General features: G+C 41.1%; 2 protein-coding genes across 2 annotated transcripts; one reads left to right on the plus strand and one right to left on the minus strand.

The window, feature by feature from the left end:
• Positions 1–7,939: 7,939 nt before the first annotated feature.
• LOC138358821 (uncharacterized protein DDB_G0282077-like) lies at positions 7,940–11,505 on the minus strand. Its single transcript, XM_069316998.1, has 2 exons — positions 11,491–11,505; positions 7,940–8,836 (listed from the first exon to the last, which is right to left on the minus strand). The coding sequence occupies exons 1-2, from the start codon at positions 11,503–11,505 to the stop codon at positions 7,940–7,942; spliced, it is 912 nt and encodes a 303-aa protein (XP_069173099.1).
• A 5,035-nt stretch (positions 11,506–16,540) lies between these two features.
• On the plus strand, positions 16,541–25,099 carry LOC123769381 (fibrinogen alpha-1 chain-like). The gene is made up of 2 exons (XM_045760494.2): positions 16,541–16,678; positions 24,074–25,099. The coding sequence occupies exons 1-2, from the start codon at positions 16,541–16,543 to the stop codon at positions 25,097–25,099; spliced, it is 1,164 nt and encodes a 387-aa protein (XP_045616450.2).
• Positions 25,100–72,089: the final 46,990 nt, after the last annotated feature.

Raw genomic sequence — 72,089 nt, forward strand, 5'->3', positions numbered from 1 at the left:
CCCGGGATCGAACCCGGGACCACATGATTACGCGTCCAGTGTTCTGTCCGCTCAGCCGAATATTTTTCAACTTAGGTGATCAAGTGCAGGGTGGGTCGTGCTAGGGTCTAAGGATGTCCTGGTTAGCGCACTCAGCTCACCTAAGTTCAATACACGAAGCTGACCGGAAAGTTTTGGCTTACGTTCCAGTCCCAGACTACAGGAAAATAATTTAGTCTGTATTTACTTTGCAGAGCTGAGCATATCTTCATGGTCCCAGTATATTGTACTGTCAGGCGTCTAACGTTTGAATGTATACTCATCTAATTGTGACAATGTCAGACCACGGAAGATGTATTCTGAAGATGTATTAATATACGAAAGTACTTAAGGAAATTCCTGTTTCATTTTTCCTCCGTGGTCTGACATTGTCACATTTTTAATCACGTGTTTATTTTCGTGATATACACTCATCTAATTGTATCTGTGGGAAGAGGGGGGGGGGTTGAGCTTTAGCTCCTTGGTCCCGTCTCGCAGCCTTCAATCCCTTGGTGCACAAGTTCCAGTCTGTTGGGCTCTTGACATATCTACACGTGAAACGGTGTATCATGCCTTCAATCCATTTCTCATGGCATTTTGTTTAATTTATTTAGGCGTACTCATGTTCGTTCAGGTGTGTATGATTGCATATATATGTGTGTGTGGGAATTTTTGAGTATGTATCATTATGTGCAGCTGGGAGCGTGTTGCTTGCATGTGCGTGCTTGAATATGAACACACACACACACACACACACACACACACACACACACACACACACACACACACAAACACACACACACACAAACACACACACACACACACACAAACACACACACACAAACACACACACACACAAACACACACACACACACACATATATATATATATATATATATATATATATATATACATACATATATATATATATATATATATATATATATATATATATATATATATATATATATATATATCCATCCCATATTTACTAAGTTAATAAACCTGACTAGGCTATAACGACTTCTCTTCATCCCTCCCACCAATTAAACAGTCTCTGTGTATTGTATTAAACATCCTCAACTTCCCAGAACAAAAGGAAGCAATTAAAGAAAGATAATTGGTATCCTATTTTTTTGGCTTTTGTTTTGGCCTAACACGTGTTATTAGGATATTTACCAGTCCTTAGTTACGTGGAGAGTAACTGCTCGAGTATCTTACATTGCCTCGTTACCTTCTTTAGTGATGTAAACAATTCTCTATATATTTAAGAAGCTCTAAATTTGCCAATAAATTATCTCTGGTGCCTGTTTCATTGTATGTTATTCTCGCAGCTAATTTGATTTTATTCGGTTTTTAAGTAAAACAGTTCATAATTATTATTTTTGTTTGCAGTGTTTTGGTATCATAAGATAAATGTGGGAGTAATGTGAGGAAATAATAGTGTGTAGAAGGACTCAGCTTCTTAGTATGTTATAACGTATACTGACGTATGAGAATTATATGTTATATCAGAGTGCTTAAAATGAATGCCTAATTTTATGCAATATATATATATATATATATATATATATATATATATATATATATATATATATATATATATATATATATATATATATATATATTCTGTATATGTGTAAATCACAAGAAACAACATTTATGGAACGTTGCAAGAATATGAAATCTTGAGGAAATATTCTGCTAATTAGCATCAATCCTGAACTTAAGTGATGGAGCCTAACGAGAAAAACAAATTGCTAACGCGGGGAGGAAAATGCCAACATTTTCATTCTTTGATCTCGCCCTGAATAAAATAAAATTTAAAAACTTACACAAAGTGAGGGTCGAGCTGTGCGAGTTATGAGACACGTCTCGCCACACGAATTTTCATTAGACGATGAGGAGATGTAGATGGGAGGCCGTGGGTCGCTTTCCCTGCTGCAGCGTCGATACATAGTGACATTATACTGGCGAAGATTGCACCTGATGTGTTTTATTTAATGGTTAGTTAGCCGGCAACCAGGAGGTCTGGTCGACGACCGGGCCGCGGGGACGCTAAGCCCCGGAAGCACCTCAAGGTAACCTCAAGGTAAGGTACCCCCTCATGTCCTCCCCACTTCTTTAACCAGTTTTCTTTGTTATATTAACATAAAATTTGTATTCTGATGCACAAATTAAGATTTTTTTTATTAAATTGTCTATATATTTCTTAGTGCCATGTAATAATGTTTAAAAAATTTGTATCAGCAATGCATATTTAAGCATATTGTAGACTAATTTCTATTGCCTTGCTCACATTGAAAACTGAAACCCTAGTTATATGTATTTTAGCTGAAACTCGCCTGTTACGGTGACTGAGTGCGAGGATATTACTCTGTCTGCTCTCCTTATTCGTGTTCTTTTCTGTGTTCTCTACTAACTCTGCTTGGTGTTCAATAAACCCTTGAACTATATGTTTAACACATCTCTAACCCTGTCCATGGAGGACAGAAGAAAATGTATATATGCTGGTTAGCATTGTAAATGTGTGGCCACGTTTCGTGGTAGAAAATAATAATAATAAAAAAAAAACTGCTTGGGGAGGCGATGGCGATCTACCAACATCCAGAGGCACATGATGTCGGCCATATTTTTTGTGCGTTGAATGTCTTAGAGTCTGTATGACCATTTTTCAGGGTAATTCGAGCAATTCAGTGACTTCTCAAATTCCATTCCTCTGTTCACTGAATCATGAATAAATTCCTCCTGTTTGGCCTCCGCTCACTTCTTAGGTTAACACCTGCTCAATCTGCATTAACGCTCCTGCCACGGGAACTTATGAAAGAAATGCCAAAATATTCTAATGAACAGAAATTAACCTACGTGAGACTCGAGATTTTTATCGCCTGGTTCACTATGTGTGAGGCTATCAGCTCCTTCACCACAGACATAAAATGCAAGAAAATTGAGAATACAATAATTATGCTCCTTTCTGATTACAATTTTGTGTGTGTGTGTGTGGATAGGCAGGCAGGAGGTTACTCATTAGACAGTATATTGAAGTTCTTGCGGGGAGGATCAGGTATAACATTTGGGGTTTACGGCTCATGCTCGGTGATGATATGGAAAATGAGTTTACTGAGAATTATATAAATAATATATAAATGTAGTATTTTCCCTTGTAAATTGATGTAAATAGGATTTTTATATTGTATATTATTGAATAAATAGAAAAAAAAGCTTCCACACCACAGTGGTGGTTCACTATGTGTGAGGCTACCAGCTACCTCACCACAGTGGTGGTTCACTAGTGTGAGGCTACCAGCTCCTTCACCACAGTGGTGATTCACTATGTGAGGCTACCAGCTCCCTCACCACAGAGGTGGCTGTGAGGCTACCAGCTCCTTCACCACAGTGGTGGTTCACTATGTGTGAGGCTACCAGCTCCCTCACCACAGAGGTGGCTGTGAGGCTTCTAGGAAAACGAACAGCTTCTTCATCACACTTAAAAGTCTGAATAAGATTTTCCAGTCTTCAGTTCATAAATTACCCAAACCCAGCACGCACAAATTATTAAAAAAAAAAATATGAATGATATTCATCTACAGAGGAACCATAAGGAACCGGTTCTCTGTAAACCACACTAAAACACACTGCACTTTGATTAATAGGAAAATAATAGAGTAAGACTTGAATTATAACGGAGGAGGAATATTGAAAGATATATTATTCTTTAGATAAATTTAATGTGGCATAATAATTTTCGTAAATGTTTTTCACGAGGCTGTTTGCTTGTAAGGGATAATATCGGGATTTTATTTTTTAATAAATGGGAAGAGTAGGAGGGACTTAGACACACTAGGATGCGCGGTGTATCCAGAATTGTATTTAGGGATTTATTACTGTTGTATTATACTTATTATGTATATTCAATACGGTTATATATGCTTGATATTCGGGAGAGTTATAGATGAATAATGTTCTTGTCAGTTATACATGTATGATGTTCACGAGGTATATATGTATATATGCGTAATGTTAATTGGTTACATATACATTATGTAGGTGATGTTCGTAACAGTTACGGATGTATGATGTTTTGAGAGTTGAATATGTGTACTTACCTTGCTGGTCTTACATATCCACGCCATAGCTCCCACTCTCTTTCTATCTTCCGGTCGTGTAATACAATGACTTTCATTGTCACACCTTTTCGTGCGCTGGATAATGATTCCTTACTGATGTTACGTTAATGTCGAACACTGTTGAGGGTAAAACTATGTTTTCAAGCAGTATGGGAGACAATATGCGTGTGTAGTGTCCTTGTATCAGCATTGTGCCTTCTCATATAGTACATCGCATTTTGTACGCTGTGATCCCCAAGGGAGGAATTAAAGGGTACTATAAAAAGTCGAGACTTGCAGACATCCACGCGTGGGGCTGACATGTTAGGTGGGTGGGTGTCCAGCCCATTTTCTCCAGTTAAATTTAAATTTTGCCCCGAGGGGCGAGTTTATTGGGCAGCGCCACTCATCCTGTGAGTGGACATACCGCCATAGCAGCATTTACAACACTCAAAAAAATGGTGTATTAAATGGCATAAATCTAACCTAAACGTTGACCCGCTCATAGGAAACGCGGTGATTTGTGAGCCGCTGTGATTTATACATCATATTTTGGCCGTTGGGGATTTTGACGTGAAAAGCAGTGCATTATACGAGAGGATAATGCCCGTCCCGTCACCTCAAATAATAAATCACATATTGACTTAAAAGTCCCCAGCGGACAAATTACTCGGTGCTCTAAAACCACAGAGGCTCCCAATCAACCACGTTTTCTACGCGTGGGTTGGTGGTAGGTTAGGATCGGTTAGGTTGAATTTGCTTGTTTTAGTACATCGTTTAAAGTCCGTTGTGGTAATGCGAGAGAATGTGACGTATTGTTATTGTAACAAACATTCTAAACCATGTTTAGTTAAGGTAACAACAGATAAAATATTAACTCTGTGTTTATAAACATTTAACCACTTGAGAACAAAGAGATTGTGGGGGGGGGGGGGGGGGGGGGGAGGCAACAGTCCACGTGGCGTAGTGGTAAGACGCTCGTCTGGCGTTTCGCTAGCGCTTTGGCCGGGGTTCGTATCCTGGAGGATCAAATCTTTAACTGTGGCCTCTGTCTAACCCAACAGTAAAATGGGCACCTGGTTGTTAAACGATTGGGCAGGGTCGTATTCCAGGGAACATAGGATTAAGGACTTGCCCAGAAACGTTGTGTTGTGGCCGTACAAGAATGAAAGAACTCTTGAATATATAAATAAAATTATATACAAAAAATATGTTCTTTATATTTTGACTAAAAACCAAATGAATTCCATTCATTTATATAAAAGTTTTAAAGAATGCATTTAGTTACTGGATGATAAATTAAAAAAATAAATATATTCATATAACAGGAACTTGTTTTATCGTAATTTTATTTTGGAATCTTGATTAAACAAGGTTCAGAAATCTCGTTTCAGAAACATATAAACGATTGATTTTTTGTTTAGTTCATTGTGATTGTTCTAAGCTTTGTTTATTAATGTTTAGCTTCTACTGTTTCAACACTCAAATAGTCAGTAATATTTCGTGTATGTAGCGTCGTAGGACTTCACAATCAGATAGCGTTCGTGAGTTCACAATCAGCTGTGTAGCGCCTTACATCTTTACAATCAGCTACGTAGCTTCACACGTCTTAACAATCAGCTACGTTACAATCAGCTACGTAGCGTCACACTTCTTAACAAGCAAGAATTATGTGCAGTGATAATGACACAAAAGGTCATTATAATTTGACTTGTAACTATAATCAGGAAGGGTCGACTGGGCACCGATCCTTATCTGTGTGTCCATGTTCACCAAGCACTAATTGGGGACCTGGTTGGAAACCGATTGGCGGGTTATGTTATAGGGAAAACTAGTAAGGTAAGGTTTAAGATGGGATTTGGCAAGGGAAACGGCTATAATGCCTGCAATGAGAAGTCAGAAAGCCTCTTCCGTTGTGCCCCCATGTGGTGGCTTATTGAATCGGGCTTTCTTCCTGCAGTGGTGTCACTTGTGATGGTAATATAGTATTCCTGCAAGCATTAGGTACATGATACATGCCTTAATAACTTCACTACAATCCTCACAACTTCCTACTCTGGTGTCGATAGATCACAGTGACTACTTTCTATTAGCAGGACAGGTTGTTTCCATGCTCAAATCCACCTGATTTTGAGCTATAACTAAAGCTTTTCTATCTACAACACCACCACCACATTGTATGCGAGCTAAATAACGTCACGGCTCTCCAGGTCTCTCTGCAGCACCACCCGCTGAAAGAGTTGCACGACGTCCAGTAATACGAGAGCATCACGAGGAAGCCGTGATATCGCAACAGCTCGCTATAATCACCCTCACAAGAGTGAGTTAGCGCGCCACCCGTCGAGCCTGTAATGGAACCTCTCCCAGCTGGACTCTGGGGGGAACTGGCCAGCCCAGTGAGGCTATAACACAGTATCGGCATTTTTAAGAAAGCGTGCAGCAGATTGGCCAAACAATAATCATTGTGATCACGAGAAAGGCAGATGATAATGAGATTTTTTCTTGGAATGGTCCTTGATAATGGTCTTTATTGCTCCGTTAATGCGGGTTTGTAATGCGTGAAAGTTGGACTCTGATTGAGCTTGGCAAATTTTCATTGTATTTCTGATCGTCTGTTCTTGGTTGTACAGTTTGAATGGTTTTGTTATTAGAGGAGCTTAGATATGTTTAGCTTACTTCCTTTGCTGTGTGATTTTGAATTGTGTGGATGTTTGTTGTTTGTGTTAGTGGATGTGTGTTTGTAGCTTGTGTTAGTGGATGTGTGTTTGTTGCTTGTGTTAGTAGATGTGTTTGTTGCTTGTGTTAGTGGATGTGTGTTTGTTGCTTGTGTTAGTAGATGTGTTTGTTGCTTGTGTTAGTGGATGAGTGTTTGTTGCTTATGTTAGTGGATGAGTGTTTGTTGATTGTGTTAGTGGATGTGTGTTTGTTGCTTGTGTTAGTGGATGTGTGTTTGTTGCTTGTGTTAGTAGATGTGTTTGTTGCTTGTGTTAGTGGATGTTTGTTTGTTGCTTGTGTTAGTGGATGTGTGTTTGTTGCTTGTGTTAGTGGATGTGTGTTTGTTGCTTATGTTAGTAGATGTGTTTGTTGCTTGTGTTAGTGGATGAGTGTTTGTTGCTTATGTTAGTGGATGTGTGTTTGTTGCTTGTGTTAGTGGATGTGTGTTTGTTGCTTGTGTTAGTGGATGTGTGTTTGTTGATTGTGTTAGTGGATGTGTGTTTGTTGCTTGTGTTAGATGTGTTTGTTGCTTGTGTTAGTGGATGTGTGTTTGTTGATTGTAACCATGATATATATGTGCTTCACCCTACAGTTTAGACTTATTGTCTTGTGTATAACCCTCTGTCCTGCGTGACAGTGAATACCAGCATTATCCTCACTTTAATAAGAATTAATTGAAATCCTCAGATTAGGCAAAATTTTAATTAATTTCATCAATAAAGATGTTAATAATAATTAAAGCAAACCTTTTAAATTAGGAACAAACTTCGAGAAGATAATTTTTACAAACAAAGCTAAATTGAATAGATAATAATATGACCTACGGTATATTTGTCTATTTTCGCAATTTTTCTTTTAGAATCTCGCAACGTTTAGAAGCTAACGCGTCCACACACCCACCGTCTATAGAGACGAAAGTATTGTATTGATTAGAAATTGTAATTAATTTTGTCAATAAAGATGTTAATAATAATAAATTGATTAGAAATTTCTAACACTGCGGGAAACATTCATTTTTTAAATTATTACATCTCTCTCTCAACCCAAGCAGCTTATTGGGTCCAAAATCACGTCTAAAGACAGGGTGATTCTCTGAGAGTCTAGACACAGTGTACATCATCAACACTGCCAGCAGGAGTACCGTGTCCGTCAACACTGACAGCAGGAGTGCCGTGTCCATCAACACTGCCAGCAGGAGTACCGTGTCCGTCAACACTGCCAGCAGGAGTACCGTGTCCGTCAACACTGACAGCAGGAGTGCCGTGTCCATCAACACTGCCAGCAGGAGTGCCGTGTCCGTCAACACTGCCAGCAGGAGTGCCGTGTCCGTCAACACTGCCAGCAGGAGTGCCGTGTCCATCAACACTGACAGCAGGAGTGCCGTGTCCATCAACACTGACAGCAGGAGTGCCGTGTCCGTCAACACTGACAGCAGGAGTGCCGTGTCCGTCAACACTGCCAGCAGGAGTGCCGTGTCCGTCAACACTGCCAGCAGGAGTGCCGTGTCCGTCAACACTGCCAGCAGGAGTGCCGTGTCCGTCAACACTGACAGCAGGAGTGCCGTGTCCGTCAACACTGCCAGCAGGAGTGCCGTGTCCGTCAACACTGCCAGCAGGAGTGCCGTGACCGTCAACACTGCCAGCAGGAGTGCCGTGTCCGTCAACACTGCCAGCAGGAGTGCCGTGTCCGTCAACACTGCCAGCAGGAGTGCCGTGTCCATCATCAACACTGCCAGCAGGAGTGCCGTGTCCGTCAACACTGCCAGCAGGAGTGCCGTGCCCGTCAACACTGCCAGCAGGAGTGCCGTGTCCGTCAACACTGCCAGCAGGAGTGCCGTGTCCATCATCAACACTGCCAGCAGGAGTGCCGTGACCGTCAACACTGCCAGCAGGAGTGCCGTGTCCGTCAACACTGCCAGCAGGAGTGCCGTGTCCGTCAACACTGCCAGCAGGAGTGCCGTGTCCGTCAACACTGCCAGCAGGAGTGCCGTGTCCACACTCAACAAGGGTGGTGAAGTCATGTTACACAGAGTGTAGTAATCTGTGTTTCAAGCGTTATATTAGTGAGCTCGGCGTAGTTTTTGCGTCTGGTTATTGATGCGGCGAGCAGTTAAGATGAGATCTAGATAAGATTGCAAGAGGAGGCTGTTGCATTGTTTCTTATGACCTGCTTGGTAAGTCCCTCCTTGCCCGAACTTTCATCAAGCCACCGGGAACCTGTCATGAACCTGAAGATAGGAATTTATAATTTGCTATAATGGAACTCATTATACATGGTATTCTGCATAAGAGAAGACCGGATCAAATTTGATATCACATGTTGATGAGATATACTTATGTCTCTTAAAGCCATTGTAAATGTTTTTGGATTTATTTTTAATAGTGCTCCTCTCAAATTTTTTGTTTATCTTCGCAATGAACCCCCCCCCCAAAATATTACCTTCTCACGCCAATTCTCTCATATACAATTTTTTTCTTTAGGCTGATGTGTCAAAATACGTAGATATACAGGGAAATATACTTGGAGTATGATGTTGGAGAACACAGCAAAGATTTGGTTCTTATTGGTACACACGAGTCTTATCCTAGCGCTGTAAGCAGGTAGATATAAGCCTCTCAGAACTGTAGTAGTATACCCCCTTAATGTGATGCAGATTTCAGAAGAGGTAATATAATGCACTTAGCTTATACATTATGGAAGGTATCACGCCCAAGACTATCCTGTATCGTAGCAGAGGTAGTGATTGTCTTAGAAGCAAAAACGAAGCCTTCAGAATTATACTAGGCTGTTCAATCAGCTCGGCCTCTCGAGCGTTCCCACCGTCACTAAACTGATGTATTAAATTGCCCAAATCTAACCTAACCGAGGACGCACCAATAGAAAACGGGACATCATCAATTTTGCGAGCCGCTATTATTTGTAATACATCAGCCTTATAGGACTTATACGTCAAAATGCGATGTACTATTCGAGAGGACGGGACGGTTCAATGGGTAGAAATTTTTTAACATGCGACAAAGTCCAAGTAAAAACTAGTATTCTAGATATGATTTTTTATATCAATCCTATAACATGAACTAAAGCCTCTGCCTGGTAGCAGATTTAGCAATGTTTCTATAGAATTATTACATCACATACACAGTGAAATAAGTAATTCTTTATAGATTAAAAAAGTAATCTTCATATTAAAATGTTTGCATTGCACAAGGTGTACAAATGTGAAATTATGAAGCACTTCTTACCCCCTGACAGATGAAACTTTGAACCCACATACCCCACCAGGAAAGTAATTACTCACAACCCTCATATTCGCCTGCTGCTAAATTTAGTGCCCTTGAAAATCCTACACAGTCAACCAAGTGAAAGCAACATCCCACAGATCATACACACTGGCGGTTCTCTCAGCTCCGCTAGAGGGAGGGCTGGAAGTGGTGTCATTGTAAGTCACATGGATGCTTAGGGGTGCCTTCTCGCCATGCCCTGTGGCCTGGCGGGATTGGTGCCCTGTGGCCTAGCGGGATTGGTGCCCTGAAGCTACATAAACACCCTATACTCCCCCGAAGTGGCAAGGGGAGTTAGGGGACAACAAATAACATAATTGAGAGCGGTGTACGAGTCAATAATTAGGCTTCACTTTACACGTCAACCGCTGGCTATTATCGTAGTCATCAGAATTATTATTGAAAACACTGCAGTAGACAACATAATGACGCCCTGTCCTCATTACTAGCTCTAAATAGCTTGCAGTCAAATTCTAACGCGCTTGGATCTAAAGCCAATATATATATATATATATATATATATATATATATATATATATATATATATATATATATATATATATATATATATATATATATATATGTCGTACCTAGTAGCCAGAACGCACTTCTCAGCCTACTATGCAAGGCCTTTTTTGCCTAGTAAGCCAAGTTTTCATAAATTAATATATTTTCTCAATATTTTTTCTTATGAAATGATAAAGCTACCCATTTCATTATGTATGAGGTCAATTTTTTTTTATTGGAGTTAAAATTAACGTAGATATATGACCGAACCTAACCAACCCTACCTAACCTAACCTAACCTATCTTTATAGGTTAGGTTAGGTTAGGTGGCCGAAAAAGGTAGGTTAGGTTAGGTTAGGTAGGTTAGGTAGTCGAAAAAACATTGATTCATGAAAACTTGGCTTATTAAGCAAATCGGGCCTTGCATAGTAGGCTGAGAAGTGAGTTCTGGCTACTAGGTACGACATATATATATATATATATATATATATATATATATATATATATATATATATATATATATATATATATATATATATATATATATATATATATATATATCAACCTAATAAGGGAATCATACATTGTATCCTTGTGTTGCAAACTTAGTGTATGCATACGGCTGCAAATGTCATGTATATCAATATAATAAGGAACATAATTTATATTAAATTTCAGTTGAAGATTTTATAGGTCTCTCCATTTCCTCTTGACTATATACTAGGCTTTTCTCCTATATTCCTCTTTAAATGGCATACATTCAAGCTTGATTCTTGTGTATGATTATAATAAGTATGTCCACGTGAAAGGTCTCATAAGGGGGCAAGCTCCAAGTGGGTGAGGGATGAAGAATAATGTCTCACGTGTTCTGAAGCCATATTTCCAAACTAAGATTATAGGCCTGACCAAGAGAAACAATAACGGGCTCGCTGTCAGTGGCAGTTAATCTTCAACCTTGAAGCTTCTTCACTACATCCTGCCCATTGCCTTTTTTTTATTTATGAACCGAGCGGAAACTATTAAGATATTCTAAAACTTGTATGCAAATTGATGAATGGGTATGCCCAACACCATATAATGCTGGGTATACCTGCCCAACACCATATAGTGCTGGGTATACATGCCCTACACTATATAATGCTGGGTATACATGCCCAACACCATATAGTGCCGGGTATACCTGCCTAACATAGTTGGTGGATCATCAGGAGACCGGGCCGTGGGGACATTGATTCCCGGAAGCAACAACAGAGTTTTTTTTTATCTCTATTTAAAAAAATACAATATAAATCATATATACATAAGTTTTACAAGGCAATACTACATCATAATTCTCAGTGAACAAGTGTTTCATTACCACAGAACATGATCTTTAAAACCCCTGAATGTTATACTTATTTTTCTTTTAATGGTTTACAAAAATTGGAGATTATATTTACATTAATTTACAGGGGAAATTATTATATGTATATATATTTTATATAATTCTCAGTAAACAAATTTTCCATATCATCACCGAGCATGAGTCGTAAACCCCAAATGTTATACCTGATCCTCCCCGCAAGAACTTCAATATTTTGTCTACTGAGTAACCTTCCTGCCTGCCTATCCACACACAAAAAATGTAATCAGAAAGTAATATAATTATTGACAGAGTGGGTAGGTCCATGCGAGTTTTGAGGTGTAAGAGGGAGATGCCTGAGAGTAGTGATACGTGAGCGTTGATTCACTAATCGTTCAACAAATATTCAACTTTGTTCTTAAATAATTTTTAATTTAAAAAAAAATCCCCTTAGGTTTTAAGTGGTAGGGAAGGTAGACTCACAGGTGCCAGGCAGTGAACAAGTGACCTGGAAGTAGCCCACACACCACACATTTTAAAAGCACTACGATCACCTTCTGTGGTTGTTCAATAAATCTCTGAACTGTATGTTTGACAAATCTCTCACCCTGTCCATGGAGGACAGATGAAAATGTATATATGCTGGTTAGCATTGTAAATGTGTGGCCACGTCTGTGGTAGAAAATAATAATAATAAAAAAAAAAAACCACCCATGGATTGAGCAGATAGCCTACTCTCCAACCCAAACAATATGAGAGAAAAAGTACATAATAACAGCACGCAATGATTTGACTTGGGATTGACTTCATTAATCACAATTTCCGGAAGACAGATGATGCTAGTACCTCCGATGATTGACGATGATCTTAAATGAGACCACACAAGACTCCTCTCCAACTAAATCGTTAATCAAACCAGCAAATGTTATAATTTCCACTGAAGCGTTCCGCCGAGTATAGGGATTACAGCCGTATGTTCGTACTCTCTACGTTGGTTTTGTGGTCAGGGATAGGAGCAGAGATGAGATATATGATATGTGTGTGTCTTCACCTCACTTCCATTATTAACTGTTACTTCAAGAAGACATTGTTTTGGTCGAGAATATTGAAGAGGTAATCGTTTTATTACTTAAAGATGTATTTAGATAAGTTTTGTTTATTTTATACATACACATATATATATATATATATATATATATATATATATATATATATATATATATATATATATATATATATATATATATATATATATATCTAAATAAAGTTAGATAAATATACACACATACCAAAAGAATAGGGGTGGTAGGAGAAGAAAATATCAAAGTGTTCAGTGAGGATCCACGAGGTCTTCTCTGAGTACTCTTTATTTTCTTCTCCGAGGCTATGGGTCCCTACACTTGCACCAGAGGTGGTACCCCTTCTAGGTTAAAAAAAAAAAAATATATATATACACACATATATATATAACCCCGGTAAATATAACTGATATAAACACGAGCGCACTAAATTTTGAAAAAGAAATTGAAAACATGCCCATGCACTCGGCCCCAGGTCCAGACTCATGGAATTCAATATTTATAAAGAAATGCAAAGTGCCGGTAGCACAGGCACTCAGTATAGTGTGGAGGAAGAGCTTGGACACGGGGGAGATACCAGATGCACTTAAAGTAGCAGACATAGCCCCTCTACACAAGGGAGGGAGCAAAGCATTGGCAAAAAATTATAGACCAGTTGCACTAACATCGCACATCATAAAAGTATTTGAGAGAGTGATTAGGAGTCAGGTCACCAATTTCATGGAGACCAATGACCTTCATAACCCAGGCCAACATGGATTTCGAGCGGGAAGATCGTGCCTCTCACAGCTACTTGAGCACTACGACAAAGTCACTGAGGCATTAGAAGAGAAACAGAATGCTGATGTGATATACACGGACTTCGCAAAGGCCTTCGATAAATGTGACCATGGCGTGATAGCACACAAAATGAAGTCAATGGGAATAACCGGTAAAGTAGGACGCTGGATACTCAGTTTTCTGTCAAACAGGACTCAGCGAGTAACTGTCAACCATATAAAATCTAGTCCAAGTGCAGTGAAAAGCTCTGTACCTCAGGGTACAGTCCTTGCACCACTGCTTTTCCTTATTCTCATATCAGATATAGACAAAAATACAAGTCACAGCTTCGTATCATCCTTTGCAGATGACACAAAAATCAGTATGAAAATTACCTCGGCTGAGGACATTGAAAAACTTCAAGCTGATATTAATAAAGTTTTCGACTGGGCATCAGAAAATAACATGATGTTTAACAGTGATAAATTCCAGGTACTCAGGTACGGTAAAAATGAAGACCTTAAACATAATACAGAGTACAAAACACAATCAAATGTACCCATAGTAGGAAAACAGCATGTAAAGGATTTGGGAATAATAATGTCGGACGACCTAACGTTTAAGGAGCATAACCAAGCAAATATTGCGACAGCCAGAAAAATGATAGGATGGATTACGAGAACTTTCAAATCCAGGGATCCCATCACAATGGTTGTACTCTTCAAGGCACTTGTGTTGTCCCGTCTTGAGTACTGCTCAGTACTCACTTCCCCCTTCAAAGCAGGAGAGATTGCTGAAATAGAGGGAATACAGAGAACATATACGGCACGCATAGACGCAATAAAGCACCTAAATTATTGGGATCGTCTCAAAGCCCTCCAAATGTACTCACTAGAAAGAAGACGAGAGAGATATCAAATAATATACACCTAGATGATACTGGAGGGTCAAGTACCAAATCTACACAGTAAAATAACAACGTACTGGAGTGAACGACATGGAAGAAAATGTAGAATAGAACCAATGAAGAGCAGAGGTGCCATAGGCACAATCAGAGAACACTGTATAAACATCAGAGGTCCGCGGTTGTTCAACGTCCTCCCAGCAAGCATAAGAAATATTGCCGGAACAACAGTGGACATTTTCAAGAGGAAACTAGATTTATTCCTCCAAGGAGTGCCGGACCAACCGGGCTGTGGTGGGTATGTGGGCCTGCGGGCCGCTCCAAGCAACAGCCTGGTGGACCAAACTCTCACAAGTCGAGCCTGGCCTCGGGCCGGGCTTGGGGAGTAGAAGAACTCCCAGAACCCCATCAACCAGGTATCAACCAGGTATCATATATATATATATATATATATATATATATATATATATATATATATATATATATATATATATATATATATATATATATATATATGCAGAATAACCACATATGAAAAATAGAAAATGCTTAACGCGTTTTCGGCATTTCGGTTTTCTTTGCTCTGATGAAGGCATTTTCTATTTTTCATATGTGGTTATTCTGCATACTTGGATCAGTGTTTTTGTGATCATTGTTGCATATATATATATATATATATATATATATATATATATATATATATATATATATATATATATATATATATATAATTGTGAATGATTTTGTTTTATTGCAATTCTAGTTACAAAATTTGGTTTTGGTGTTTCAAATGTATTCGTACTTATAATAATAATTATTGTAAATAGAAGGTAAGTCGCATTGAGGAGCAGAGATTAAAAAAACTCAAGGAAACACTTAAACACCAAAAGCACTTTCTTCACAAATAATTTATTTTGACTTCTCAACAAATTTTCATCATTTTTTATCCTAACCTTAGTGAGCTAATTTGCATCGTGGACCTTCTGAACCTCAGGTTTACAGAGGCTTTTATAGGTTTACAGATGTTTACCAAGATCTACAAAAGTTTGCAAACATCAGCGAACCATTACATCTAAACTAGATTGTTTATATAAATCCCATAGAGGTAAGTTATAAGCATGTAGAGTCGCGATTTTGATAGGTTCTTGTCTAATTCTTTCTTCAATGTTGTTCCCGCATCACTCTCTCTCTAAGCTTGTTCCACTTGCATCTAATATTTGGAGAAGAAATAAATAATCAATTTTTTTTACTCCATTTTTGCCATAAATATCTTTCATACTCTCTCAAGTACCTTAGAAAAGAAAATGGACTCCATTTTCTTGTAAATGTTAGTTGGGAGACTTTTCTGCCGATGGTTGAAGCATAGTCTGAACTACCAGAGTAGTTCTGGAAGTGTTTAGAGGCGTAGTTTATCGGCAAATAAATTAATATTTAGAAGTAAATCCAAATAATCATTCAAGAATCTTATTACGGTTAAAATCACAGGCAAGGCGCGTAAGATAACAAGCGAGGATCACAGCCAAGGCTCCTAGGAAGACAGACAAGGAGGCAGGATACATCATTTACTCAACCACTTGCGAAACCTGTACATCTTTCTTCAGTCATGGCGGCTTTGTTTACACTTATTAAACACTGAGCTCCGAAGGGTTTTTCAGAACAATAATAACCTTGAGTTGGGACTTTTTGACCTCGTAAACTGTTTAATAAATGTAAACGATGCAGGCAAGATAAATAAAAGATGTAGAGGCTTCGTAAGTGGTTGATGAGTCCTGGCTAAGACTCGCAAGATCACAGGAGAAGCTCGTAAGATCAGAGAAGAGGATAACAGGATGACAAACAATGTACGCAATGTTACAGGCAAATCTCGGAAGATTACTATCAAGGCTCTGAAGCTCACAGACAAGGGTCGTAAGATGACACGCAAGGTTCTCAAGATAACACGCAAGGTTCTCAAGATAACATGCAAGGTTCGCAAGATAACAACCAAGGCTCGTACCATTACTACCAAGGCTGGAAAGATCACACGGTCGAGCAAATGAAGAGAACGGGGTGCATTGTGACCACTTTCCCTGGCAGCTGTGACAGTGCACAATCTTGACAATGGGCAAGCACAATATTGCATCACTTGTTTAATCCTTTAAGAGCATGTGTATTGTTACTCATGTGGTCCAGAACGACAAATTTGTTTTTCAGCATATGTTCTGTATTGCCCTTTCGTTCATCACGACTCCTGCCACTCGCTATGAGAACTCGACCCATTTATATTTAAACATTCGAAGGATTACACACACACACACACACACACACACACACACACACACACACACACACACACACACACACACACACACACACCAGTCCTCACTATCCCCCAACTCTCACCTTCACCATTCTTCACTATCCCCAACTCTCCCCACAGCACCTTCCTCAACCACCCGCCACCGCACACAAACGATGCTTAAACAAAAAACATTAAACACATGTTTTTGTGCTAGTATAGAGTGAAACTCGACGTCACGTGTGGCAGAATAAAAACAGTGTGTGTTTGATCAGCAAATGTGTCCACCAGAAATATAATGGTGAGAATTAAAGTAGCGGTCTGAGAAATGTATGTATTGGAGCAGGTCAAACTTCGGTGAGACTATACCATGAGACTCTGTGGCTGTCAACACCAAAGTCCTCACCGAGGAATAAAAAACAGTTCTCGGTGAATATATATATATATATATATATATATATATATATATTATATATATATATATATATATATATATATATATATATATATATGATTGTTTTGATGTTATATCGACCGTAGGAGGTTAAAGTAAGGTAGAACAGGAATGTGTTCAGTGGATAACACAATAAATTAAGGGGATGTTCAGTATATGATGCAATAGAACAAGGGGGACATGTTTACTAAATGACAGGGTGAACAGGGGAACATGTTCAATATAAGATAATAGAACAAAGGGTCATGTTCACTAAAGGACAGGGTGGAACAAGGGGTCATGTTCACTGTAAGGACAGGATGGAACAAGGGGTCATGTTCACTGTAAGGACAGGATGGAACAAGGGGTCATATTCACTGTAAGGACAGGATGGAACAAGGGGTCATGTTCACTGTAAGGACAGGATGGAACAAGGGGTCATGTTCACTGTAAGGACAGGATGGAACAAGGGGTCATGTTCACTGTAAGGACAGGATGGAACAAGGGGTCATGTTCACTGTAAGGACAGGATGGAACAAGGGGTCATGTTCACTGTAAAGGACAGGATGGAACAAGGGGTCATGTTCACTGAAGGACAGGGTGGAACAAGGGGTCATGTTCACTGTAAGGACAGGATGGAACAAAGGGACATGTTCAGTGCAACACGAAGTACAAAGGAACATGAACGGAAACTTAGAGTCTCAAGGATATTAGAAATAACTTTTTAGAGTAAGGGCAGACTGCAGATATATTGGACTAGAGAGGGAAGATAGCAGAAACAACTATAATTATTAGTTTTAAAATGTATGATAAAAAACAAGAGGGTTAAGAAGTCTGAGCTCGGGAGCTTACGTCCGACCCAGCCAGCGCCACATTTAGGGAAGTACATATAAGTAAGTTCATAATTTGACCGAATTGACGCAGAGGCAAATTAACGAAAAATCTAAATTTTTTTAGAATATGTTAATATCTATATATATTATGATATTAAGTTTATATTCTGATTTAATCTACATTTTTGTAGTCCTGCAACTTAATCAGTACTCACGATATCTAATATAGGTTCAAGCTGTCTGAAACTCTCCCATAAATGTTTTCAATTAATCTAACAGGTTAGATTAAATGTAATTGATTAGAATTTGTATCACTAATGAATTATGTTAATATTTTTGGGGCATTGTCACGCAGTTATACCAAAACTGTATTTTATTAAGAATTATATATTTGACAAAAGTTCTCATGTCGATTTGGCTTAACAGACACGTTGAGTCTCTACTGCCCCAAGACAACAATTCCCAGGGTTGTTCGCGTTGGTTTATATATCCTTCTTGCAGGTAATTTTTGTACAAGGTAATGGGGGGAGACATATATTAATTTACTGGAGTAGTAATTGTTGACTGGTCAAAGGTGCAACGTCCCAACCACATTCACAACCGGTAGTGGGGGTGAAGGAAGTTTATAGGAAGGAGCGTTGGTAGGTGGGGGCAGAGTAAGCTAGAGTATAAGAAGAGAGAAAGAGAGAGTTTGGGAGGGATCTTAAGATTTGGAAAGGATGCTGAGAGAGGGAGACTGTGAAGGATGCTGAGACAGAATGAGATGGATGCTGAGAGACAGAATGAGATTGATGCTGAGACAGAATGAGATGGATGCTGAGAGACAGAATGAGATTGATGCTGAGACAGAATGAGATGGATGCTGAGAGACAGAATGAGATTGATGCTGAGACACAGAATGAGATTGATGTTGAGACAGAATGAGACGGATGCTGAGAAACAGAATGAGATTGATGCTGAGACAGAATGAGACAGATGCTGAGACACAGAATGAGATTGATGTTGAGACAGAATGAGACGGATGCTGAGAAACAGAATGAGATTGATGTTGAGACAATGAGATGGATGCTGAGAGAATGAGACGGATGCTGAGAGACAGAATACGATGGATGCAATAGGAGAGAGTGAGAGAGAGAGGGGGGGGGGAAATATTAGGAAGAATGATTAGGGAGAGATTGGGAAGGATGCCGAGTTGAAATTGAAGTTAGGAGCATGACCTGGGGCGGGCTGCAAGTAGCACCATCCCCCTCCATGGGTCTGTTACCTGCCGCCTTGTTCCTTCAGACAGGTCATTATTATCTTTTTAATATGCGTCGTCTGTCTTGACAGTAAATTAAATCTTGATGTTTCATATATATTCTCTTTCTGCATGTGTGGGCTCTATTATATTCGCATGCTCCTCACAATGTCCTATTTACTTCTTTGATTTATTCTCTCTCACTACCTCTCTTCCCTATTAATTAGTGTTAGTTTACATTCACATTAGGTACAGGCTGAAGCCTGATCCAACCGTGGGTTGGAACTTTCATAAGGCGAGTGGATTTGATTTGTCGAATATTTGCTTGGTACGGGCTTCAGTTGCTAGGACAAGGAATAGTTGCTAGGACAAGGAATGAACGCTGATGAAGGGATAGTCTAGGGAATGGTACTATTCCTTGTGACTGGACGCCTTATACTAGTCCTTCTCTCTTTGTCCACAATATGGGCCAAGTGGTGGAAACTTATAAATGTTTGGATTGTGCATAACAGTGAAGCTGCTGACATATCTCCAGTGTTTAAGACTCTGCTGGATTGCAGATCAGTCATAATAAGGCTAGACTTGGTGTTAGTTGTCCCTGCACGGCTTACTAACTTGACCAGAAATATGAGAAAGGATGAGGGGGGTATATGTTTTCCAAGTCAACCCGTTCTCGCACTTGCTTATAGTCAATATCTTACTTATGAATATGTGCATATGTGACATACCAATTTATTGTGCAAAAGTAGTGTGGTGCATACTTAATGTGTGAGCTAATTTGAACTTTATATGAAGTTTTGCAGCCGCTGCTTTTGAACAAATATGAGATGTACTGCAAGTTTCTTAACAGCCTTCTTGGGGTTATCTTGAGATGATATCGGGGCTTAGCGTCCCCGCGACCCGGTCCTCGATTAGGCCTTTTCGTTACACACCCCCAGGAAGCAGCCCGTAGCAGCTTTCTAACTCCCAAGTGCCTACTTACTGCTAGGTGAACAGGAGCATCAGGGTGAAAGAAACTGCCCATTTGTTTCCGCCTCCACCGGGAATGGAACCTTAGGACTACGAATCCCGACTGCTGTCCACTCGGCTGTCAGACCTTGCTTGTATGTGGTTCTACATTCTCATTGATAAATCATGTGTCACTCCCAATGATTTTCATCCAGCAGCATGTGCGTTTCATCAACAGTAAATACAGCCTGTCATTGACTACCCCGAGCAGATATCGCAAGAAGTGGCTGATTGATGATCCTTATATCATTGGTCAACTCTTGTATAAGGAAAGATTAGAGTAAAATCCTTGTCTTAAGGGAAGGATGAGGTGCAGTTGGTAGTAGAAGCTGAAGTTCCAAGGAGCGAAGAATTCATACTTCCCTGTGGTACGCTAATGCAAATTTATTGGCTTTTAGTATTTAATTAGCAACAGAACAGAGCTCAATATGCACAATGATTTCTGCTTTGCCGGATGATAAAGATTCCATGCTCGGTCTCTCCTTCTCTCTCTCTTTTGTATTTCTTGAGAGAGAGAGGGAGAGAGAGAGAGAGAGAGAGAGAGAGAGAGAGAGAGAGAGAGAGAGAGAGAGAGAGAGAGAGTGAGGGAGAGAGAGAGAGAGAGTGTGAGGGAGAGAGAGAGAGAGAGAGAGAGAGAGAGAGAGAGAGAGAGAGAGAGAGAGAGAGAGAGAGAGAGAGAGACAGACAGACAGACAGACAGAGTGAGGGAGAGAGAGAGAGAGAGAGAGAGAGAGAGAGAGAGAGAGAGAGAGAGAGAGAGAGAGAGAGAGAGAGAGAGGAAGGGAGGGAGAGGCAGACACATCAACCAACTATTATCACGCATTTTGTGATTTTAAGGATAGCTTAACATTTATTTTTATCTTATTTTTTCGCATAATGTAACAGCCTTCACTAACTTCATTGGGTATCACTATCAGCAAGTTTCCAGAAGGATTACGTATGCTTTTCAAGATTATGCGTCTGAAATGTTATTACAGTGACGGGTTGGTGTGTGCTTTACTCTCGCGTGGCATCCATGGTAAAATCAGCATCTCAAACCTTACTGAATGAAGATATTAGCAAGGAAGAAAAGACAAATATTACGATGACGGGGTAAACACCTTAGTTACATAGACTAAACAGCCACCGGTCAAACTGCTCAGCCACCGGTCAAACTGCTCAGCCACCGGTCAAAATACTCAGCCACCGGTCAAAATACTCAGCCACCGGTCAAAATACTCAGCTACCTGTCAAAATGCTTAGCCACTGGTCAAAATGCTCAGCCACCTGTCAAAATGCTCAGCAACCTGTCAAAATGCTCAGCCACTGGTCAAAATGCTCAGCCACCTGTCAAAATGCTCAGCCACCGGTCAAAATGCTCAGCCACCGGTCAAAATACTCAGCCACCTGTCAAAATGCTCAGCCACCTGTCAAAATTACTCAGCCACCTGCCAAATATCCAGTTTATCCCTGGTATCGAGTATTCATCACCACGATAGGATTTTCCCCCTCTAGTAATACTAGGTATTTTCCAACAGCGCCAAGTACGAGAATATGTAAGGGGTTTTGTTTTAGTGCCAGGGTTAAGGCCTGTATACACGGGAGGGTTATCAGGGTCATCGTAATAACCTCCTGACCAACCGGCAAGTGGACTAAGAGTCCTGAACATAGTCCAGGATTTAAGTACAAATTCTCAGTGTATATACACCGAGAAGCGGGCTTCACCTCTCGGCATATATATACCCTAGTGAGGTCACTTTAATTCCACGGAAGACATCTTCCGTCACGCAGGGTGCAGTCGCACCTCCACAGATCTCCAGTATCAGCTCTTGATACTGGTAATGGCTCAAAAGGGCCACCACTTACGGGCTATTCATGCCCGTGCCACCTTTTGGGTGGCTTAATCTTCATCAATCAATCATCACTTTAATTATTATCACATTTGTGCTATTATGATATAAATTTACTGACGTGATATATATATATATATATATTACTACTCAGTCCTGAATTATGTTCAGGACTAAAGTATACTTGCTGGTCGGTCAGCATTCTCTTCTGGTAGTCTTGATAACCTTCTGCGGTTAATAGGACTCAGGTTCAACACCAAACAAAATTTGAAGGAAATTTTAAAAAATATTGATAAAATATATTTCAAATAATTCCAATGCTTCCTATGATATAGACAACACATGTAGGTCACTATACAGTTTACAAAATTCCTTTGTACAAAAATATTTATTTAAAAAGTACATTTTCAATTTATATAGTAAAATTCGGTTCATCAGGAACTGTATGTTTCATACTAGAAAGATTCCCCAAGCTTGTTTATAATTTAACTGACCATGCCCTTATAGCACTGATAAATTTCTTACTCGGTATGTGTGCAGCTGATGAGAATATATAAAGATAATTTAGCTTCTATAAAAAAAAAAATCACCCACTACGGGCTCACCATAGCCCGTGCTACTTGGAACTTTTTGTTCCAGGTAGCGAATCTTTAACAACAACAACTCTATAAAAGAGGTTGATACACTAAGATAAAATCTGTTTTATTCCCGCTATACACTTAAGTTTTCTTTAGTCCTCGACTATGTTCAGGGCTAAATTATAGAGTAAGCCACAGTAAACAAGTGGCTTACTGACCACTTGGTGATTGGTCAGTAAGTGCTTGTGTTGGTCTTAACCGTCCAGTGGTTGATCACCATTACCACCAACACAAAACCAAATTACTTCATGTACACGAAAAAGTATATTCCGCCGCTTCTCGGTGTAGGCACACTGAGATATTACTTATAATCCTAGACCGCTGAACACTAAAGTAGCCTTGATGGTTGGTCAGTAAACTAGTCCTTCGGCCTTAATAATCAAACTCAGATTAATAGGATATAAACCCAGTGCCAAATAAAACCAACTTTGTTATCGAGATAATTTCATCAAGTGGATATTAACGACTATGTTTAGAAATGAAGTTTACTTGATGGCTGGCCAGTAAGGTCTCGTGGTATCCTTAACAGCTCTCTCGAGGTTGATAGGTTTCAAAACCAACACCAAGCCTAAAATTTTGCAGAATAAGCAGTACAGGACGTGTGTCTCTCTCTCTAATCTCTCTCTCTCTCTCTCTCTCTCTCTCTCTCTCTCTCTCTCTCTCTCTCTCTCTCATGGGTCTGCGTAGGTTCATTGAGCACTCTAAAAAGTATGTAAATAGGGCGTTTGCCAAATAGTAAGCAAAGACCGTTACGTACCAAAATGCTAAATAAATATTTTCATAAAAAATTATTAAATTAAAAGGGTTTGTATTGTGCAGCTTCAAATTAAGAGCAGTCCACCACCATTAAATACAAGGATTGATTCTATGCATTAAGAATGATTTAATATTAGTGTTCCATTATTTTAATTACAAATGTAAAGATTAATTCGCTTATACCTCAAGCCCCCATTAATTGTTATTTATGAATGATAATGGAAAAAAATGGGTCAGACTTGCAAGATGATCGACCATTGAAAGCGATGTAGTTCGCCTCGGGGCTTAGTAAAGCTGTTTTTTATCTTCTTTTTTTTATCGCAGACGTGACCATTTATAGATAATATTAGCCAGCATATATAACATTTCTTCTGTTTTCCACGGACGGAGTTAATGGCTCGACGGACGGAGTTAAAGGCTCCACGGATGGAGTTAAAGGCTCCACGGACGGAGTTAATGGCTCGACGGACGGAGTTAAAGGCTCCACGGACGGAGTTAAAGGCTCCACGGACAGAATTAAAGGCTCCACGGACGGAGTTAAAGGCTCCACGGACGGAGCTAAAGGCTCCACGGACGGAGCTAAAGGCTCCACGGACGGAGCTAAAGGCTCCACGGACGGAGTTAAAGGCTCCACGGACAGAATTAAAGGCTCCACGGACGGAGCTAAAGGCTCCACGGACGGAGCTAAAGGCTCCACGGACGGAGCTAAAGGCTCCACGGACGGAGCTAAAGGCTCCACGGACGGAGCTAAAGGCTCCACGGACGGAGTTAAAGGCTCCACGGACAGAATTAAAGGCTCCACGGACGGAGCTAAAGGCTCCACGGACGGAGCTAAAGGCTCCACGGACGGAGCTAAAAACTCCACGGACGGAGCTAAAGGCTCCACGGACGGAGCTAAAGGCTCCACGGACGGAGCTAAAGGCTCCACGGACGGAGCTAAAGGCTCCACGGACGGAGCTAAAGGCTCCACCGACGGAGCTAAAGACTCCACGGACGGAGCTAAAGGCTCCACGGACGGAGCTAAAGGCTCCACGGACGGAGCTAAAGGCTCCACGGACGGAGCTAAAGGCTCCACGGACGGAGCTAAAGGCTCCACGGACGGAGCTAAAGGCTCCACGGACGGAGCTAAAGGCTCCACGGACGGAGCTAAAGGCTCCACGGACGGAGCTAAAGGCTCCACGGACGGAGCTAAAGGCTCCACGGACGGAGCTAAAGGCTCCACGGACGGAGCTAAAGGCTCCACGGACGGAGCTAAAGGCTCCACGGACGGAGCTAAAGGCTCCACGGACGGAGCTAAAGACTCCACGGACGGAGTTAGAGTTGTGTTAGACTACACAAAGTGGGCTATTGAGCACTCAACCCCAGACGGCGATTGAAATGCTTATACAATGGTGTGTTACAATGCTAACTAGCGTGAATATACATTCCAGTGTGGATCAGAGTGAGTGAGTGAGTGAGTGAGTGAGTGAGTAAAGTGGGCACAGCCACGGTCTGCCCACTATAATTACTTTAATGTTTACTTAATGATGGGCGCATCTCGTGGCTGCCCGAGAGGATGGATGATGCCCAGCAACTCAGTATAGGCTTTAGAACCTGTACCCTCATTATGACGTCATAGATACGTCATACATCTCACGCAGACACAGTTTTAAAGCAACATTTTATTTCCTATTTTCGTTAGGTTGGGGTTCTGTTTGGGTTATCTTGAGATGATTTCGGGGCTTTAGTGTCCCCGCGGCCCGGTCCTCGACCAGGCCTCCACCCCCAGGAAGCAGCCCGTGACAGCTGACTAACACCCAGGTACCTATTTTACTGCTAGGTAATAGGGGCATAGGGTGAAAGAAAGTCTGCCCATTGTTTCTCGCCGGCGCCAGGGATCGAACTCGGGACCACAGCATCACAAGTCCAGCGTGCTGTCCGCTCGGCCGACTGGCTCCCCCGGTTGTTTAGGTTATATGTTGGGTAGGTTAGGTTAGGTTAGATTTATTTAAGTTGTGTACCCAACTTGGTGAGATAATGTGTGTATACTCACCTATTTGTGGTAACAGTATCGAGCTTACCTAATGAAATTATTCCTCACCTATTTCTGTATCAGGTCAGAAATAGGAATACGAATTCTAAACGAATTGACTTCTTTTTTTCCAAGCTTCTAACCATGCCCTCTTGTTCTATAAGTATTCATCGTGAACATTTCCTTTTTTTCCAATCTAATCACTGTAGATTTGATACATTTGATACCTTAGTTTGATACATTTTTTTCCAATCTAATCACCTTAGATTTGATACATTCCTGTATCCTGTATCCATGCCTGTATCCTGTCTCCTCTTATCTTTTTCAGCGACGTTAGGCCCGGCTTTTTCAATTTTTCATATCCAATCTCTCGTAATTCTTGAATGACACTCATTGTATACTTCTGTGTCTTTTCAAGTTAACTTCTTTGCTTTTTGAGATGGGAGATCAGCGGTGGTGCGGTGTACACTGAGCTGAAGGCCTCCGTGTTCAGTCTCCAGAATGATATTCTGTATTTTTGACTGTTCAAAGTATGCTACTGTCATTAACTTCTTTATGTGTGTGTGTTTTTCTTCTTTTGTGTGTGTGTGTGTGTGTGTGTGTGTGTGTGTGTGTGTGTGTGTGTGTGTGTGTGCGTGCCTTGGTCTTGTGTCTTAGTCTACAAGACCAAGACACAAGACTTTGTTTTACTTAGCACACACACACACACACGCACGCACACACACACACACACACACACACTTGTCTTGTGACCATCGTGTTGGGTGGACGTGGGTTGGGAGCTCCTGTCTCACTAGTGGAGTGGGAGGGGTAATCAGGCAGCTTCGAAGTGAAAAAGTGTGTACAAGTGAATGAAAAAACCTTGAGTTTTGGCCAGAGCCATAAAGTAGTGAAGAAAAACAGTTTAAATAGCGTAATTCAAAATAGTTGTAGTATTGTGGCAGTGTGTAGTGTGGAGCAGACCTCACCGACCTCTGACCGCGTGACCTCACCCCGGCAGCAACCCTCCTACCACCACGGGGACGACGCTTGGAGATTCACTCACCTATTGTGTTAGCAGGACGGTAAGATACTTGGAACCCCTGTGGGTAAGGTTGCATTATAGCAATGACTAGGTCAGGAAGGGCGTCTAGGTCCAGCAGTATTATGATTGAGGAAGAAGATAGGTTTGTGGAGAAGATGATTGGGAAATTTGTAGAGAAGAGGGATGTTTGGATAGGTGATCTAATCCAGGGGATTAAAAGTGAAGTCTTTAATAAGATACAGGGCGAGGTTCAAAGACTCAAACAAGAGTTTATGGATTATATTCAAGAGGAAATCAGGAAGAGCAGGGTAGAATGGCAAGGAGAAATATCTAGGCTTACTAATGAATTTGGCAGGAATAAGGGAAGCTTGGCAGGGGAAGGGGAAGTAGTAGTAGTAGGTGGAGTAGCGGGTGTAGGAGGGGTGGGGGTCAGCCAGGGAGAGGGCCACCAGCATGACCCTGAACTGAGAAAGAGGACAATCATAATCCATGGATTACTTGAAGCCAGGGCACCATCGAGGCAGGAAAGGATGGAGATTGAGGATTTGGAACTACAGGGGATCTTGAGAGACATGAGAGCCCAGATGGCAGGGAATGAGGTGCAAGTCCACCGACGCATTGGACCATACAACTGTAACAGGAAACGACCTGTCCTGGTACAGTTCACTAACGAAGAGGCAGTGGATTACATACTGCATCACAAACACCTACTCAGAGGTAGCGAAAATTACTACAACGTATTTATTGACAAATTCATGACGAAGGAGGAACAGATTGCCCACAGAGCAAGCAAACAACAATACGACTCTTCCCATTTGAGCGCAGCTACACACCCCAGTGCTAATCCACCCCATGCTAACCAGCTCACACGTGCTTCTCAGGTCACCCCTTTCCCAAATCAGCCGCCCCTGCTTATCTCCCCAGCACATCCCTTGACCCCTCTGACCCCACTGGAGTCAAATTCATCCCACATTCCAAGGACCCCCTCATCACCTCAACCCCCAAAACCCGTCCAGCCCTCGTCCCCTCAACCCCCAAAACCCACCCAGCTCTCATCTCCTCAACCCCCAAATCCCATCCAGACCTCATCCCCTCAACCCCAAGAACCCACCCAGACCTCATCCCCTCAACACCCAAAGCCTACCCTGCCCTCACCCCTCCTCATCCCCTCTCCTTCCATGTGACCCCCCACCCTTGCGAGGGAGGTGGGAGGTCCCCCCCACCCCCTCTATCCATCCCCCTCCCAACCTCTCAACCTCTATCTGTCTCCCAACCTTACGCCATCTCCCAACCCCTCTATGCCCTCCCTAATCTTCAGACCCAGTATGCCCTTCCTACTCCAGACCTACCTACCCAGGCCCTACCCCAGACCCTCCTACCTACCTTCCTAGAAGCCCAGCCCCCAGTAGCCCCCCAAGCACCCCTCCTGAACTCTTTCACCCCCCATACACCCCCCGGACCCCCCCAGACACCCCCTGGATCCCCCCGGACATCCCCCGGACCCTCCCCCCCCAGTCATCCCCCAGACACCCCCCAGATCCCCCAGATCCCCTCTGCCCCCAGTCACCCCCCAGACATCCCCCAGATCCCCCCAGACCCCCAGAGAAAGGGAGAACTCTGGTACAAGAGTTTCCATGAAGAATCTCAAGGTTTGGTACACCAATGCTGATGGGGTATCTAATAAAGCAGAAGAGATAAAAGAAAGAGTGAGTGAAGCAGATCCTGACATAGTTGCAATTGTGGAAACTAAAATTAATGACATGATCTCAGATGCTATCTTTCCTGAAGGGTACCAGGTGATACGAAAAGAGAGGACACAGAGACAGGGAGGGGGAGTAGCACTCCTAATAAAGCGGAAATGGAAGTTTGAAGACCTGGGAAATCGAGTTACCAATGAGTGCACAAGCTTCATACATGGAACTCTGACAGTAGATGGGAGGAAGATTGTGATCATGGTAATCTACAATCCCCCACCAAACAGTAGAAGACCCAGGCAGGAGTATGATGACAACAACAAAGCATGTATTGATGAACTGCAGAAGGCAGCAACACTAGCCCACAGAATGAGAGCGAAGCTGCTGATCATGGGGGACCTAAATCATGGAGAGATAAATTGGGAATCAAGGAATCCCCATGGAGGGGATGAAACGTGGGGAGCAAAATTAGTAGATGTTATAGACAGGAATTTCCTGACACAACATGTGAAGGAAGACACAAGGGAAAGAGGAGGAGATGCACCGAGCCTATTAGACCTGATTTTCACCCAGAACGTAGAAGATATCGAGAATTTAGAGCATGAAATACCTCTAGGGGCCAGTGACCATTGTGTCCTAGTCTTTGACTACATGATGGAATTCAAAATTATGACCATGGGACAAGAGATCTGGGAAAGGAGAGCTGACTACAGGAAAGGGGACTATATGAGGATAAGGGACTATCTGGGTGAAGTGCAGTGGGAGGAAGAAATTAGAGGAAAAACAGTCCAAGATATGATGGACCTAGTCATACAGAAATGCCAGGAGGCCGAAGAGAGATTTATACCAACGGTAAAGGGAAAAAATAAGAAGGAATATAATAACCCATGGTTTAATAGACAGTGTCAGGAAGCAAAAATGGCCAGCAGGCGGGAGTGGAGGAAGTACAGAAGACAAAGAACAGAGGACAACAGAAGCAGATACAACAGAGCTAGGAACGATTACATTAACATAAGACGAACATCGGAAAGGGACTATGAGAACGATATTGCAATCAAAGCGAAAAAACAACCTAAGTTACTACACAGTCATATAAGAAGAAAAATGTCGGTGAACGACCAAGTGACAAGACTAAGGAAGACAGAGGGGGCATATACTGAAAGTGACAAGGAAATCTGCGAGGCACTGAATGCCAGTTTCCATGGAGTGTTCACTACCGAGCCTGAGCAGCTCCCATTGTTGGAAGGGGTTACCCTAGATGAAAGACTATCAGATATAGAGGTGACAGCAGAGGAGGTAATGAAACAGTTGACAACTCTAGATGCAACTAAAGCAGTTGGACCAGACAAAGTATCACCGTGGATACTAAAAGAAGCAGCACAGGCCCTCAGCGTGCCTCTGGCAATGATCTTTAATGAGTCACTTATGTCAGGAGAATTGCCCAGTTGCTGGAAGAAGGCAAATGTCGTGCCGATCTTCAAGAAAGGAGATAGGGAGGAGGCACTTAACTACAGACCTGTATCACTGACAAGCATCCCCTGTAAAATACTGGAAAGAATAATTAGGCTACGACTGGTTGCACACCTGGAGAACATTAGGTTTGTGAACAAACATCAACATGGGTTCTGGACAGGGAAATCGTGCCTAACAAACCTTCTGGAATTCTATGATAAAATAACGAGGATAAGACAGGACAGAGATGGTTGGGCAGACTGCATATTTCTGGACTGCCAAAAAGCCTTTGATACAGTACCGCACATGAGACTGCTGTTCAAGCTCGAGAGGCAGGCGGGGGTGGGGGGAAAGGTCCTAGAATGGATAAGGAACTACCTAACAGGAAGGAGCCAAAGAGTTACGGTAAGGGGCGAGAAGTCGGACTGGCGAACAGTAACAAGTGGAGTACCACAAGGATCGGTGCTGGGACCAATTCTATTTCTTGTGTATGTTAACGACATGTTTACAGGCGTAGAGTCCTACATGTCGATGTTTGCGGATGATGCAAAGTTGATGAGAAGAGTTGTGACAGATGAGGATTGCAGGATCCTCCAAGAGGACCTGAACAGATTGCAGAGATGGTCAGAGAAATGGCTACTAGAATTCAACACGAGCAAATGTAAAGTTATGGAAATGGGACTAGGAGATAGGAGACCAAAGGGACAGTACACAATGAAGGGGAACAGCCTACCTGTAACGACGCGTGAAAGAGACCTGGGGGTGGACGTAACACCTAATCTATCTCCTGAGGCACATATTAATAGGATAACGACAGCAGCGTACTCTACACTGGCAAAAGTTAGAACATCATTCAGAAACCTAAGTAAGGAGGCATTTAGGGCGCTTTACACTGCCTACGTAAGGCCAGTCTTAGAGTATGCCGCCTCATCATGGAGTCCCCATCTGAAGAAGCATATAATGAAACTGGAAAAGGTTCAGAGGTTTGCAACGAGACTCGTCCCAGAGCTACGAGGGATGGGGTATGAAGAGCGCCTGAGGGAACTGTGCCTTACGACACTAGAAAGAAGAAGGGAGAGGGGGGACATGATAGGAACGTATAAGATACTCAGAGGAATTGACAGAGTGGACATAGACGAAATGTTCACACGGAATAGTAACAGAACGAGAGGACATGGATGGAAGCTTGAAACTCAGATGAGTCACAGAGATGTAAGGAAGTTTTCTTTTAGCGTGAGAGTAGTGGGGAAATGGAATGCACTTCAGGAACAGGTTGTGGAAGCAAATACTATTCATAATTTTAAAACCAGGTATGATAGGGAAATGGGACAGGAGTCATTGCTGTAAACAACCGATGCTCGAAAGGCGGGATCCAAGAGTCAATGCTCGATCCTGCAAGCACATATAGGTGAGTATATAGGTGAGTACACACACACACACACACACACACACACACACACACACACACACACACACACACACGTGTGTATGTGTGTGTGCAAAGTAAAACAAATAATAATAATACTTATAATAATTAAAGCAGCGACAAGTACAAAAATAATATTTATTGTGCAACATATCACAGTAGAGTTGGCTGATGACAGAGCTGATGCAGCTCTTGTGATTAAGAGTCAGAGCCTGAGAGCCGCTGGGGTCTTGTAGAGATAATTAGTGTACAGATTTGATCATTCCATTAACAGTTTATTAATTACATAATATATGAATATGTTGTACATTGTTATACAGCATGTGTTGTATGATTTATACATTTTTTGTTGTTAAATGGTAGTTTTGATTATGTTGGCAGAGAGGTGCATAAAAAATGCTGGCTACTTGATAATCCTTCAGCGTGTGAGACGTCTGATTTATTTTATATTAAACATAAAATAATACTTCGTGTTAGTTGCTGGGAACAATGTATTTATGGTATAATTAATATATATATATATATATATATATATATATATATATATATATATATATATATAATATATATATATATATTAGTATATTTTTGTAGCAGTCTTTCCTGTAGACATATATTATTAAATATGACCGAAAAAGTAAGATTAATAATTCTAACACGAATTTTCTCAATCTTTCGTACATTTTTTTCACTGTTGGAGGTAATTCAAAAATCAATTCTCCAAAATTCATTTTTATTTAAAATAAAAATGAATTTTGGAGAATTGATTTTTGAATTACCTCCAACAGTGAAAAGAAATGTACGAAAGATTGAGAAAATTCGTGTTAGAATTATTAATCTTACTTTTTCGATCATATTTAATATATATATATATATATGTGCGTGTGTGTAAACCACGAAAATTAACACGTGATGAGCAATGTGACAGTGTCAGACCACGAAGGAAGGATTAAGACAGGAATTTTCTTAAGTACTTTTGTATTTAACAATATATCTTCAGAAGGATGGATTTATTCCTCAGTGGGATGGACATGTAGACAGGGAAGAGGTGAGATGAGTTAAACAATACATGTATATCATAAAAATCTCAAGGTCTTGACATTATTTTCGAACCCTGAAAAAATATGGCAAACAACACATTTTGGGCGATTTTTTCACTACATATATTATTATAATATGTACGACATTCTTTGCTACGGCAAACTTCCAAAAAACTCAGTGGATAATAAAGCTTGAGACCAATAAAATCAATATTCCTAAACTCTTCATCCAAGAATTCTGGACTAGCAACCAAGAAATGCTCTCAGGTACACAGGAAAAAGTTATTGTTTTACATTGTATCTATGCCTATGTATCTATCTATTGTTTCACATTGTATTTATAGGGAGTCGGTCGGCCGAGTGGACAGCACGATACTTGTGATCCTGTGGTTCCGGGTTCGATCCCAGGCGCTGGCGAGAAACAATGGACAGAGTTTCTTTCACCCTATGCCCCTGTTACCTAGCAGTAAAATAGGTACCTGGGTGTTAGTCAGCTGTCACGAGCTGCTTCCTGGGGGTGGAGGCCTGGTCGAGGACCGGGCCGCGGGGACACTAAAAAGCCCCGAAATCATCTCAAGATAACCTCAAGAAGATGCCCTGAGTAATAATGAACATAAGATAAATTATTCGTAGGCTTTCTGTAAACACTAAACTTTAGGGAAAAATTAAAAAATAGCAACATTTATCAATTTCAGTCTGTATAGTAAATTTTATAGAGGTGACTTGATCATTAAGGTTTAGCTACAAATTCGTCTGAATTTATATTTGAAGGCCATATACACAACATATCATCAACATATCTAAACCAGGGGTACTTTTTGAAACAAATTTCTTTAAAAAAATTCTACGTTCAAGTTTGAAAGCAATGGCGATAAAGGATTCCCCATTGCAATTCCAAAAGTTTGTAATACTCATTATTTAAGTAAATTTACATTCTTTTATACACAGCTTAACGAGAGTGACTAATATCAGCAGGCAGAGGTAATACATGTTCATTAATTCATAAGCTAGGTGATCAAGAATATTCTTGATTGTGATCGATTGTGATGGGAGCGATGGAAAAAAGAAGGGTTAAGTCCGCAGACACTAACAATGCTCTCTTCTGTCGTGTTAGGGATTCTAATCATCCTATTGATTGGTCTTTTTCTAAAAAAATCTTACCTCTACACAGACGCCGTCTTGTCGAATCGGTTCTGATACACAACATACCCAACATGAACTTGAGTCCTGGCTTTGTTGCTGTTAACTCTTCCCTTTCACAGTATATACTCAAATGTTCTCACTTTTCTAACAAACGTGACCTAACATAGGCTTTCCCCCCTCTCTCCCTTTCATTTTTTTGCTTATTTCTTTCTCCCCTTATTCTTTCGTTCCTATTCTTACACCCCCTTTATTACACTCATCCCATCCATACCTTTCTTCTTGTTCTTACCTTCTTTTAGGAATTTCGTCCTTCTTTCTCCTCATCTCTCTCTTGCCTTGCTTAATGTCCGTGCCTTCCTCGCTCCCAGGCACGGGATATTCATGCCCGTGCCACCTCTTGGGTGGCTTAATCTTGCCACCGATCTTGATTAATCTTGCTTAATCAATCAATCAACCTCGCTCCCATCACAGTCAACTTGATGATGGTCCAGGACGGACTGAAACGTCGTCGTCTCCTCATCTTCTGGTGTGCACGGGAGGCATCTCCCGTCACGCAGGGTGCAGTCGCACCTCCACAGATCTCCAGTATCATCTATTGATACTGGAAATGGCTCAAAAGGGCCACCACTTATGGGCTATTCGTGCCCGTGCCACCTTTTGGGTGGCTTAATCTTCTCTCTCTCTCTCTCTCTTCTGGTGTGTGGTTCAGTTCTCATATATTCAAGCCACGTTATTGTGACTCATCGTCTGCACCGTTATAATATTAACTCACGCATTGTCAACGTTAGAAAAATGTTGTTGTTAAAGATTCGCTACTTGGAACAAAACGTCCCAAGCAGCACGGGCTATGGTGAGCCCGTAGTGCCTTTATAGAAAAATATAATAGAAAGTGCATAGAAACTGTATGAAAGATAAATCTCCGGTTTCTGACTTATTAAAATCGTGGAGATTGCTACAGGAGCCTATATTTCTGTAATAGGGTATTAGGGTCTATCTTAAGGTTATCTTGAGATGATTTCGGGGCTTTAGTGTCCCCGCGGCCCGGTCCTCGACTAGGCCTCCACCCCTAGGAAGCAGCCCGTGACAGCTGACTAACACCCAGGTACCTATTTACTGCTAGGTAACAGGAGCATCAGGGTGAAAGAAACTCTGCCTATCGTTTCTCGCCGGCGCCCGGGATCGAACCCAGGACCACAGGATCACGCGTCCAGTGTTCTGTCGGCTCAGCCACCGTCTACCCCGATTGGCCTACGACACTCCCATACCCCCTACTGTGCCATTTTGAAAAATTGTGTTAGGTTAGACCCAAGCATCTGGTTCCATCCTTGGACAGACTCTTATAGATTTAAATTATTCCTTATATTTTTCCTTAATTTTCCCTTTCCATTTCCTTCTGAATTCCCCGCTCACCACTCTATAGTCGTCCAGGTTCGACCCTTCTGAGTTACCTGGTCGCTACCACAAGCATGAGGGAGCAGGACGGACCGAAACGTCGTCGTCCCTTCAACTTCTAGTGTGTGGTCTGGTCAACAGCTTGTGGCTATCTTTCCCGGAGTCGTGGCTCTCTGGCTCCCTCAGTAGCCGCACATGTTCTATCATCAGGACCTTGTCATCAGTCTTTATATACTTATTAATCATAGTTGAGATTATTTAAAGACAGACACTAATGCTATTGCCATTAATCTCGGCAATAATTACACAATATCCAGCCAAACCTATTGTTAACGATATTTTTATGTGGCTCTTATTTGTGGTTGATCTTTAGTGTGGGTCGTATATTCAAAGATCAGGTTCAGTTTGAGGAGGTATTAGTGATGATAGATAATTATTGTGCCTAAAATATGTTAGGAAGAATTGCACTACATATAACATAATGCCAGCTACTGAAGTAGATCTTAACAAGAAACCGTTTACCCTGGAGTTTATCTGTTGAGGGTTCCGCCAGTTCTTGTACTCCTCAAGCTCCTCGACCTGGGGTCAGGTTTGGCTTGTGATAGCTTGGTCCAACAGGCTGTTGCTTGAAGCGGCCCGCAAGCCCACATATCCACGACAACTCGGTTAATCTGGCACTTCTTGCAGGACCTTATCTAACGGTTTCTTGATGACATCCACATTTGTTTCTGTAATATTTCTTGTGCTTATTGGGAGAGTATTGAACAGCCGAGGACCTCTGTCATACAGAGTTCTCTGATTGTGCCTATGACACCTCTACTCCTCAATGGTTCGATTCTGCATTTACCTCGGTATATTTCTCTCCAATATGTTGTTATTTTACTGTGCAAATTTAGGACCTGGCCTTCCACAGTCTTCCATGTATATATTGATGCCTCTATCGTCTTCTTCCCAGAGAGTATACAGAGCAGAAGCCTTGAATGATATCTTTCACGGAAAACGGGTTTGCATCCATATTAGAGCTTTCAAATGGAAATATATTAAAACAGGGAAGCACACAGGAGATTAAATAGTGGCAGAGCCCTTCATATTAAAGCACTCTTTATGGAGTTAACACAGCTTGCTGTTAGCTAAATTCTACCATCTACAAGACCAAGACAGAACTATCAGTTTGCTAGCAACTACCTAAGCCGACCAATGAGAATGCAGGGCAAGATTTCGCAAAGCTCTTGACAGGGGTAACTACCTCATCTCTCTTCATACCTGAAGTCCGGGTACGCCTTGGACATGACTATTTCCTGAGTTAATTTAAGGGGTGAGAGGTTGAACATCATCCCAAGATGACCGCCTCTCAGTGCTGGAGTACTAGTCTTGGTCCACTACAGCTGACGCTGGGGCAGCTCTGTTGGTCCACCACAGTTGACGCCGGGGCAGCTCTGTTGGTCCATCACAGTTGGCGCTGGGGCAGCTTTGTTGGTCCATCACAGTTGACGCTTGGGCAGCTCTGTTGGTCCACTACAACTGACGCTGGGGCAGCTCTGTTGGTCCACTACAGCTGACGCTGGGACAGCTCTGTTGGTCCACTACAACTGGCGCTGGGGCAGCTCTGTTGGTCCACCACAGTTGACGCCGGGGCAGCCCTCCTGCAACTTCAAAGCGTTGCAGCGGAAGGAATAAAGATGGTCTGAGCGGCACACAGCGGTCACTCCAAGACTTTCAATTAATCACGGCAGGTTAACGAAGCTCTGCTTGCAACCTCGCCTCCTGTTGCCTGCGGGTGATGGTGCATCCAGGAAGACTGGTTCTCTCTCATTTGTTTACTCTACCCATTTATTATATGTGGCTATTGTAATGAATAATTACAATAGCCACCACAGCTATTGTAATGAATAATTACAATAATAATGAAGAATAACCCCCAAACACCATTTGGGGGTTATCTTGAGATGGTTTCGGGGCTTAGCGTCCCCGCGGCCCGGTCCTCGACCAGGTCTCCTTTTTGTTACACACACCCTAAGAAGCTGCCCGTAGCAGCTGTCTAACTCCCAGGTTCCTATTTACTGCTAGGTGAAGAGGGGCATGAGGGTGAACGAAACTGCCCATTTGTTTCCGCCATCGCCGGGGATCTAACCTGGAACTTTAGGACGACGAATCTGAGGCGCTGTCCACTCAGCTGTCAGGTCTCATAACAGGAGTATGACCATTGACTAAATGTCTTTCGTAGAAGTCGTTTTAAATACAAGAAATGGAACATGAATCAAGGTACAGGATGGCACACAAGGAGAAAGTGGTATAAGAGTGCGTCCGCTTGTTTCGACGCCTCTATTGTTCTGGAAGGTCGTTGAAGACACAGCTGGACATACTCTTTTCGGTTTGATTATTCAAACGTCTAATTTGTCGTCTTTAGCTCCAACTTTTTGACGGAGTTTGTCCTATCAGGCTCGACCTCATATTGAATTTTCTCTCTCAACCTTGATCTCTTCCGTGGAATTTTCTCTCTCAACCTTGATCTCTTCCGTGGAATTTTCCCTCTCAAGGTCGACCTCATTCGTGGATTTTTGCCCAAAGACAATTGGAAGAGCTTCAACTACGGCCCAACCACGTTAACTGTCCCAGGTGAGAATTGCTCAGTTATTTAAGCGGTAATCAACGTGGCAAATAAGCACGAAGGAATATCCTTTGTGCTTATTTAGTTATTAATACAAAACAGAGGAATAAGGTTTGATTCGTGGCCGGATTTATATACAAATAAATACATTTTTCATAGCAGTGTAGATGGTAGGAAGAGTAGTGAATGTATTTGATACTGTGTATAAATTTGTGGTAGACGAATGACAGGAAGCCGGTCTCACAGTTATGGACATTTCAAGTAAATGGGAAGTAGAGAAGAAAGGCTATACACACCAAAAGGTATACTTCGCTTTTCGGTGTATATACACTGAGAGTTTACCTTTAGTCTTGGACTATGCTCAGGACTACAGTATACTTGGTGGTTGGTTAGTATGATATTGTAGTGGCCTTAATAACATTCCAGAGGTTGATAGGATTTAAAGCCAACACCAAGGAAGTAAACAGATTTGCATTCAGTTTTAATCTTTGAGAGATTAAGTTAAAGTGAAAAACAACAATAGGAAGTGAAAGCGAAGACAGCATCCACAACGAAGTTCTTCAGTAGTAAAGTGAAAAACATTTCAAGATAACGCCAGTTTAACAATATGGGAGGGATATGCGAACAGGATAGCATCTTTTCAAAATACTTCATGCAAAGTTTGACACATTATAAACAAACAATCCGGAGTATGGGAGACTTGACTCTTCTCCAGGAAGTATGGCGCCCTTGGAGCAAGTGTCGCAGCTTAAGTGTCGTGATCTTAATCATTTTGAAGGAGAAGTGTCTTGCGTAACTATGGCGATAACACTCGCAACCTTTCTCATGCAGCATCGACGTGCCTCATGCTTGGAATATGTCACATATTTACTTATTTATAAGCGAAATAGTGACTAAGCAATAAGTCATATATGTGCTGTCTTGTGCGAGAACAGGTTAGTTTCATCCCGTGCCCCTTGGGCGGCTGGTTCCTTGTGTCACAGCAGCGGCGTGACCAGCATGGCGAGCCGTCCTCCTACCTACTACGTCTCATCATTTTACGCAGTTGACCAATCCTTAAAAAAGAAAGCAACTTATTACTTCTATTTAAAGCACCGTAATACTGAATTTGTTATGCATCGGCCATGATAGGTGGGTTGCTTGGGGTCGTACGTTTCTGGCAAGGCAACGAAAACAGTTCCATTAGTGGCGAATCAAGCGATCTGGCTGGTGGACACTTGCTTGTGACCTTATGACACACGCTGATATTTGTCACTGTCTTCACTGCCGCAGCTTACAGGTGTTTGGTCACGTGTTCCACGTGTTCTGATGGCATTGTCTTGGTCAGGATATTGTGCTTCTAGTAATTTGTTTTGACTTATCCATCTAGGATATACTGTGATAACCTGACCGTTTCTCCTTCATCCGTCTGGCAATACTCTGATCTGAATCTGAATCTGATTCAGATCAGAGTATTACCAGACGGATGAAGGAGAAACGGTCAGGTTATCACAATATATCCCAGATGGATAAGTCAATACAAGTTACCAGACGCACACCGTTTCTCCTTCATCCGTCTGGTAATACTCTGATAGCCTGCATTGGGTCTTTATATCAACTTAGATGCGGTTGTGGAGGAAATATTTCTCAGCGGATAAAAGACATAAGCTACCGTGCTTTATATTATAATGAAGATAACGGCGTTAGGTAAGAGTTCTGACAGACAGAATCGTATTATAACGTTCTTAAATAGGTATTGGTTACTGAGTAGCTTTAAAGGCTGGAAGGCTGGGTGTGGGAGGTAGTGAGAGTACTTCTTGACTCTCGGCAGCTGCGCTCCACACACCCCCTGTGAACGACGGTCCTCAGACCACTGACTCAACACCACTCACGCCTCTCATGCTTGCCTCACCTCACTTGCTCTCTCCCACCTCCCTCCTGTCTTCTCTCTCTCTCTCTCTCTCTCTCTCTCTCTCTCTCTCTCTCTCTCTCTCTCTCTCTCTCTCTCTCTCTCTCTCTCTCTGTTTGTGTATTTTTCTGGCTCCATTATTGATCCAGCTCTTTCTTCTTTCACCTCACTCATTCCCACGTTCCCCTCTCCCTCTCCTCCACATTTGTTGGACCTTTCCTTCCCTCTTCTCTGTTTTTACCTATGTTCCTTCTGCTCCTCCTCCTCGCTCTCCCTTCGTTAGTTTCCGGCTATAAGACAACCACAGGGAAATACTGGTTGATCGAGCATGCAAATAATAAAACATTTTATACAGAGATTCCTTGTAGTATTCTGTATCTCAATTGTCAGGAATTGTTGTAACCTGTATTAACGAGTAATTCTACCACCACTCAAGTCTGTGGTGGTAGAATTGGTTGTAGTTTTCTATTTCATTAATGCACAAATTGAGTCTCCTCTGTAGTCTACCTCGAAGATCAATTGTTAGTGACAACTCATGTTTCCATAATTAAATACAAATCAGCCTTCGTGTGTCTGCTTGTCAGAGACATGACATAATATACCTGTGATAACATACAAACTTTTCTTCCCAACCGCAAGAGGGGACCCAAATTGTAATTCTTTTTCGTATATAAAATGAGTCTTCAGAGTTGTTGTTGTTTAAGATTCGCTACCTGGAACAAAAAGTTCCAAGCAGCACGGGCTATGGTGAGCCCGACCTTCAGAGTCAGATCATGCAGTGTACCATCGCTTATCGTAATGTTTATTAGCACTTGCATCAGTGTTTACGACCACACTGTTGCATACCAAGAAGCGTTCTGAAAGAGGCATAAACAGGTCGACTCCTTCCAGTAGGGTGTTGGGTACTGACGACCCTCCGTAGATGGTTAGATATGTGATGGGGAGGAAGTAGTTATCATGGTAAGGTATGTGATGGGGAGGAAGTAGTTATCATGGTAAGGTATGTGATGGGGAGGAAGTAGTTATCATGGTAAGGTATGTGATGGGGAGGAAGTAATTATCATGGTAAGGTATGTGATGGGGAGGAAGTAGTTATCATGGTAAGATATGCGATGGGGAGGAAGTAATTATCATGGTAAGGTATGCGATGGGGAGGAAGTAATTATCATGGTAAGGTATGTGATGGGGAGGAAGTAGTTATCATGGTAAGGTATGCGATGGGGAGGAAGTAATTATCATGGTAAGGTATGCGATGGGGAGGAAGTAATTATCATGGTAAGGTATGTGATGGGGAGGAAGTAATTATCATGGTAAGGTTTGTGATGGGTAGGAAGTAATTATCATGGTAAGGTATGTGATGGGGAGGAAGTAGTTATCATGGTAAGGTATGCGATGGGGAGGAAGTAATTATCATGGTAAGGTATGTGATGGGGAGGAAGTAATTATCATGGTAAGGTATGTGATGGGGAGGAAGTAGTTATCATGGTAAGGTATGCGATGGGGAGGAAGTAATTATCATGGTAAGGTATGTGATGGGGAGGAAGTAGTTATCATGGTAAGATATGCGATGGGGAGGAAGTAATTATCATGGTAAGGTATGCGATGGGGACGAAGTAATTATCAAAAGAGAGAGCGCTAAGCCGCAGTGGTTATATAGCCCGCGGCAGGAAGGCTCTTTAGGCCCGACTCTCAACTGTCAATCAACTGATTTTTTTTCCACACCCCCCAAGGAAGCAGCCCGTAACAGCTGTCTAACTCCCAGGTACCTATTTACTGCTAGGTAACAGGGGCATCAGGGTGTAAGAAACTGCCCATTTATTTCTGCCATTACCGGGGATCGAACCCTGGTCCTTAGGATTACGAGTCCCACGCGCTATCCACTCAGCCACAGGCCCCCTTAGTGTGCGTTTGTGTGTGTACTCTGTGAGCAGACTACCAGGTGGCTATCCCTTCATCTAGGTACATAATTCAGCAGATTTGTTACTTGAAAACTCTGCTGTAACTACCTCTCGCGCCGTTCTAATTCTAAAGCTTAAGTGACTGTACAGACGCCGAAACACGTGTAAAATATAATCTATTTTAACACCATTCTAGAATATAGTTCGATAAGATCATGATCGCTTTGCATGGTGATGAGCACCTGCATGCTAAATGATGTTTGGTTATGAGTGTGATTCAGAGTGAAGATGGTGTGTAGTGATGACCCCATGATTACTCCCGATCATAATCCCCTTACTTATACTCCTTGATCAATATGAATATGAGGATTATAGGCACTGGTCGTGATCAAAATTTCCGATCAAGTGAACGCAACGATTTGTTTACTAAATTTATGACAATGATGAGTGTCATGAAGAGCGGGAATAGTGATCTTTTATGTTAAAGATGGACATTACTGTGATGTTCACAACAGTCTCTAAACGCCGTGCTGGAGGGTATACTAAGGTGTTTGATTGACTCGGCCACGTCCATCACACGCAACATGTTCTCTTAAAGTTGAGAGCGGGTACACTGAAGCCTCGTAACCTGCAGCAGAGGCTGAGGATACTGAGCGTGAAGATACGTGATTGACAGTGTAGATACATGACCGAGATTAATTATAACTGAAACTGACGAGGCATTGAAAGTGGGTATACATGATATAGAATAAGAATATATATGATAGAGAATAAGGATACGTGATTGAAAGAGAGGGGTCAAGATGTCCTGGAACACATACTGGTCCAGAGTCCCACAAGAAACAGTCCTTAGGGGGTAGAAATAGAATAAGCTACTCTATCCCTTTGGGATGTATTATCTTGTCTCAATAAACATGAACTTGAAGCATTCCTGGAGTCCAACAGTGTTCATGAAACCCACTAGGGTAGGTTCTGGGACCTCGACTGTTCTCATATCGCCAACGGCTTACTTGTAGAATAAAATGATCTGTTGCAATGATTCCTGATAATGATAAATTGCTAGCAGGATTACGGACATATGTGGACTGCAAGGTAATACATGATAAATTTATCATATTACAGCATTGGGTTGATATAAATAAGAGCTGTCTCGCATAGACCTATAGGCCAGTTGTGTCCTTTATTCCTACGGTCTTATGATTCATAAGAACATAAGAATACTGTATGGTGAATACTGGATTTTCATCAACAATTCCAAAGGGTATACAAGGATGCGAGATCCCTGTCAGTGATAAGGATGCAATCCTTAAGAGGCGGATAAAGGAGTAACTTTAGACCTTTTATCAAATCAATCACGTCACCTAAAGTACACACGAATAGCATATTATCTGTGGCAAATATAGCAGTAAATAGGTACCTGGGAGTTAGACAACTGCTACAGGCTGCTTCCTGGTGGTGGTGGTGGTGTGTGTGTGTGTGTGTGTGTGTGTGTACTCACCTAGTTGTTCTGGCAACATACAACACACCACCAACATACAACACACCACCAACATACAACACACCAACATACAACACACCACCAACATACAACACACCAACATACAACACACGACCAACATACAACACACCACCAACATACAACACACCAACATACAACACACGACCAACATACAACACACGACCAACATACAACACACGACCAACATACAACACACGACCAACATACAACACACGACCAACATACAACACACGACCAACATACAACACACGACCAACATACAACACACGACCAACATACAACACACCAACATACAACACACCACCAACATACAACACACCACCAACATACAATACACCACCAACATACAACACACTACCAACATACAACACACCACCAACATACAACACACCACCAACATACAATACACCACCAACATACAACACACTACCAACATACAACACACCACCAACATACAATACACCAACAAACCCACCACCTAATGACTTGAACCGCGGTTGCCTCATTTGCATAGAGCACCAAGGAACCGCTGTGAGAGTGTAATCACCACCATTCCCTCCTGAGGAGATGAAGGTGAGAGACTAACACTCCTTCGTGGTGCTTTACGCTCGTTACCCCCGCCTGGGAACCTCCCTAATGACACACTTAACTAATACCGATACTTACGATCGGCCGTAAACTAGGCCACTCTTACTACTCCCAGAGGCCACCAGCTTCTCCAAACCTCACAATTGTGTCATTAGCTTTCCCGAAAATATCGGGGAGTATTTTTAACAGATTTATTTTTTAAGACAGCAGTAGGCTATTTTTTTTAGGGGAGACTGAGGAAATAAGTATTTATATCGTGAAAATGTTGGTTTATTATTTAGTAGTTTTAATCTTAACATATATCCTGCAGATTCATATCTTGGGTATATTATTATTTTTAGTATACACCAAATCTCATGAAGATTCGGTTATTAAGTTATGTTCATGAAAATATTCTTTTGATAATTACTTACTTAGGATCATGAAAAGCATAAATAATTAATGCACCAGTTCAATAATTTCATTTGCCTGTATCATTCTAGCCGACGGGCTCAGTTCCCTTCGACTATCAGTCTAGAGATTGTAGACCAATTGTGTTCTTGGAATGTTATCTCTATCTGGTATCTTGTGTGTGTGTCAGAGAAAATACACAGATCTCCTTGGTCAATTATCTAGTTGTTCTTGCTGGGGTTGAGCTTAGGCTCTTTGGTCCCGCCTCGCAACTGTCAATCAGCTGGTGTACAAATTCTTTAGCTTATTGCTGAACATCAGGTGTTCACATTTCTTGCTCACTCTACTGAACGTGAGAAACGTTACTAGCTCACTCTACTGAACGTGAGAAACGTTACTAGCTCACTCTACTGAACGTGAGAAACGTTACTAGCTCACTCTACTGAACGTGAGAAACGTTACTAGCTCACTCTACTGAACGTGAGAAACGTTACTAGCTCACTCTACTGAACGTGAGAAACGTTACTAGCTCACTCTACTGAACGTGAGAAACGTTACTAGCTCACTCTACTGAACGTGAGAAACGTTACTAGCTCACTCTACTGAACGTGAGAAACGTTACTAGCTCACTCTACTGAACGTGAGAAACGTTACTAGCTCACTCTACTGAACGTGAGAAACGTTACTAGCTTGCTATACTGAACGTGAGAACATGTTCCTAGCTCATTATGCTGAACATGAAACCCATTCCTCTGTTGAACATAAGGCATTAAGCTTCGTTCTTCCCTTATATCATTTGTATTAGACATTACTTATTAAATTTAGAGTCATTTCACATTATTTCTATCTTCCTCATTGCATTAATTCTTACAGTATCTGTAACATCTACAGTGACACCGGACTGGATATGGTGATGGAGTTATGTGGGGGGGGGGGAAGATTAAAATAATAACGTGATTAAAGCAATAACGTTATTAACACAATAATGTGATTAAAACAATAACATTATTAAAACAATAATGTGATTAAAGTTGACAATAGCATCGTTGAGAATATCCACTGGAGCCGTGATAAGGATTCGAACCTATGCGCTGGGTAACTGGCGGCTGCTAAACTCAGGGAAAGGAAATAACCGGTAGCGGTCACTACACACCTGGAGCTAGATTCACTAAACAGTTATGCAAGCACTTACGAACCTATACATCTTTTCTCAATCTTTGGCGGCTTTGTTTACAATTATTAAACAGTTAATGAGCTCCGAAGCACCAGGAGGCTGTTCATATCAATAACAACAGTTGATTGGCAAGTTTTCATGCTTGTAAACTGTTTAATAAAGGTAACCAAAGCCGTCAAATGTTAAAGAAAGATGTACACGTTCGTAAGTACTTGCGTAACTGGTTCGTGAATCTGGCCCCGGTCAATACCTCACCATGTCAGCAGTGATGCATATAGATGCCAGGTTATCTTGAGGTTATCTTGAGATGATTTCGGGGCTTTTAGTGTCCCCGCGGCCCGGTCCTCGACCAGGCCTCCACCCCCAGGAAGCAGCCCGTGACAGCTGACTAACACCCAGGTACCTATTTTACTGCTAGGTAACAGGGGCGTAGGGTGAAAGAAACTCTGCCCATTGTTTCTCGCCGGCGCCTGGGATCGAACCCAGGACCAGAGGATCACAAGTCCCGCGTGCTGTCCGCTCGGCCGACCGGCTCCCGACCCAACTCCCAGGGTAGTTGCTAAGTCTGCTGTTTACTTACAACATTGAGGTAAAACACTAGCGACGTGTATCAGACTTAATTAAAAGTGTAAAATTAACTCTAGCCAATTTTTAACTTCCAAGTGAAATATAAAGAAATACTGAGATGATTCCTTATAAACACAGATAGGTACAGGAATAAACGACTTTTGACTCCTGTTATTAGGCTGAAAACCTTTGCTTCAGTTAGCTCATGATGTGCCTTACTAGTTTTCCTTGGAACATGCCACACTAATGTGTTTACAACCAGGTTTCATCTTAAATAATTTAGAACAGCTTAACTATGTAACTAGTACCCAGATGAGCCACAGAGACGTTAGAAAGAATTTTTTCAGTGTCAGGGGTAGTTAACAAATGGAATGCATTAAGTAGTGTTGTGGTGGAGGCAGACTCCATACACAGTTTCAAATGTAGATATGATAGAGCCCAATAGGCTCAGGAATCTGTACACCAGTTGATTGACAGTTGAGAGGCGGGACCAAAGAGCCAGAGCTCAACCCCCCTCAAACACAACTAGGTGGCTAGTTCTGTGAATGTTGATTTACGACAAACAGAAGTAAATTGACCTCCATTATTAGTAATTACTGAGCCAAGAAATGCTATTTTTAGAATTAACCTCAGTTAAATAAAGGTCAAGTTTAAATGTTTAGAATTCAAGTAAAACATTCATATCCACATGTGAAAAGTCATTAAAAACTTGACAAAGAATCGTCTTCATATTGACAATGAAAATTTATTTAAAATCACAGGGGACAAGTATGGATTCAGTTTCTCAAAATTTTTAAGGAACACGTTAGTGGAACTTGTATTCATGGATATGAGTAGTGAATTTTGTTGTAGTGGATGAAATTGATTGATTGTAATGGAAGTTGTTGTGGGTGCAACGTAGTGTATCTTGCAGTAATAGGTGTATTAATAGTGAAACTTGTTATGATGGGTTGTGTAGTAGTGGTTTAGAAGTAGTGAATTTGTATTATATATATTACATCATTTCTTATTTTTAATAAGAATTTTATTATTTAATTTTATATACTACATCATTTCTTATTTTAATAAGAATTTTATTATTTAATTTTATATACTACATCATTTCTTATTTTTTGGTATGTTGCCTGTAGCTACGAGAGTATAATTGTCAAGAACGACCCCCTAAATGTTACCATGAGTTAGTGGGCACGTTATTATTAGTAACGATGTGCAAACTATGCAATCCATCCTCCTGTTTACGTAGTACTTTTTGTAACTATGTACACCATAGTACAAAAAAGACATTTAAATATTATAATTTTGTATTATTCACTTTATAGTCCGAAAAAAATAAAGCTAAAAAACAAACTTTAAAATTCCTAGGTCTTGTATAGCACGTATATGTACTATATTAGGCCTCAGATAGCGTGTATTAAGCCTTGGTAGGTTAAGTTACTTTAAGTTGTCTTTGCAACACAAATCCAAAACCTTTTCCTATTTGTCCAAATTCAATAGTATCGATTTCTACTTTCTAATTGTCCATTACGTCATATATGTACTATGGTCCTCATCGTTACTATAAATACTAACTAACCAGGCTGACCTGTTCGTAACAAGAAGCCAACAACAAATATATCATAGTCTTCCCTCTTATATCTGTATACAACAAATATATCATAGTCTTCCCTCTTATATCTGTATAACACAGGACTTATACTGTGTTGTATCTGGGGCACAAAAAAGACACTGCGTCTACAGTGACTCTACACCTTCTGTTACCTGCAGGCAGTGAGCCATTACCCGGGAAGTAAATACAGGGCGCATTCCCCACTATGCAAATGATACAATCACACGCTGGGGCAGCAACGAGTTATTTAGCAACTCTTGTGTTGATCTGTTAAGAAACTTGTCTGTTGCAGGTGTTGCAGTAGTTATATATTTAAGCTATCCAGTTACACTGAAAGAGGGGATTGACCACGTTTAAAACAAGGGTGTCATGCTGAATCTCGCCACCAAACCGCTGGTACATGTAATTAAATATTATACTGTGATAAAGCCACATTATCTTCGAGAATATATATATCGTGTTCCTGGTAATTATGATAATCAATGTTTTTAAGACAGTCGGTTTTCCTGTGTGAGTTTCGAACAGTTGAGCTGGCGTGGTGATTGCTCACTTTAAACACACATGAGTATAGCTTACTTTTATGTATTTGGTTTTAGGCTTAAGGCCTAAGCCTAAAACCTCTGGAGGGTTATTATGAGGCCGTGACACGTGCTTATTAACCATCCAAAAAAGTACACTTTAGTCTTGAAATTAGTTCAGGTCGCAAGTAAACTCCCAGTGAATATATACAGTAAAAGGGATTGATTTTGTTCATGCATTATACACCCAATACCCATCCCGCGGGGGGGGGGGGGGTGGTGGACGAGGGTTACAGAGGCACATAATGGGTTTAGGAATTGAACCCCAAATTTCACTTAACTAATTAAGTAACAATCTTAAGAAGCTAGTTACACATAATTCATAGAAGTGTCACAGAAGCTAGTTTTATAATGCCTTGAAGGAAACCAACGTCGTCTATGCCTTCAAATGCCTACTTGGGGACTGTAAGTCCCAAAGATCTCAGTATATAGGCAAGCCAACAGCGTCTATTTCCAGGCGATTAACAATGCATAAACAACAGGGCTATATAAAGGAACATACAATCTCTCACAACCAGACCATCACCAGAAAAGTCTTAACAAACAACACAGAAATCATCGATAGGTACAGCGATAGCAGGCAGCTCGACATCTGCGAGGTACTACACATCAAAAAGTCAACACCAGCAATCAACACCCAATTAATGCACAACTATATTCTACCCACTTCAAGACTCCGAACCAATATAGAAGCATCAAGAGGAAGTATGGGCCAATAGGCTCTCTGCAGTTACTTCCATTCTTATGCTCTCATATCCAATTAATACCCACAGTTTCGTGTTCAGTATTGTATTTGTCACAAGTTTGTTCACCTCATCCAAAACTGTTTCACCATATCACCTCACCCAAATGCGAGTATAAGTATGACGGATTAGCTGACCCTGTTCAGTGTTTTCAGGTTACAGTTGTGTGTGTAAACTAAAGTCTTTGAAAATGTAATAAGTTATTATGAAACGCGTTCAAGCGTCGCATCAGACTAGAAATAAAAATGAATTTTGGAGAACTGATTTTTCAGTTACCATCGACAGTGAAAAGAAACATAAGAAATAGTGAGAAAATTCGTGTTAGAATTATTAATCTTACTTTTTTGGTCACATATATATATATATATATATATATATATATATATATATATATATATATATATATATATATATATATATATATATATATATATATATATATATATGAAATTGGTGAAAGGTGAAATTAGATGTTACCCAGTCAACGATAACGGAGGCAGTGTGAACTAAATATTCTGCCATAGTCTTAAGAACGGCAGCAGGAGGCATCTAAGTGTGAGCTGTCTCACACTTCAACATAAATTCTCCACCACCATCACCTTGCAATTCCTCTACTCCAACCACCATCTCTTCTACCAGCATCTACATGGCTCTGACGATTCATGCCGACTACGATCATCACCACCACCTCGAGCGTCACCACCACCTCTAGCGTCACCACCACCTCTAGCGTCACCACCACCTCGAGCGTCACCACCACCTCGAGCGTCACCACCACCTCTAGCGTCACCACCACCTTTAGCGTCACCACCACCTCGAGCGTCACCACCACCTCGAGCGTCACCACCACCTCGAGCGTCACCACCACCTCTAGCGTCACCACCACCTCTAGCGTCACCACCACCTCGAGCGTCACCACCACCTCGAGCGTCACCACCACCTCGAGCGTCACCACCACCTCGAGCGTCACCACTACAGGCATCACCACCACCTCTAGCGTCACCACTACAGGCATCACCACCACAGGCATCACCACCACCTCTAGCGTCACCACTACAGGCATCACCACTACAGGCATCACCACCACCTCTAGCATCACCACCACCTCTAGCATCACCACCACCTCTAGCATCACCACTACAGGCATCACCACTACAGGCATCACCACCACCTCTAGCGTCACCACCACCTCTAGCGTCACCACCACCTCGAGCGTCACCACCACCTCTAGCGTCACCACCACCGTCATCTCCCCCTCCACCACTCCCTCTAGGACACCTGTAACCAGGAATGTTTAATACCTGTATCTGTCCCTGGCTGAGACGTTTATGAGTGTGCAGCGTAGAGGATGATCTTGTTGGCGCACTCTTTCATATTTATCTCTTATTGTTCTCGGCGGTGCTGATGAGGGTGAAAGTACAGTTGTGAGGTCATCACTAAAGTGGAGGTAATGCCCGCAAAGCACCTGCTAGGGTATCTATGTCATTCCTTATGAAAAATATGGAAATGTTGAAGATTCGGAATGAATACGATGTAGACACTGATAGACAGACTGATAGATAGATGTGGGTGATGTGGGTAGCAAGGTGAGTCAAGAAGGGTTTGGCTCACATAATAATTCCAGTTAAATTAGCTTGATAATTGTCTCAGAGAAAGCTTTAATAATGTTAGCTATATATATCTAATAATATACCTAACGTTGCTTTCATATGAAAGTTTTGAGACCTCTAATTAGCCAGGCGTGTGGCATAATTAAGTAACGCGGATTCTGTCTTCTTAAATGCATTCTAATGTTGAGCTGTATTACAAATGCGTGTAATTTGCAAATCTAGTTAGTGGAGATGTGCACGTGGGTACTGTCTAGATGTCTCTGCTGCAAATACCAACCCTCAGCGTCCGCCATATTAGGGAAGAGTGTGGTCGATGATCCTTACCAGATACCGAAGACAAGGTTTTTCCCCAGTACCTTAAGTACAGTAATGTAGAGAGAGAGAGAAACTCGTCTTTTTATTTACGTACATGGAAGCCATGGAGGAAGGGACAGGAAAATAAAATAAGATAAATAGGAAAAAGAGTTGAAGCAGATCTCAGATTTCGCTGATATTGAGGTCATTACCTAATGCTTGGCATAGGCATCTTTTGTACTAACATATCAATAATATATTTGATTAGCTTTAGAATCTAGTTAATAAAACTACCATAAAAGTTTAGCTTTGCAAATATTATTAACAAGGCAAAGTTTACTTTAGTTTTACATATTAGGTCAACTTGAGAACTGTTGTTAATAGTATATATTAATCACTAAAATAATATAAAATTAATGACTTGCAACAAACAAACATGATATAAGCATCATGTACGCAGTCTGCTTGAATAAAATAAAGCACAACACAGATATTATTTTTTAATATATATGAAGACCCCTCATATGTACAGTCCCAACAATCACTGCAACTATGGGATTGATATTAATGATGTACGCGGTGTAACATCCTTTGGGAGCACTTGCCTTTCGAACCACTAACCAGTGGACATAGCAGCCCTGGCACTTCCTCTGCGACTTAAATAAGTCAACTCTCATCCATGTATTCTGTCCTTATCCTCGATCGCTCATTGGGTAATCTTTACAATATATTAGTCTTAATGGAGTGTGCCACATATGTACCGAAATGTGTATCCCGCTTCTCTGTGTGTATACACTGAGAGTTTACTTTAGTTCTGGACTATGTCCAAAACTAAAGTATACTTGCTGGTTGCTCAGTAAGCACTTATAGCTGCTTTAATAACCCTCAAACAAGTACTTGATAGTACATTAAGACCAACACCAAACCATAGAGTGGGCAGCGTACACAAAAGTAACCTCATGCTTGATATATATACATTGTGTGCTTTCTTACATACTGGGACCATGTTCCTGGCTTAAGTATACTTGTTGGTTGGTCAGTAAAAAGCAGCTGTAAGTAAGCCTTCTTATAAACATATAAGAAATAATAATAAAACATAATTCTTCAATGAAGAATTATTGTTCAAGAATGAAGAGTTCGATGGTATTATTTTCTCATTGTCAACACTAACAAAATGTGAGTTTACCCTTGTAATGTCTTTTTCAGTATACAGCTGAAAGTTGATGACTAGAAGTAATTTAATATATGCGCAGTATAAATTAATTAGGGGAGCAAATGAAGAGGAATAATTTCCTGTTAAGATTTAAGCAGAGATTGGTGAATTAAATAATGTATATTAAAATATGTATTGTAAGTTTGTTCAAAAGAACGTTTTTTGCTATCTCTGGTAAATAAGCTCTGAGATCAAGTAATATCTCACACTTTTCCGAAAGTTTAAAAACTTGGTCAAGATCAATCCAAAAAATGGATACAGGTCACTTCATATATATAATGTTTCGCCAACTTATCTTAAAGCATACAAAATCTTACCTAACCTTGTCTAATATTACCTAAAATACCCTATTCCAATGATATATTGTTTTAGAAAGGCCTTAAATGTCTGCTGAGAGAGAGAGAGAGCAAGTTGGGCGGTTTCTCGGGTAATGGGGAGATGGTTAGACAGGTTTGGGGGATACTATTTTAAGTGCAAATTGAAATCGTCCAAATGCAGGTTTGATGTATCGTTTTAGAATACAGGCCCAAAACTCGCATAATTATTGTAACTAGCTGCTCTACAAATTACTAATTAGAGCCAGTCTCTTATATTTTCTCAAATACAAGCAGAATAGATAACAATGCAATTTATTGGGTACCAAGACAAAAGAACATGAAATCTGCATTGGTAGGGCTCTAAAAAAACATTTTTATGTGTTGGTTGTCCTTTTCCTTGAGGCAAATTTGCGCTACTATAAATACTTCTCGATTTTGTTTGAATTTATATTTAAGTTCATATGTTATATTATTTTAAGTTATATTTGGTTATTGGAATATGTGATTGAATAATGGCAAGGAAAATTTAAAGACATTGTGGTAATTGACAATTATCTCTATTTGATACGACAATAAATATTTACGACATATCAATATGGTTAAAATATATATAAATACTTTATTCTTATCACAGCTGGAAGTTGCAATTCACTTTGATCTTTGCCAAAAGGCCGAGAAATTATTCTAGGCCTTGAAGCTAAGTCAGTTCAGTCAACATAATATAATTCAGTCAAACTGCGGCTCTCCAGAGAATCTGTTGAAACTGAAACGCAGTTCTTTATTATCATCATTGCTCAAAGAAATCATATAAATATATGATAACTAGAAGTTGCAGCAAGTGTGATATTGGCAACATTTTCGAGTAAGTGTTGCACTCTTCCTATTCACCTAAATATTAAAAATTATATTAATAACTTTTATTTAAAAACTATAATGGCGAACATTATACAGTGGTTGCTTACTTGTTGGACCAATTAAAGGTGTGTGGAGGTGAACAAATAATAAGAAATAGAAGGAGAGCTTGTGTGCACATCTTGCAGATAATCAGATTACAAGCTTAATAAACCAACCAATCCTCACGCTTAATGCATCACAATTTTGGAGCACTCGTCAAGATTTCGGTGCTCTTCGTGAAATTAAAAACATCGCAAAATCGATGTTATCTGGGACTAATGAGCAGAGATCTTGATAGGCAAGATCGGATGCATAGATTCGTTCAGTTCGGGGTAGAAAAACTCACTTCAAATTTGACGTTTGGTAAATCCTGAGAATGGTCTTAATAATCGCTTCTTCTCGATAATATATATATATATATATATATATATATATATATATATATATATATATAATATATATATATATATTATTATTTATTTTCTTCTTCGAGATGTGGGTCCCTTTAATTAAACCAGTGGTGGTACCCCTATATATATATATATATATATATATATATATATATATATATATATATATATATATATATATATATATATATATATATATATATATAAAAGTATGTGATTCACGATGACCGAGTTATGTATTAAAAATTATTAAAGATTATTCTTTTCACGCATATTTTGTTTCTGAACTTTTATTTCTGGCATGAATTCGGGTTGGTGTGATAGCCTATCAAGTAGTAATCTGAACTTGAGTGTTTTCTTGCTAAGACTGTTATTTAAGGTCATAACTGCGACTCTGAATCACGTACCCGCTGCTCAACTATTTGTTTTCACATCCCGTTCTTTTGATTTGTCACAACATACAAAATATGGGGTATTAAAATACATGAACCAAAGCCATATACCTAACCTATTCAACGTACGCATAGAAAACGTGAATACGTGTGAGCGGCAAATGTTTAATAGCACTCAGATGCTGCTTATATTATTATATTCCTCAGCTTCCCTTATGAAAGTCTCGTCCCAGCATCCGGATGACCTTTCTTGAGCTCATGTGTATGCGCGTCCCTTCCTTCACCATCCTACGAGTCTTTGTCCCGTCCGCCGGCATCACGACATTAGCAGAGTTACGATCTCTCGTCTGAATTTAGAGCGGGGGATCGCAGAGCGCCACCGCGGACGCTGGCATTATGTACACAGAGTCTCACGCATCAAGCCTTTTTCGGGGCAAGAAGGCGTGAGGCAAGCAAGGCGTTCTAGCCACACTGTTTTCCAGGCGAGTCTGGAAGCTTGTGCAAGAAGCTGTGTTTAGGCGAGTAACTGGAAGGTTGTGGTCGAGACTGAGTCCTGGTGAGTAGCTACAAGCTTGTACCAGAGACCGCGTTCAAGCAAGCCACTTAAAGCGTGTGATAGAGGCCGAAATTGTCTCTGGGATCTTGACTCATCGCTTACCCACTCTCATTACCTTCTCTGGCGGCAAGAACCCTCCCGTGGGATCTTGCCGCCAGGGAAAATTGTCGCTAGGACTAAAGATTCATTGTCGAAGATTGTCGTTTGTCCCTAGGACTAAAGATTGACTAACATATTCGAATGAATCATAACTAAAGGAACTCTTATACTGCTCGATTTTTATCACATGCAATATAACATATGGCCCAGGTTCGAATCCGCGGGTTAGATATGTACAAGAGTAAGACAATCTCTTATCCATATTCCTCTTTCTTAGTGTTTCTACCGTTTTTTCAAACTTTCTTACAACAGCAAAACAATATTTCGACCGGTTGTTGCAAAATCCCAGCTGGGTCATGACATATCCCGCCAAATGTGTCACTGCACTACCGAAACCCCAAAATGGCTTCTGTCGTAAATGCTGATTCGGTCCACGAAATTTTGAGTGAACAACTTGCTCGTCCTGGGGCCAGATTCACGAAGCAGTTACGCAAGTACTTACGAACATGTACATCTTTACTCAATCTTTGACGGCTTTGGTTACATTTATTAAATAGTTTACAATCATGAACACTTCCCAATCAACTGTTGTTATTGCTATAAACAGCCTCCTGATGCTTCGGAGCTCATTAACTGTTAAATAATTATAAAGAAAGCCGCCAAAGATTGAGAAAAGATGTACAGGCTCGCAAGTGCTTGCGTAACTGCTTCGTGAATCTGGCCCCTGGAGGGGAGAATGGGGCACTTAAGGCTACTCCATAAAAACAACAACTGGTGCATTTCAGCTCCAGTTTTCACTCGTGTGTTGTCTGTGGGCGGTCAGGTTCCTGTTTGGTTGGTCGTGGTCACTTGTGTTGATCACAACGAAGCGGTCGTGCGTCCGAGTGTGGACACAGGGTAGAGGAATCTGTTACCGAGATGAGGTCGTGGTGGAAGAATGCTGAGAAAGCAAGCATGATTACTCAGGCTAGAATTTCAGAGATGTTTAAATGTTTTTGATTTCGTGCATCGGTATTTTTATAAATCGGTCCTTGATATATCTTATAGGATCAGCTTCAGCATCATCATCATCATCAACAGCAGCATCACTATCAAAATCAACAACTTCATCATTACCACTTTCTGTGTAGAGGCCTTTGTCATTAGAGAACAAGGTTTAAAAAAAACTAATGCTCAAGCTACTCAGTGACAGGTGTCACAACACAACATCTACTTTCACCATCATCACACAACTCAAGCACTATCACTCTCAAATTCTCCACAACACTATCTCTCAGCTTCAACATCCATTTGTTGTAGTGTGTTTCTTGTTCCATGTTAGCAGTCAAAATAATATTCATTTATTCAGCCTAACCCCCTTGAGAGCATCTTTGTTCCCTGCTACTTAAAGTATAGAGTGGGCATGAGACACATGCTTCCTCAGCACTTGCTCTAACTAATCACATCTGCCCAGTACCCTTGATATTTCACATTTTTCTTCTACCAACTAACGTATTAAAGTACATTCCCTTAAATAATATTTTATTGCCATACTATTCAGCCATACTGCAATCTTACTACACAAATATCAAGCTTTTAATTCGTCTAATAATGAATTCTCTATGAATACATACCGAGGTGCAATTAATTTTCACAGGGATGTCTACACCAGAATGCAGGCGATGAGTCACAATAACGTGGCTGAAGTAGTCTGACCAGACCACACACTAGAAGGTGAAGGGACGACGACGTTTCGAGAATGGTCCAGGACGAACCGAAACGTCGTCGTCCCCTCACCTTCTAGTATGTGGTCTACACCAGACGATGTTAGCCGCTTCTCAGTGTTTATAACTCTGAGACTTTAGCTCTGGATATAGAGCTAAAGTCTCTCTGGATATAGAGCTCTGGATATAGAGCTTCAGTTCTATAGACCAGAACTGAAGTAAAGTATACTGACTGGTTGGTCAGTAAGCTGTTGCCTAAATAACCTTCCAAAGATTGAGGCGTTAAGGCCGACACAAAACGAAGGAATGATTTTACTCACCTATCCATTTCTCCTGTTTCAACTGGTGATTTGTGCAACGCACAACATTCCATCGTTCCACATCTGCACATTAGCGTTGGAACAGCCACTCGTGCATGCAGTCCTCTTGCCGCTTCCTTTATCTTAATCTTCCTAACCAGAGCTAATATTGCACCAGAGGCTTCCCAACCCTGACTCACTCTACACTCGCTTGTACAAATACCTCCTTAGTAAATCACATAACCCAGTTATTTAAACTCTTCAACAGCTTCCATTACTGTTCCATTCACCATGAATTCTCACCCACAGATTTCTTTTCCACATTTTTTTTTGCACATTCATCAACACAAATGAATGATGAATTTTATTTGTTAATTAATGCAGATATATGGCTAAATATGTACCTGATGATTTGTGTCATTGTTAACAAACAATTCACACCTCTAGCTAATACTATTACTCTAACCTCCATTACAATACGTATTGAATCGCTTGTTATATATTAAAAGACTATTCATCTATGAACGAGTATTTATGTAAAAGAAACAGACAATTGTGTAACTAGCTTGAAGGGCAGTTTGAAGAGAGTGGGAATGAGAATCTGAGATGTTTAAGGAGAGGTGAAAAAAAGAGAGGGGAGACGGTGAGGGAAAATGGGAGGATAAAGATGAAGTGGATGGATGAGAGGGAACGAGAGGAGAAAGTGGGAGAGGTGGGTGAATGGGAATAAAGTTGGGAATTGGGAAAGATATGAGAAAGGGGGTTTGGAAGAGGGAGGAAGGGGGGGGGAGGGACCCGGCTGCAGCCGGTTACCCTTTTAGTAAATTTATATATAGGTACCTTACGCTTTTACTTACCAGGCTTTGAAACTAGTTGTAAATTAAGAGTATTTTACGTGTAAATATGTATTTTGTGGGCTTGTAGGCTTGTATGCTTCCTAAGTCTTCTGACATTATTTCTCCATCAAGTTAAGTGTCATTGTATATATATATATATATATATATATATATATATATATATATATATATATATATATATATATATATATATATATATATATATACACACACATATAAAAGGGGTACCACCTCTGGTGCAAGTGTAGGGACCCATAGCCTCGGAGAAGAAAATAATGAGTTCTCAGAGATGACCTTGTGGATCCTCACTGAACACTTTGATATTTTCTTCCCCTACCACCCCTATTCTTTTAGTGTGTGTGTATATATATCTAACTTTATTTAAAATTTCATTACACAAAAAGGGTTACATTACACCCATAGTACATTACACCACTCATATAATATAAGAGAGTATAAGGATCAGGAAACTGTATGCCTATATCTGTGCATCATATCTTAGCCTCAGGGGCCTGACAGCTGAGTGGACAGCGCTCGGTATTCGCAATCCTAAGGTTCCGGGTTTGATACCCGATGGAGGCGGAAACAAATGGGCAGAGTTTCTTTGACCCTGCTGCCCCTGTTCACCTAGCAGTAAATAGGTACCTGGGAATTAGTCAGCTGCTACGGGCTGCTTCCTGGGGATCTGTAACAAAAAAAAGGAGGCCTGGTCGAGGACTGAGCCGCGGGGACGCTAAGCCCTGAAATCATCTCACGATAACCTCAGACTTGCTAAACCCTGGGTACGTACAGGGCAGAGATCGGCAGGGCAGAGAAATACAGGCCACATCACCTTTTTCTTAACAATACACAAACAAATATATTAGTTTTACATTCCCAAAACATCACATTACTGACACACACAGAGATCACACTAACGTGATGCATCAAATGAACAAATCCACAAGGGCCGTGACGAGGATTCGACCATTATATTATGTTCGAATCCTCGTCACGGCCCTTGTGGATTTGTTCATTTGATCACATTACTGACCCTAAAATCGCATCAAACGTTTTAGCATCAGATATCAAGCTTTAAAACTCCCGTTATGGGCCCGCCTCACACCGTGGAAGTTCAGTACCACAGACACACCCAAGTTCACAGACCCAACAATCTCAAATGATCATCATAACCAAGATGAATCTATTATCTTCGGTCATTTTACAAACTATTTATTTTGTTAACTCGCGGTTCTCGTTATAAATGCTTTCGGTTCACAAGCGACTGTGTTCGATTCTCGGGCAGAGCGAAGTGTCTGGGAATATTTCCTTACTCCTGATTCCTCTGTTCACCTAGCAGTAAATAGATAACTGAAAGACAGTAGAGTGTTGTTAGAACTTGGGAAAGGTCAGTCGTTGGCAAGGAAGAACTCGGTAAGTCTAGTTCAAGTATGTTTATTGAGATAAGCAAGAAATACATCTCAAAGGGATAGAGTAGCTTAGGCTATTTCTACCCCCTCGGTAAGTCTACCATGCTCCCCGTCCACCACAATGGAGAAAACCTTAACATCCTATTAAGTAAAATTGGAAGCGTCAAAGAACCACACCCACGGGAATATCATACTGTGAGAACCTCACAGTATCTCCCAGTCTCCCCCAGACACTCTTCCGCTTGTGAGGTGGTCGACCGGTTCTTCGGCAACCCCCCTACCTCCCCCCCCCGGGGGCAACAGTATTTCTTCCCCCCCTCCCGCGGGGCCACAGTATACCCCCCTATAACCACTGCCCCCCAGCCCCAGCCACCCCTCTTCACTTCACCCCCTCAGCCAACAAGTCTGAGCAGCCCGTTCTCTTTATTTGCCACTCCGTAAAAAATCCAGCCTCCTAACCTAACAAGAAACGTTTAAAACTAAGCAACCCACTGAGTCCGAAGCATAGAAAACGTAGATATTTCAGACGTTACTTTTCATAACAGACTGTAACGTTGGTTACCAAAACGTTAAAAATGCGATCTATTAGTTGAGAGGACGGGTTGTTTACCAAGACAAAAGATTTAGCCAGTTCCTCCCATCTGGCAGATAACACCCAGCGCACGCGCGCGCGCACACACTTACACACATACAAGATTTTCAGAGGAATTGATTGGGTGGACAAATACAGACTATTTAACACAAGGGGCACACGCACAAGAGGACACAGGTGGAAATTGAGTGCCCAAATGAACCATAGAGACGTTAGAAAGATTTTTTTCAGTGTGAGAGTAGTAGACAAATGGAATGCATTAAGAAGTGATACCATGCAAGGTGATGGAGAATAACGTGAGGAAAAGACTCGTAGGAAGGGAAATAACTTTGTAACACCACCAGCATGGGTTCAGGGATGGTAAATCGTGCCTCGCAGGATTAATAGAATTATATGACCAAGCAACAAAAATTAGAAAGAGAAATGTGGGCTGGATGCATTTTCGTGGAGAAGATTCATAGGTATGCCACCAGACTAGTTCCGGAACTGAGAGGTATGAGCTACGCGGAAAGGCTAAAGGAGCTGACACTCACGTCCCTGGAAAATAGAAGAGTAAGGGGAGACATGATCACCACCTACAAAATTCTCGGAGGAATTGATAAGGTGGACAAAAACAAACTCTTTAGCACGGGTGGAACATGAACAAGGGACACAGGTGGAAGCTGAGTACCCAAATGAGCCACAGAGACATTAGAAAGATTTTTGTTAGTGTCAGCATAGTTAACAGGTAGAATGCATTCAGCAGTGATGTGGTGGAGGCTGACTCCATACACAGCTTAAAATGTAGATATAATAGAGCCCAGTAGGCTCAAGAATCTGTACACCAGTTGATTGAGTTTTGAGAGGCGGGACCAAAGAGCCAAAGCTCAACCCCGCAAGCACCACCAAGTGAATACACGCAGAGAGAGAGGCAGCACCATGCTAAGCCTCGCAAGCACCAGCAGGTGAGTACACGCAGAGAGAGAGGCAGCGCCATGCTAAGCCTCGCAAGCACCAGCAGGTGAGTACACGCAGAGAGAGGCAGCGCCATGCTAAGCCTCGCAAGCACCACCAAGTGAATACACGCAGAGAGAGAGGCAGCGCCATGCTAAGCCTCGCAAGCACCAGCAGGTGAGTACACGCAGAGAGAGAGAGGCAGCGCCATGCTAAGCCTCGCAAGCACCACCAAGTGAATACACGCAGAGAGAGGCAGCGCCATGCTAAGCCTCGCAAGCACCAGCAGGTGAGTACACGCAGAGAGAGGCAGCGCCATGCTAAGCCTCGCAAGCAGGCACAGTAATTAGAAGGAAAAACTATATTAAAATGAAATTTGCCTTAACATAATTTATCATGTTCCCAACTTTTTGTTCAACGGGGGAGTCAGGGGAGGGGGACGGGTGATTTGGGTTAGGGGTGATAGGGGTGATGGGGTGGGTAGTGGGTGAGGGATGGTAGGTGGTGGGGGACAGGAGGATAGGAGTTTTTTTTTTTTTACAGTTTCCACCACCAGGATACTCTTCAAAGATGGATGTATACTTGTAAAATAAATCATACAATACTTATTTAGTGGTCCATTTATCGCCTAAAGCAAAATTATCTTTGTAAAAATTATTACTATAATTAAATATTACTATAATTAAAAAATTTTTACTATATTTAATTATAAAAATGATACAAAACTGGCTTTTTGTTGTATAATTTTTGTTTTGAATCAAATGGTTCCCGGGTTCGGCTCCCGAGTAATGCACGTTTGCTGACACCTGATGGCTTCTACTCACCTAGCATTAAATAGATTTGGTAGGAATTAGGCAACTGTTATGACATGCACCATGAGAAATCTTTGGCTTAGATCTTATTGAGGAAAACCAGGATAAGCCCTAATACATTTCTTAATACTCTGTAATTGGAAACCAATTTACGATCATCCAATCTATAATTTACAATTATTGGTTTTGCGATTCATTAATTTTATTTGAGAGTTATTCCCACGTACGCTTTCTATTTTTTTTGTCCTACCACTTGGGCTAGACGGTAGAGTGACGGTCTGGCTTCGCGTGCAATCCCCGACCGTCCAAGTGGTTGGACACCATTCTTCCCTCCGATCCCATCCCAAATCCTTATCCCGACCCCTTCCCAGTGCTATATAGTCGTATGGCGTTGGCCGCCAAATACTTGACTTGGAATACGACCCGCCAAATCGTTTAACAACCAGGTATCCATTCACTGCTGGGTGAACATAGGCTACGGTAAGGATTGGCGCAGCCAGTCAATCCTCCCCGGCCAGGAATACGAACCCAGGCCAAGGCGCTCTCGCGAAGCGTTGGGTGAGAGTATACTGCATATAGAAGGAGAGAGAGAGAGAGAGAGAGAGGAGGGGTAAGAGAGAGAGAGAGATAGAGAGAGAGAGAGAGGAGGGGTTAAGAGAGAGAGAGAGAGGAGAGAGAGAGAGGAAGAAAGAGAGAGACGAGAGAGATGAGAGAGAGATAGAGGAGAGAGAGAGAGAGAAGTCTTATGAATGGCAGGGAAGGGAGGGAATTATCAGGGGAAAGCGCCAAGCCATTACGACTGTATAGCACTAGAGAGAGAGAGACAGACAGGGATGTACTGCCGCCTACAAAACCTATAGTCTGTAGGCACAGTACCAACAGACACATATGGACACCATTGAGGGCCGCCACGCGCTAATACAGCGGACAAATGAAATACAATTATAAACCATCTTAGCGTTTTCGTTCCAAGAACCCCCCCCCCCCCCCAGCTTGGTGATCATTCAGGATTACCTCGGGTTCCGACTTCAGAATTATAGATGTACCTATAATGTTTATATGACAGTTATAGATTGCACTCTACTGACTACACACGGGGGAGGGTGGAGGAATTATAATTCTCGATTTGATTTGACGCATGAGTAGTTTAATCTAATTGTAAGTAGATGATGATCACTCAAACGTTATGGTTGGCACTCCGCCTGGCCTTGTGGTTATATTAAGTATTGTGAGTTTTTAGTTGTTATAAAGGGAGGTTACCGGCCTTTATGTACGTGGGTTATTGGCTAGTTAGGCACATCCCCCGCTCCTGTGCCAGGTAAAGTCCACTACGGGCTCACCATAGCCCGTGCTACTTGGAACTCTTTGTTTCCTAGAAGCTGAATCTTTAACAACAAACAACAGCTTGTTAGAGTAGTGTCAGGTGAAGATGACCCTCCTGGTGAAGGTCATCAGTAGTTGACCTCAGAAGACCTTTGATAGTCCCATAGACTCACTATTTTGAAACCGTAGAAATGTGTATTACTCATACACGAGTAACCTCATACTTCTCATACACGAGTGTCCCCCTATCTCACGAGTAACCTCATACTTCTCATACACGAGTGTCCCCATACTTCTCATACACGAGTAACCTCATACTTCTCATACACGAGTGTCCCCATACTTCTCATACACGAGTAACCTCATACTTCTCATACACGAGTGTCCCCATACTCCTCATACACGAGTAACCTCATACTCCTCATACACTAGTGCTCCCATACACCTCAGTATTATACTGATTTACACAGTTGCTAGTTTAACGTACTGTGATAAATTATTCTGTGGTTAATTACAATGATTTGTGATGAATTGGGACAAGGTACTCAACAGAACTGCAATTGCAGCTCGTGTGTTCATCTGCATACAGACGCGCGTACATACATAAATATGAGGATAGTTCCCTCTGCTTGCACCCGTGACCCTGAAGGTGCAGCTCTTGCACCCACTAAACATTTCCACATACATGTGGAAATGTAATTTCCACACACAGAACATGTGTGTGTGTGTGTGTTTTTACCCCACATGTACTCCCACACGCATCATCTTCATATCCACATGTTCTTTCACACTTAGAGCCCAACAGGCTCAGGAATCTGTACACCAGTTCATTGACAGTTGAGAGGCGGGACCAAAGAGCCGAAGCTCAACCCCCCCGCAAGCACAACTAGGTGAGTACTTATCATCCTTATATCCACATGTTCTGTCATACATATCATTCTCTCTCATACATGTTATTCCACAGAGAGCACAATATCCAAAAGCAACTTTTGTTATATTAAAAATATATCCAAAAGCAGCTTTTGGATATATTGGATATATATATATATATATATATATATATATATATATATATATATATTATATATATATATATATATATATGTCGTACCTGCCGTACCTGTCGTATATATATGTCTGTAGTAGCCAGAACGCACTTCTCAACCTACTATGCAGTGCCCGATTTGCCTAATAAGCCAAGTTTTCCTGAATTAATATAATTTCTCAATTTTTTTTCTTATGAAATGATAAGGCTACCCATTTCATTATGTATGAGGTCAATGTTTTTTATTGGAGTTAAAACTAACGTATATATATGACCGAACCTAACCAACCCCACCTAACCTAACCTATCTTTATAGGTTTGGTTAGGTTAGGTAGCCGAAAAAGTTAGGTTAGGTTAGGTAGGTTAGGTAGTCGAAAAACAATTAATTAATGAAAACTTGGTCTATTAGGCAAATCGGGCCTTGCATAGTAGGCTGAGAAGTGCGTTCTGGCTATTAGGTACGACATATATATATATATATATATATATATATATATATATATATATATATATATATATATATATATATATATATATATATAGCTTTGAGATATATTAAAAATATTTAAAAAGTATTAATTTTTTGGCGTTGATTTTCGGCACAAATTTTTTTTTCTACGTCGAAATTTTGAGGTGATTCACTAAACTGATTCGGTGATTCGGGTTTGACCGTTTTAATTTAAATCTTTGCATAGAATTAACCTCCACTACTTTCATTCCAAGTGGATTCCTCTCAGTAGTTTCTCACTGAAGAAGCTTCTCTCTCCATGTTTATCCATTTTTCATGGCCCAGTGTCTTGAGAACTGCTCGTCGATGTGTATCTTTGCGTGTGTGTGTGTGTGTGTATACGTGTGTGTGTGTGTTTCTGTGCCGGTTCGGGCAATCAACAAATAATTTTTGCAATAACTGAGCTCTAGCTCCTGGTTCCCAAATAATGCGAGTGCTTCTCCCTTCGTCAGTAATAATTTGTGGTTTACTGACAAGTTATTAAAGTCTTAATCCCGCAACTCGACCCGAGGCCAAGGTTCTCATGTGTCGATCTGATGTAGCAAAACATGCACAAAGTTGAGAAAATCTGTTGAAACATTGTGGGGATTTGAACCATCATTTTGCCTCCAACGAGGTCTGGAGGCCTCAGCTGGTGGAAAGTATATGCAGAAAGTTCTGTCTTGAAGATTTCTACCTTAATTCCAATATTTATTAAAGAGCCTGGCCTCAGGCCGGGCTCGGGGAGTAGAATTGAAGGTGATTGAAGGATCTTGGGCCTCTGATGACACTTACCCTCTTAAACAATTTATACAGGAAGTAGAGCATGTAATCGTATCATTTCCTTCCTACTCTCGATAACTTGTTCTGCTATATGACATGATTATGTATTAGACTAAAATTGGGTACAGAAGAGTAAGAAAATTTATCTAATCATTTATTTTAGTAAATATTATTATTTATGTATATATTTACGCACGTACATAGTTATTTACAATTCATTTGACAAGCTTCGGCTTTGAGAAATAAATTGCCAGTCTGGAAAATGTACAAAAAGATGGTAGTGGGACACAAGGCTGTATTGTGAACCGTACAAGTCAGAAGACAGCGCAGCTTCACTGCGCCCCGCCCGCCCTGCGCTATCTCCACCAACGGAAGGAAAGACAAAGAGAATTAATACACACTTACCCACCCCGTTAGTAGTGGTCGATGGCTCTTGATAACCTGACGGCGATGGCCGTTTGTTCCAGCAAGATAAAAAGTTGGAATTCTGCTGTGTTTTTGTATTTATCGTCGGGGTTTCATTCCACGAGGCCCTTCGTATTCCGCACAACAATGGCAGCGAGGCACAATACCTGCAGAACTCTGCTTTGGTCTTGATAATCGGCTCAGTGCTCAACACGCCATTGGTGGCACGTCAGTCCTGGCGCTTGTCTGTTCCAGGAGGAATTCTTCTTCAGCTCCAATTAGCAAAGCAACCAAGAGTAAAACAGAGAACAAGAGAAATTTCCATGACAGTGCTAACAAAGAAAACGATGCCTTAAGGAGTGTCTTCACTGTCAGCGAGAAAGATTCTTATCGCAGTTCGTATCGTTGGGTTCTTTTGGCGCGAACAATTTACCTCACACGACTCAAGCAGTATTATTCAATTTCATAAAATTTGTTACAGTGTAACAGTGAAGAACAGTGTCTATACCACGTCAGAAAGGTAACACACAAGCCGGCAATATTGACATCAATGAAAGAACGCCAGTTTAATGTTTTTGTAGAATTAAACTTTGTGATCCTCAGTCATTTAGATAATATCATGCGGGCATGAATTCTCGTTAAACACAGAATATATACTCCAAGGTGCTTACGATTTTTTGTAAATACTGTATACAGAGAGTATAGTTAAATATTGAGCTCTGTCCAAAACTAAAATATTAGTTGGTTAGTTGCTGGTTGGTTAGTGAGCATTAGCTTGCCTTAATTAATAACCCTCGACAGCTGGATAGGCCTTAAGCTCAACATCAAACCTAGTCTTGAAACCACATGTTATGTAATCCAAAAGTGGCCTCTACTTTTCGGTGTATACACACGGAAGTTTATTCCTTCACTATGTCCAGGGTTAAAATAACCTTGCTGGTTGGTCAGGAAGCAATTGTGGTCTTAATAACCTTCCAGATGTTGAGGCGGGACTTAAGCCCAACAAAATAAAAGTACGGAAAGATACACTGAAACGTTTTCCCTGATTTTTGGTGTGTATATATTAAATATACTATATAGTCCTGAACTAAGTTCAGGATTGGTTCAGGATGTTGGACTTGAAAAGCTTTTCTACGGCGTGAAGATTAAGAATACGACGACAATAGCTTACTGACCAACCAGCAAGTATTCTTCACTCCTAATATAGTCCAGGACTTAAATATATAGTGTAAAACTACCTCTAATTGTATTTATATCAGTTCTAATAGTGATTGGATTTAAAATATATGTTTAGTTTGAAATGCTTCCTCAAGGATTCAAATACTCTGGCAACCATTTCATGCCATTTTTATCTTTGCTACGTAAAGCTCAAAGAATAATGTGAATAAAAAGGCTTAAACCATGGCCACCATCACGGTCTGTCCAGGCAGTCGCTTCCTGGGTCTTCCCATATTTCGTCTTTTGTTTCGCAAATAATTTATTTTGAAATTTGACTATTTTTGAGACATTAATTTCTCAAGGCAGGCATCTCCACGTACAACACAATTTATTTAAACCGTCTTACTTGAACATTGATACATATATATATCACGTCAGCCATGCAGAAGTGGCTATTTAGGTAGTCAGCCGTTCCTCATCATGATGCAAAAAGCTTAGTCAACTTCAAGACAGGTGACGAAGACAAAAATCAGGATCAGCGTTGTTTATTTTCTTTATATATACTATTAACCTAACAACAAGTCTTACTCAATATGCATTAAATTCATGTCTCACTTACACTCACATGCTCCACAAATTAAGTACGCAGTAACGAATGTGTAGTCGATAGTGCCACAGCCCTTCTGGCAGCCTACGTACCTAGCCGACAAGGATAGAAACGTTCTGGGATGATGGATGTCGTAATAATGGAGCTGTTGATAAATATATTTTGTTGGGAATCTTTAGAGTTGGGTAGAGGAGGTCGTCCTAGTCACTTAATAGCAGACGCTATTCTCTCCAGACTTTTTATTTGTATATATATTAGTTTTTAATTGCTCAGCACAACTGTTATCTTCCTGTCATCTTGCGTGTGTTTGTGTTTTTATCTCAGGAGATTTGGTTTGGTGTAGGGCATAAGGCCTGTCAACCTCTGGAGGGTTATTAAGGTTACCACAATTTTTTACTGACCAACTAGCAAGTATACTTTAGCCCTGAACACATTCCACGACTGAAGTAAACTGTGTATGTATACACTGAGAAGTGGGGAACACCTTTCAGTGAATATATTCCTGAAGGAGATTAAAAATCCACCAAAGTTAATATTGTCTCTCCCAGTGGAGCTTGTGGTGGTTGGTTGTGAGTGGATGAAGGGCGGATTTATGTGATTAGCGGTTATGAAATGGATTTGGTATAGGTGGGAAAGGCAGTGGATCAGGAGACCTAGAGTGACTTTCAGAGGTGGGTGGCTAGCGATTTTCAGAGCAGGGAACTAAGTTCTTCAATTAATCACATACCTGACATGAACATGATGAGGGATGCAAATCACAGTAGCAGTTAACATCCCGCCGTACAAGAGTCGAGTGGGGTATTAGTGGCAATTAGTACAAACTTGGTTGGTATTTAATTACCACGTTGTGTGACGTCATGGGGGGGCAGGTTGAGGATGACTACTCTTGAAGAGAATATCTATGAGTAGACTTTCTATTGTACTTATAATTGTGGGTGTAGGTGCTGGCTTAGCACAAGTGTGTGTGTGTTTGTTTGTTTACCACAGATGTGTGTTTGTTTAGCACAGGTGTGTGTGTTTAACACGTGTGTGTTTGTTTAACATATGTGTGTGTTTGTTTAACACATGTGTGTTTGTTTAATTTGTGTGTGTTTGTTTAACACGTGTGTGTGTTTGTTTAACATATGTGTGTGTATGTTTTGCATAGGTGTGTGTGTGTTTTTGTTTCGCACAGGTGTGTGTGTGTGTGTTTTTGTTGACATGTGTGTGTTTGTTTAGCCCAAGTGTGTGTGTAACTAGCACAAGTCTGCATGCTTTTACTTAGCGCAAAGTATGTATGTGCTTGTTTGCTTAACATAAGTGTGTATGTGTATGTCATCACTGGAGCGGGATGACAGCTCCTCCCGCTGCAGTGAGTCATTATACATCACTGCAAGTAGTATACTGAAAGCATATGATTTTTTTGCATCTATTGTGATACAGGAATCTTTGTAGCTCTCTCTTGAGCCATTTAGAGATAAATCTAAGCTCACGCTGTATGATATGGCAACCTATCTTATTGCCATGGATAAAATACCTGAAATCCTTGCACTGTATCCATATTTCGTTTCCAGTAGATAAACGATATATGAGGTTAAGAAACAAATAGTGTATTGTGAAGACTAATAATAGACAGCAGCTCCCCAATGACTGTAATATCTCCATTGTTCAAACAATTATGTATTAGCGATAAGACCTACCATTAATGTATAATGACTTACTATAAATATATAGCTCTTTAAATATAACATTCTCTGTAACTAGCTGACATTGTAGTTTATGTAAAGGATTGATGAAATTGTTTATGTAAGTTGAGGTCTGATAAAGACCTTTTGTGCCCTCTGTAATGCTTTTTGCCTTACCACATGGGTATGGGGTGCTTAATAAACTAGCCGCCAGTTTATTATTGGCAACAATCAATCTCTCTCTCTCTCTCTCTCTCTCTCTCTCTCTCTCTCTCTCTCTCTCTCTCTCTCTCTCTCTCTCTCTCTCTCTCTCTCTCTCTCTCTCTCTCTCTCATTGTCTATGGACATCTGCCATTTTCTTACCAGGTAAACTTAACTAAACTTCCCCCCTTTCCCCAGAAGTCCATTACCAGGGGTAGTTGGGATTTTCACGACAGGGGAATTTGGGGGGGAGGGGAAAGATGCATTATTTTATCTGAAATATGTCAGTAATATTTTATTCATTTTATCTCTTTGTGTTATTAGTCATTAATAGTCATTATTCACGAGGGATGTTATATATAAAGAAATCTTATATAAATTATATCAAATCTCCATTGTTAGGAGTAAAGTTAAAGGGTGTATCTTTTCGCTGGAGGGGGATGATTCACATGGATGGTGTCTACGGGCTCACCATAGCCCGTGCTACTTGGAACTTTGTTCCAGGTAGCGAATCTTTAACAGCAGCAACATTCACATGGATGTTGTGGCATAAGTAGGAACGACCTGCTGAAGGTTGGGAGCCTCTGGGAGTCTAAAAAGTGCTTAGGCTCAGTCTTGAATTCCTCCTGGAGTCTCGCTCCGTGGTGATTGTCTCTTATCATTTACGGTTTGGCTTCTTGAGTTCTTGTTCAGCCCAGTTACTTGGTCAGTTTCTAATTGTTTCCTCTTGTATGGATGTGTTTCAGCCTTGGTTATTCCGTTACCGTTAAGACGGTAGCTTCAGGAGCCGGCTCCTGAGCTTCAGGAGCCGGTCGGCCGAGCGGACAGCACGCTGGACTTGTGATCCTGTCGTCCTGGGTTCCATCCCAGGCACCGGCGAGAAACAATGGGCAGATTTTCTTTCACCTTATGCCCCTGTTACCTAGCAGTAAAATAGGTCCCTGGGTGTTAGTCAGCTGTCACGGGCTGCTTCCTGGGGGTGGAGGCCTGGTCGAGGACCGGGCCGCGGGGACACTAAAAAAAGCCCCGAAAACCTCTCAAGATAACCTCAAGATAGAAGGCTACGGCATTATCATATTGATTTTTTGTTTCCCGTCTTGTGCTAATGTATTGCTTCCTTGGCCTCTTGAAGGTGTAGTAATGTGTTATCTTGTTCTCTGTGTTCTTCGCGCTCACTTGCTTATTATTTTTGCTCTTAGTCATTGCTTATTTTTGAAGAATGGGTTAGCATTTGTAATTCTTCCTTTGTTACGTTCGCTGTTCACCATTGTATATTGGGCTGTCCTACATATGTATATTCACCTAGTTGTGCTTGCGGGGGTTGAGCTTTGCTCTTTCGGCCCGCCTCTCAACTGTCAATCAACTGTTACTACTATTTTTTTTCCACACACATACACACCCAGAAAGCAGCTCCGTAACAGCTGTCTAACTCCCAGGTACCTATTTACTGCTAGGTAACAGGGGCATCAGGATGAAAGAAACTTTGCCCATTTGTTTCTGCCTGGTCTGGGAATCGAACCCGGGCCACAGAATTACGAGTCCTGCGCGCTGTCCACTCAGCTTCCAGACTCCCTGTGTGTGTGTGTGTGTGTATTCACCTAGTTGTGCTTGCGGGGGTTGAGCTCTGGCTCTTTGGTCCCGTCTCTCAACTGTCAATCAACTGGTGTACAGATTCCTGAGCCTACTGGGCTCTATCATATCTACATTTGAAACTGCGTATGGATTCAGCCTCCACCACATCTCTGCCTAATGCATTCCACTTGTTAACTACTCTGACACTGAAAAAAATTCTTTCTAATGTCTCTGTGACTCATTTGGGTGCTAAGTTTCCACCTGTGTCCCCTTGTTCGTGTTCTACCCGTGCTGAAGAGTTTGTCTTTGTCCATCCTGTCAATTCCCCTGAGGATTTTGTAAGTGGTTATTAAGTCTCCCCTTACTCTTCTGTTTTCCAGGGACGTGAGGTTCAGCTCCCTTAGTCTTTCCTCGTAACTCATACCTCTCAGTTCCGGGACGAGTCTGGTGGCATACCTTTCTAAATCTTTTGATGTTTTTGTTTCGCGATTGTATTTGTTTTTGAAACTGTGCTGTTGTAGGTTTTGTTGTTTTAGATTCAGCTACTCGGATTAAAAGTTCCAAGTATCACGGGCTATGGTGAGCCCGAAGTGGACTTTCTTTGTAGGTGGTTTATACATCTTCTTTCAGGTCATTTTACGCATAATCGACTTGCATAGATTTTATATGTTTCCTCTCAACTTTGTGGCACAGTTGCATTTGAACTCTAACTGTTATCAATTTGTTCTATGTTCTCTAAATTGTAACGGCTGTTCCTGTCACTTGTGTCTATTCGTCTTAGTATTTTGTCTGGAATTGTAATAATCAATTTGTTTTTTTCTGTCTCTCAGTTTCGTTAGATTTATTTTCCATTACTTGTCTTCCAAGCTTAATCCTCTTATTTTGGGAACTATGCTGGGGTGAGTATAATAGTGAGGTGGGTGAGTATATTAATGAGGTGGGTGAGTATAATAGTGAGGTGAGTGAGTATAATCGTAAGGGTTACCATCCCTTCCCCCCGTCCCATCCCAAATCCTTATCCTGACCCCTTCCAAGAGCTCTATAGTCGTAATGGCTTGGCGCTTTCTCCTGATAGTTCCCTTCCCTTCGCTGAGTATAATCTTCATTTGGGCAAGGAGAATCGTAACGAGCAGACGTGTATTACCGAAACGTCGTCGTCCCTTCACCTTCTAGTGTGTGGTCTGGTCAACATCAGCCACGTTATTGTGACTCATCGCCTGCACGTGTATTACTCATTATTGTCTTGGCTGCCTTGTATTGGATTGACTGCGACAATGTCTCGCTCAGGAACCCACGAGGAACCATATTCTGAATTAAGACCAGATATGGTCTTAATTCTTAACTCTGGTCCACTTTTATGGACCAGAAGTAGAGAGTTAAGGAAAAAAATCAGAATTAAGACAAGGCTTACAAATGTGGTGCATGTGCAAGTGAAAACATCCCTACACTGCGCTCCAAGACGAATGTTGCATTGGCGAAGTTATCGATGACTGGGACAAGACGAATAATGTAAAAGGTATTAGGAAAACTGTTGTGTATATATAATGTTGGTCTCGAATATCTCGTCAGCAAGTGTATTCCACTTACTATTCTTAGGCAAGAGAAATATTTCCATATATTCCAGTGACTTTAGCTTAAATTCTTCATTTCTCACTCTTTTGAGTACACGCTAATCGTCTTGTCAATACTATAAGAATTTGGCATATCGCGATCATATCTCCAGTTTGCCCTCTATTATTTAATGTAATTTAAGTTATTTAATTATCCAGCTCCCTAATGCTTTTCTTGTACTCCAGTCCCCTCAGTTCTGGATCCAGTTTCATGGTAAATGTCTAAACTCTGAAGAGTTTCGTCTGGTGCCAGTTCTGCATACTCCAGTACATCACCTGGCATAAGTACTTTATACAAAACCATTGTTTTTGGTGAAGATTATTTGCTTTAATCACTGATGTGAAATGTTCATGGTATTACAAGTGTGTTTTCAGTTAAA

This window comes from Procambarus clarkii, chromosome 86 (assembly GCF_040958095.1).
Source record: "Procambarus clarkii isolate CNS0578487 chromosome 86, FALCON_Pclarkii_2.0, whole genome shotgun sequence".
NCBI classification, from domain to species: Eukaryota; Metazoa; Arthropoda; class Malacostraca; order Decapoda; family Cambaridae; genus Procambarus; species Procambarus clarkii.

Bases quoted from the DNA above. Each gene is read 5' to 3' on its own strand.
- LOC123769381 (XM_045760494.2), top strand. From the start codon at position 16,541: ATGACAAACAATGTACGCAATGTTACAGGCAAATCTCGGAAGATTACT. The intron at 16,679-24,073 runs GTTCGCAAGATA...AGATAATATTAG, and splicing joins TTCTCAAGATAACATGCAAG to CCAGCATATATAACATTTCT.